Source organism: Balaenoptera borealis (assembly GCF_965194805.1).
Source record: "Balaenoptera borealis genome assembly, chromosome: 12".
Taxonomy (NCBI): domain Eukaryota; kingdom Metazoa; phylum Chordata; class Mammalia; order Artiodactyla; family Balaenopteridae; genus Balaenoptera; species Balaenoptera borealis.
In genome coordinates, this window is record NC_138869.1 from 106,546,134 (window position 1) to 106,617,789 (window position 71,656).

The 71,656-nt window shown below is 49.5% G+C and overlaps 1 long non-coding RNA gene across 1 annotated transcript; it reads right to left on the minus strand.

Annotated features, from left to right (window-relative positions):
* Positions 1-27,857: 27,857 nt before the first annotated feature.
* Positions 27,858-33,436, minus strand: LOC309606896. The gene is made up of 2 exons (XR_014232105.1): positions 32,049-33,436; positions 27,858-31,808 (listed from the first exon to the last, which is right to left on the minus strand). It is a non-coding gene; the product is annotated as an uncharacterized lncRNA (long non-coding RNA).
* Positions 33,437-71,656: the final 38,220 nt, after the last annotated feature.

Sequence of the window (71,656 nt, forward strand, 5' to 3'; positions counted from 1 at the left end):
TTGAAAATTCTCTGCCATTTTTACTGTAAGGATTTCTTCTGTTCATTCCTCCTTTTCTTCTCCTTTTGGTGTTCTCATTATGTGTAGCCTAACAATTGTAATTGTCCCACGGCTCTTGCATATTATGTTTCTTTTCTTTTTAATTGTTCCTTTTTCTCTCTGCATTTTAGTTTGGGAAATTTCTATGGACATAGCTTAAAGGTCACTGATTCTTTCCTTAGCCGTGTCCAGTCTGCTAATGAGCCCAGGTAAGGCTTTCTTCACTTCTGTTTCAGTGGGTTTGGTTTCTAGCATTTCCTTTTGATTCTTTCCTAGAGTTCATTTCTCTCTGTTTACATTAACCATCTGTTCTTGCCTGTTGCCTACCTTTTTCCATTTGAGCCTTTAGCATATTAATCAGAGTTATTTTAAATTCCTGGTCTGATAATTCCAAAAATAATTCCAAACTGTCATATCTGATTCTGGTTTTGATGCTTGCTTTGTCTCTTAGACTTAAAAAAAATTTTTTTTAACATGCCTTATAATTTTCTTTTGAAAGCCAGAGATGATTTATTGGCAACAGAAACTGAGGCAGAAGGCCCCTAGTGTGAGGTTTTACGTTTATCTGGCTAAGAGGTATTTTGTGCCTAATGCTGGCAGAGTCTTCAGTCCTCCAGTGTCCTTGTTTTTGTGTCTTCAGTTGTCTTGGGGTTTCTCTAGAGACCCCTTCTTTCAAAGAATCTCAGCCTTGTAGTTCTTTCCGCTGCAATCCCATGTGCATTAGTAGGCAGGAGCCGACTGGTTTGGTGGTAAGGTGTGGAGGGTCTTGTGATTAGGACTCAGTCCTTTGCTGAGACTGTGCCGCTGGGCCGTGACTTTCACATGTGCTTCCTGGCTTTTCATCCCCTGCCCCACAGGTGAGACTGGAAGGCTAGGGGGGGTTGGACTTGGGTACTTCCCGTCCCCCCCACCGGTTAAGTCTCTGGTAAAGGAGTTTCCTTTGAGGGAAGCCCTGTGCTAATCAGAAAAGATCTCTCTGGGCATATTTTTAAATGGTTACTTCTCCCCGTCTCCTGCTGCAGGCAGAAGGGACTTTTTCTCTGCTCTTCACCCTGAGAGTCTGGTGGGGCCTCCTGGAGGAAAACTCATGGAAGTGAGGACACCCTACCCCCTGCCACCAAGCTTGGGCCCCAGGAGGTTTTGGATCTCAAGCTAGCCCACACTCCTCCTCAAAGAGCTAGCCAACTACCATGCGAGTTTTCCTGTCCATTAATTACTTGCCCCTGTGGCTTCTGTCTCCAGTAAGCTGTGAGTCTCTGTATTCAGCTGTGATTTTCTGTACTTACCTGTCTTTCCAGTTTGGGGGCAGCAGTCTGCCCTGTGACCTCAGTTCTCTGAAGGATCTAAGAAGAGTTATAGATTTACAGTTTGCTTAGCTTTTTTCTTATTGTGAGGGTGGGACTGATGACTGCCAAGCTTTTGACTTGTTGAAGCAGAAACCAGACGTCTAGTTAACTTTTGTATAAGACATGAGGTCAGGTGAGTGTTCATTTCTTGGCTTACAATGTCCAGTTGTTCAGCACCACGTGTCGAAAGGCTACCCTTTGTCCGCTGAATTGCTCTTGCTTTTTGTTGACTAATCTTTCCCAACTGATTTGAAATACTGACTTTATTGCATCAAATTCCTAAATGTATTTAGGTGTATTTCTAGATCCTCTGTTCAGTTCCATTAATATGTCTACCTCAGTGGTTATTACTCAGGGACAGTTTTGCCCCCCGGAGGATGTTTAATAAAGTCTGGAAACATTTTTGATTGTCACAGCTGACGGGGGAGGCGTGCAACTGGAATTTTGGCCATGGGCTGCTCAGTATCCTATAGAACACGGGACAGGTCCCCACCGCAAAGACTTACTGGCCCCAAATGTCAGTAGTGCCAGGATGAGAACCCTACTATTGCAGCCTCTGTAGATGCTACAGAGCGCTCTTGAATATGTAAATAGACTAGTTCCGGAACATTGTCCATGCTTGTCCCCCAGGAATTTTCCTGACTGGTCTTGCATGACCCCTACCTCCTCCCCACCCCTCAACCAGGGACTTAAGGATCAGTTCTTCTGTCTCAGGGTTTCTCAACCTCAGTGTTATTAACATTTTGCTGTGGGTACTGTCCTGGCCTTGGAGGATGTTTATAGCAGCATCCCTAGCTCCACCCACTAGAAGCCAATAGCACTCCCCTCTGCCAAACAGGAGATTGTCAAAGGTCCTCTCGGGGGCAAAACTACCCATAGTCGAGAACCACTGGCCTAGATTATTAAAAATGAGTCCTGCTGGTATTTTCGTAGGGTTCATATTAATTTTATGAATTAAGAATATTTGACGTCTCTGCAATATCAGATCTCTCTATCTAAGAGCACAGTATGTTTTTCCTATTAGTATTTAAGTTTTCTATGTACCATAGTAAAGGTTTACTATTTTCATTCTGTAGAAACAGGTACATTTAAAAAAGTTGATTCCTGTATGTGTTTTCATTTTGGTTGCAATTATAAATAGGATATTTTCTTCCATTATATTTTCTAACTGGTTGTTACTTGTACATGAAAACTTGTGATTTTGCTTCTTAAATTAGTAACTGGCCACCATACTGATATCTTTTGCTAATTTTTCCTTATTTACTTTTAAATAAATTTAGGTTTTCTAAAATGAAATCATAAATCTGGACATAATAATTTTACTTCCTCTTTTCCAGTTTTTATACCACTTATTTCTTCTTCCTTCTGTGCAATTTTATTAGCTTGGAGACTCCCAAAACACTGTCCAATAAGGGTATGATGGTAACATCTTTATGCTGTTCTGACTTCAAAAAATAATTGGTAACTGTTTTTCTGTGTGGCAATTGTTTTATTCAATTCAGTTCTCTTCAAAGTAAACAGATGGAGCAACTTCTCTTGCCAGGTTTAAGAACACCGAGGACTTTACCGCTTAAGGGGAAGTATTTCTGTTAAGAACACAGAGCATTTGTGTTCTCAGTCTCTTTGCAGGAAAGGGGGAGATAAGTGACCGAGGCTTTCCCAATCCAGTGATTCCTCCCAGATATCGGATCAGAAGCTAGTGATGCAAGAGGCAGGGGCCATGAAGAGAGTCAAGTGTCTGAGTCAGGAGGGTGGGAGCTGCGTGCAGCCCAGCTGCCCTGCATTTTGTAGTGTGACTGTGGGCATCCGTTGTGGCTGAGGAGGCTCTGAGCCAGGTTTCCAGCCTGTCCAGCATCTATTAAGTATCCAGTGGCCTTTCAGCACAGTATTTTTCCTGCTTAAGTCAGCCAGAATTAGTCACTGTTACATGCCAGTAAGAGCCCTGACTGATGCACCTTCTATGACTCTCATCCACATTATGTTCCCTGCGATAGGCTTATAACATCCTGTACTTTTCTTTCATGTTATTTGTAATGAAATCGGTGTGATTGTTTCTATCTGTCTCCCCACTGACAAGGCTCCGCAGGACCGGGATCTTGTATGTTTGCGATTGAAGTTCCCACATGAGCTCAATCAAGTAAACATCTAATTATAAGGAGTCTTAATAACACTGGCAAGACATGAAACGTAGAAACTTCCTGCTAGGAGAGTGAGACGACAGAAGCATTTGGGAGACCAAGTTCCTTAAGATGAGTTTGAAGTGAAGCCTGCTTCCACGGTGGCTACAAATCATGAGTTTGCTGGAACAATCCCAATTTCATGTATCTCTTGCCCATTGTTCCCTCAAATACACTCAGATCATGTGTCTTGGTTTGGATGCTCTAAATCCTAATTACAGAAGAGAAGGAAAGCAGTGGATGCTAATTATACGTTCCTCCCAAGGCGAATGCCTTGCTGTTCTCCCCTTTTCATCAGATAAAAGTTACCTGCCCAAATGGACCGTCCCTTCATTTGGCCGTGAGCCACTAGGGGCCACGGTGGTGTCTGAGTGACTACAGGCTGTGTGTTCTGACAGCACTCCTTCAATTCTTTGCTTTCTTCAGGAAATGTACAGTGGTTCTCCGCCTGTTCAGAGGAGGCCTTTGTTAGCAATCAATGGTTCTCGGCCGTAAACAATGACGGCTACTCTTGACCATGTGTCTGGGACTGTGACAGCTGTTTTACATGTAAGCTCCACTCTTGACTGAAGGTCCCCTGACTCGGACCTCTGCTCTTTATTTGCCACTGCTATGGCCGGGCCTGATGCAGTGCTTGGCTTGCAGTAGGTGGGCAATGAATATTTGTAGTATGGATGCTTCCATTGACTTGTTATAACATCCTTAAGATGCTATACTTGCTCCGTTTTACTGCTTGGAAAGGCTCAGAGAGGCTAAATGACCTGTTTCAAATTGCACAGTGTGTAAAGGGCAGAACTGGGATTCAAAGACCTGTCTGACTCAAGATCCCAGTCTCTTAACCTCTACACTCTTCTGTCCCCTGTTCAGAGTAGTCTGTGTGGTAGACACGTGTCCCAAAGAAGGCATAGCCAGGAAAACTTGGGATTCAGGTCAGAAAGCTGAAGTCAACAATGAGCCAACATAAGATGAATGAGATTAACCACATGGAGCGGTGGCTTGTTGCTGGGAATACTAGCAAGTTGTCCCATGTCCATAAGGCAGGACAGAGGTCATCTAAAATTTAAGTGCAGAAAACCGTTCAGTCACGGTGGTTGTGGTGGATAATTTTATGTGTCAGTTTGGCCAGGCCATGGCACCTAGGTTTGGGTCAAACAACAGTCTAGATGTTACCATGAAGGTATCATTTTTCAGATGAGGTTAACATTTACATCAGTAGACTCTGAGTAAAGCAGATTACCCTCCCTAATGTGGGTGGGCCTCATCCAATCAGGTGAAGGCCTTAAGAGAAGAAGACTGAGGTCCCTCAAAGAAGAGGAAATTGTCTCCAGAGGCTTTCAGATTCAAGCTACACATCAACCCTTCCCTGGGCCTCCAGTCTGCTGCCTGCCCTGCAGATTTCACACTTGCCAGCCCCCAGAGCTGCATGAACCAATTCCTTAAGATAAATCTATCTGTCTACACACCCCGTTGGTCCAGTTTCCCTGGAGAATCCTGACTAACACAGCGGCCAGGGCGTAGCCTCAAGAGAACATGCCTGGTCTGCTGAGACTGAGAGATAAGTGACCATGTTACAGCCCGAGTGTGCGGTCACAGCCTGAGGTGCTGCTGTGTTGTCCAAATCAAAGTGGGGGGGGGTCTTCTGGGTACACACCCTGAAGGGAGCCAAAGAATGGCTCTCCAGGACAGCGTTCCTCTCAGGATGACTGGTGGACCACCCGCCTCCTGGGAGGAGACGGGAGCATCGTGGAAAATCCTCCCACACTCTGCTCTGATTCCGGTTCATCCAGTGGCACGTGGGCTCTAGCTTGGTTCAGCTTGAGAGCACGTCCCAGCGGCGAGTGCTACACCCCGACAGAGGCTGCTTGGAGACAGTGTTAGCAAACTGGTGTTCTCACCAGTTATCCGGCCTCTTCTGAGTTTGGTTAGCAAGGTGTCCCTTTAGGGAAGGTTCCCCGGAGCAGATCTTTGGAGGAGGAGTTATGTACAGCGATTAGCAAGGAAGTGCTCCCAGGAGAGCAGTACGGAATTGGGGGCAGCAGCGGGACCAGGAAGGGGAGGAAGACAGGAAGGGTGTGCCTTCAGGCGAAGTCCACTCGGGCGGCTTCCGCCCGACCCGCAGGGGACCCTGGAGCCTGGGTTATGGCCCAGAGCCTCCCAACCCACAGCAGGGGGCCTGGGCCTGCGTTCAGCTGCAGCCTTTGTTCCACAGCTTGGGACACCTGTGGCCTCTTAGGCCCTTCTAGCTCTCTGCCTGCTGCAGGGCGGGGAAGCTGAGAAGTCCGAGGTCAGTCTGTCCAGAAGAGCTGCAGGTGCTGCCTTTGGCTTCACATGGATCCAGTGGGCTCAGGCAGAGCACTGACACTGGGCCAGGTCCTACCTGCGACCTTGCAATGACCCCTGCAGTTTCTCACCTGCAGACCTGAGCAGACGGGATCTGCTGGTGTAGACCCAGTGTCTGCCCTGCTGCCCTTTCCCATCCTTGCCACGTTGTTGTAGAAGTTCCTCTGCTCGGGGCGGCACTAAAGAACACCGCCATAACTCCTCACGGAGATGGGACGACGGCAGCCAGACTTGTCACCTGGACGTTCATTTACTGGCCGCATTACTTATTGGGCGATGGCCAGGTAGCTGAGCTCTGGTCTCAGCAGGGAAGAAGACAGACACAGTCCTAGACTTTTTGGAGCCACGTGGGCTCTTTAAATCCAAACCAACTGAAAAGAAATAAAATGCAAAACCAAGTGCCTCAGTCGCAACGGCCGCAGTGCAAGGGCTCAGTAGCCACACGAAGCTGGTGGCCACTGCACTGGGCCATGCACACGTGGGCCAGCGCTGATGGCCGTGGGCATCAGGGGTGTCGTACCCTCCCGTGTCCTTTCAAGCCTGGCAGACGATGTTCACACCCGTGATGGCACCCAGCCTGGCCACATCCCTCGGGGTGGTCGGGAAGGGCTTCCTGTTTCCAGCTGATAGAGTTGCTCAATAGAGGTAGATCCTCGGCCCCGGGCGGGGCACTGCCACTCACAGTGAGTAGGTAGCGGTGGCAATGGCATGGCCTTCCCCGATCCCTGGGCAGAGCGCTTCCTGGCTGCTGTGGCCTCTTGCGGACGTGCAGTGGGATTCCTCCCGCACACCGGCCTTGGGGCTGGCGACGTGCCGGCAGGTGCTCCTACAGGGAGCTGCGTCTAGGGCACATTTGACACCTAAAGATATTATTTGTGTCCGACACAGTGTAGTAGATCTTTATTTCTGTCCTCAGATTTTTTGCATCTTCCTTTTACCGGCAAGTCCAGAAGCCAACATATTAACATAAAATAGTAATAATAATAACAGCAAAGATGTGCACAGTTTACTAGGCCCCAGACACCGTTCCAAGCGTTTTATGTACATGAGTTCAATGCTCCTTCACAGCACCCCTGTGATGCAGGGACTATAATTATCCCCAATTTACAAAAGAAGAAAATAAAGCCCAGGGAGGGTAAGCAACTCGCTTAATGGCTCCTGGCTGGCAAGCGGTCGACCCACTGTTTGAACCCAGGCCACCTGCTCTAGCGCCCAAAGCACCGGGAAGGCTGCCTCTCTGCCGCCAGGGCGCATGTGTCTTTGTAGCGATTGCACAGCATTAAATACAAATACGATGTGCGCTAGGAGCCCGAACACACAATTGTTTTCAGAGGCGAAGGGTCATAACGACTCACTAGACCAATGTGTTTTCTGAAGCTTTCTGAAAAAGGCCCTTTACATAATAGGCTTATACAATTGGCATATTCTTTTTATTTCTCATTATAAGTGTCCGTAAATAGTCCATAGTGCCCAAATGAATGGACGTCAGTTTTCATGTTTCTGGAACATCTGTGGTCAACACTGGCCCCTCCTGGAGCGTCAGCCAGGGCTCATGGTGGAGGACAGAAGCCTCTCTAGCTGGCCGGGGCAGAAAGGGGTTTGGTACCGGGTCTTAGATGTTCACACAGTTGCTGGGCTGTCTCTGAGGGAGCCCCAGCCTCATACTTATAGCTTCTGCTGTGATGGGCGCTTTGCCCCTGCGGCTGCAGATGGCACGGGAGCTGAACGCTGAACCCGCAGCCGAGAAGGGAGCTGCCCAGACAGGCTGTGGGTACCGGCGCTGCTAGGATCCATGGCCCAAGTGCATGCTTCACACCTGCCTCTCTTCCTACTTCTCCCAGTTGGCAGGTCCTCGCAGCAAGACAATCTGGGAAATGCAGCTTTACCTCTCTGGACTTGGCAGGATGGGTTGGCTGGCCACCAGGGACCAGAATGGTACTGGGAGAGCCGGCCCACAGCACCTACGGTGGTCCATCCCTCGGGCTACTCAACATCCACATGCACCGTCCCATCTGTGGTTGAGCTTCTCACCAACAACAATAGTAAAACGCTTCCCTGACATAACGCAGCTATTCATGTACCAACGTGCATATCCTTTCCTCAAAACAGGAGACCCCGACTCCCCTCCCGAGGGCCTTCCACACCTGGGGATGCCCTCTCCTCCTCCAGTTCAGTTGCAATCCCGTTTTGATTTCCTGAAACCCAACATCAAAATACACAGTTAACAACCAACAATTTACAGGCAGACCTCGTTTTATTTTTTATTTTTTTTAATATATTTTTAAAATATTTTTTAATATATTTTTAAAATTTTTTTATTTTTATTTTTGTTTTACCTCATGCTTTGCTTTATTGCACTTTACAGATACTGAGTGTTTTACAAATTGGAGGTTTGTGGCTACCCCACACAGAACGAGTCTATTGGTGCCATTTTTCCGAAGCATTTACTCACTTCATGTCTGTGTCACATTTTGGTAATTCTCGAAATATTTCAGACTTTTTGATTATTATTCTATTTGCTATGGTGACCTGTGGTCGGTGATCTTTGATGTACTGTTGCAAAAAGATCACCGCTCACTGAAGACTCGGAAGACAGCGGTTTTTAGCAATAAAGTGTTTTTAAATTAAGGTATGTACATGGGTTTTTTAGACATAATGCTACTGTACACTTACTATACTATAGTGTAAACATAATTTTTATATGCACTGGGAAACTGAAAAATTTGTGTGACTCGCTTTATTGGAATATTCTCTTTATTGCGATGGTCTGGAAGCAAACCCCCAATACCTCTGAGGTGTGACTGTACTCTATGTAAAACAGCAGAGGAAAGAATGAGGGAGAAAAGGAAAGTTAGTTAGTGTGCATAAGTACATCCCTAACAGAGAGATGGGTAAAATGCCAGAGTAGTTATTACAATATTAGTCTTTATAGTGGGCCAGAAGGCCATAGTTGGTAGGCATAAATTCCTTCCCTCTACTTCCCATTGTGTTTCTTTTGCCTTCAATCAGATACTCAGCTGGCTGCAGCGCTTTCCTGTAGAGGTGATGGAAACCTTTATGCGTGAGTGGTCTGAGGTCTGGCTGTAAATGGTCCTTAGGAGTAATAGTGAGATTCGCTGTCCTACTTCCTGTTTTCTAGCTCCACTGGCCACTGGTTCAAGGCACGTCCTACTTTCCTTGGGGTAGCAGTGCAGCCTCACAAAGCGCTCTCTCTCACTGGTGCTGTGAGTCTTCCGCAGGCCATTCTACATTCTTTAGGACTGGCTGCTTCTTGAGTGATAAGAAACATAGTAAGACCAGCGACCTCATGGGCAAAGCCATCAACCCTTCTTTTGGTGTGAAATGAAATTCCTCAGTCAGAAGCAATGTTGAGTGAAATATCAGATGTAACAATTCAATAAGCCCACTGATGGTGTCTTTGGAAGAAGTAGAGAAAGGCTGGAGAAGCAGATCCAGATCTTGAACGTATCTACTTCATGAGGAAGAAACATTGCCTCTTCCATGATGAGAGGTGTTCAACGTTACCAGCCTGTCACCAGGGGACCGGCTATTCCTCCCAAGAGTGGGTGACTAGAGGACGAGACTGAATGGTGTCCACAGACCAGGCCACGCTATCTACGTTTTGGTGACTGTCACATGACTCACAAAGTCTCCATGCTCTGGACCCTTCTGACACCCGTCCACAAGTATTTTTCCCAAACATCCTTGCCAGTAATTCTCTTGTTTTGAGCTATCCATGTCCTTGACCATCTGGCCCAGCATTCAGTCACTGCTTGCCCATCAGTGTATGTCCATCCATGCAGCCACTTTTCCTTCCAGGTTAAGTGGACGATCAGATGTACCCCCGAAATTCTGCACTCGAGACAACTTCTTTTCCTACTGTGCTCCAGGGCCACTTCTAGCTGGGGGTGAAATGCTGTAGTGGTCCGCCTCTGAGTAGAATCCACATATCATGCAGAACCATCTGCAGACTACAGTAGAGTTATTTTCTTCCCCATCTGTCTGGTCCTATGAAACATCACTCGAGGCCACAGGTGTAGCTTGAAGGAGAGGCGGTGATGCTGCAGGAACAGGTGCCATGGAAGTAGAAGCCACTTGTGAATGCAAATCACTTATGCTTTCAGGACTTGCTCAGGTCAATTTGGACATTTCACTGCTACTGATGATGGAGTGCTTTTGGACATGAGTGACTGATGGATTGACAGGTCAAAATAACAAGTTCGTGTTGTGCACCTGAAGTTTCATGTACATTCAGACATTAAAGGTAGTGACAAACCAAAAGCTGTACCTGAAAGAGACAGACATGGATTTATTCCAAACCCTGGGGACCTGTGCTTCTTTCCTCTGTCAGGTCTTGCTACAGGCTCCATCCAGCACCGTGTTCTATCACAGACATGTGAGGTATTAGGTCCTAAGTCCCAAGTGACAAAGCTGCTATTTCCTGCTCACTTGTCCTATCAGCATTATATCATCAGTGTAGTGGATCAGGGGTGAAATGTTCTGCAGACTAAACGTGACACGGAGGCCTGGAACCAATGTCGTCTTGAGTAAGGCAATCCTCTGCAATGATTTTGGGGTGAAATTTATCAATATGGGTACCCTTGTTTGAGATTTTTTTTATTCTTGAGTAGCTGGGGATGATGTTTGCCTGTTTGGTTGACTGAAATATAGGTAGCTTGTGTGAAATTAAGTAAAGATGCCAGAAATTCTTAGATATTGTTAAAAGAGACATACGAAACCAGGGAGATGGGACTATTGGAGTGTACTGCCATCCTTGCCAGGTGAAATAAAAATGTGTTTGGTGTTCTCTGCTTATGGGAAAAGAAGAAGGAGTGTTTTCTGGATCAATTGCTGTACACGAGGTTCCAGCAGATAGATATAGTTATAGATATAGATATGCTAGAATATATGTGTATATATATGTGTGTGTATATATATATACACACAATTTTTTTGTATATATATGTGTGTATATATACACATATATTCTGCTAGAATATGTGTGTATATATTTATATATATATATATATACAAACATATTCTAGCAGAATGTATGTGTATATATATGTATATATATATATATATACACACATATATTCTAGCAGAATATATGTGTGTGTGTGTGTGTGTGTGTGTGTGTGTGTGTGTGTGTGTATATATATATATATATATATATATATACATACACATAATTTTTTTTTGGCTGCACCATGTGGTCTTAGTTTCCTGACCAGGGATCGAACCCAGGCCTCCTACATTGGGAGCTCAGAGTCTTAACCACTGGACTGCCAGGGAAGTCCCCTCTAGCAGTTAAACTGATTTTCTCCAGTCAGTAGTCTATACCTGGAGAAACATGTGCGGTTAGCTTCGCCACTCAATTGATTTTACAATGGTCCCTACGCCCGTCTTCTACACAGGCCACGGGTGAGTCAGAAGAGGGTGTGATAGGACCTTGCTCCTGCATCTTTCAATTGGTAATCTTCTTTGAAATTTCCCCTTGGATGACATACTGCCCTTGACTGATTGTTTAGTTGGGAGGGGTATTTCCATAGGTTTCCACTCTGACTTTGTCCTGTAATAACCCTCACTCCGCAGGTCAGGAAGACAACGTGGGGATTCCCAAGCATGTCTACTCTGAATGTGCAGTTCGGGAAGTAGGACAGTAAGCACACATGACTTCTCATTGAGTTCACAGGGGACAGTTTGATCTGAAACTTCTTCTATCAGGTAAACTTCACAAGGGTCCCCTCTACCTGGTAAACCTCAGAGGCTTTCCCAGGCCCCAGGCATTCACGTGATCTTAGAGCCAGGATCCAAGGACAGGGCAGTTAACTTCATGACGGCCAGAGGGCAGTTGAATCTTGTGCGCTTGTGCTGTTCCCGCAGCATCTTGCTTCAAAGATGCCACATCCCCTCATTTTGTGTCTCTGAACTGACCCTGGGGCGGATGAGTGGCCGTGACTCCGTAACAGTGACCTGGGCCCTCAGGATCGGTCTAATGGCCTCCAGTCACCAGGCTAAGAAGTTCTGTTGGCTTCTTTGTTTCTTTGCTTTTATACGAATCACGTAGGATCTTGGTGGGTTGCCTAGAACTATTTTAGTTCTAGGGACCTCAGGCTTGCAGTTCCTCTGCAATGATTTTGGGGTGAAATTTATCAATATGGATACATTTGCTGGAGATTTTTTATTCTTGAGTAGCTGGGGATGGTTCTGTTTGCCTGTTCGGTTGACTGAAAGGTAGGTAGCTTGCATGAAATTAAGTGAAGATGCCAGAAATTCTTAGATATGTTTAAAAGAGGCATACGAACCCAGGGAGATGGGACTATTGGAGTGAATGTATTAACCTGCTCACCCGCTTCTAACTATGTCCCCAGGAGGACCCAAAAAAATACACTGGTGCTGGGATGCCAGCATCTTTAAAGGGACTGTAGTGTGCGCCCACTTTGGGCTGGGATCGGGTAAGGAGGAGATTGCTGTTTCTGAAATGGGCTCAGTGATTTCAGTGGGGAGGATGGGACCCCCACGGCAGAGACCAGCAGCAGAGCTGAAGTGCCAGAGGCAAGATGCTGGGACTCAAAATTTCAGCCGGGCCTCAGGGGTGTTCAGTGACTTGGTCTGCCTGCATCTTCGGCAGGGATGATCGATCATGGGGTCTCTCCCTGCTTCATAAACTGCCGGAGAAAATAATGTCACCTGTAATTTATTTCCATCTCAAAATGAGAAAAACCTCAACTTCTAGTTCGTCATTTCTATTGGTAAACATCGCACGAGGCTGGAGATTCCTTAGAGCAGAGCTTTTCAAATTTTCATGTGCATTTGAATCACCTGGGATCTTGTCAAAATGCAGATTCTGGCGCAGCAGGTCTGGGGCGGGGTGTGAGACGCTGCAATTCTCACAAGCCCCCAGGTGACACCGATGCTGCTGGCCCGTGGCCCACTTGTTGGAGGAAAGCTTCCCCTTCCCGCCCCAGCTCTGCTTTAACCAGAGCCGCTCCCCACTTTACAGGAGTCTTCTATTAGATTTTATTTGAAACAAAAGCAGTTCTAATTTAAAACAGATCTAACTTTTTAAAACACCTGGTCTAAAGAGTCATAATAAAATTTGATTTAAAAAGAGACAGATGGCCTATTAACTCCAGTTTCCCTTGTTAAGGGAAGGGAAGGAGTTTTACTTTGGGGATTCCTTACGGATGTAGTTTTCATTTATTCAAGAGGTCGCTTTTGCAAGGCTATTCAGTGCAAAGCACTATAAAGGCTGAATTTGCCTAGTATCAGCTTTTGCAAAGTGAAATTCTCCATTGCGGCCCTCCTGACCTAGGAACCATCGACCCCTAAAACTGCAGTTTCCTTTGGTACACCACAGCCTCTCTCCCCGGGCTGGGGTCCCATCTGGCAATTTCCCCGTGTGCATTTATGTCAACCTGGCACTCCGTTTCAATTTCCTGCCGTAGGGAGAGGCCAGCCGTGCCCGAGGCCTGGATCACCAACAAAACATTTCAGATGGAGTTTGTGAGGACTCTTTATGTGGAGGGAACACATTCCTTTAGTGAAATTATGAGGATATGAGGAAAGGCAGGAGAAAATGGCTTTCAAATAGACCTATCACCTATGCATTTGACGTGCTTCTAAATTTTGCTAAATGCCAATGACTTTCAATTCCAGAGAGGTAGAATATCTGTTGCTGGTTCACCTTCCATTGGCCGCGATTCCTAACACGTTAATGTTATGTCCTTCCACCTATTGAAGTTCTTTTCAAATTACACTCAGGGCTCCGTTTAAATGTCGCCTTCTCCATGATGTCATTCTTGACAGCCCTGCTCTCGTCAGAAATAATTGATCCCTACTCTGCCCTCTTGTGTAGCTATGCAGAGGCTCCCAATAGATTTCAGATATTAACAATAGATATTTATTTTGCAGTAATTTTTATAAGGATGTCAGAGTGTAGTCTTTAAAGTAACCCAAACAGATTTGACGAATACCTGTCCATTCTACCTGATAAAACACACGTAATTAAATGGTGTATATGTTTTATTGGTGCACTTTCATTACAGCCCTTAACACAGCCAGTCTTATATGGTACATTCTTCTTTCTTATAGACTGTAAGCTAATAGAAGAAAAAGATCACATCTATTTGCTCTTCTTTTAAAATTTTTAATACAATTTTTAAATCTTACTTTCCATTTACGGTTATTACAGAATATTGGCTCTATTCCCCGTGTTGTACAATACATCCTTGAGTCTGTCTTACACCCAATAGTTTGTACCTCTTAAACACCCACCCCTATATTGCTCCTTCCCCCCTCCCCACTGGTGACCACCAGTTTGGTCTCTATATCTGTGGCTCTGCTTCTTTTTTGTTATATTCACTAGTCTGTTGTATTTTTTAGATTCCACTTATATATGAGATCACATATTTGTCTTTCTCTGTCTGACTTATTTCACTGAGCATAATGCCCTCCAAGTCCATCCATGTTGTGGCAAACGGCATTATTTCATTCTTTTTTATGGCTGAGTAATATTCCATTGTGTATATGTCCCACCTCTTCTCTATCCATCCATCTGTCGATGGGCACTTAGGTTGCTTCCACACATCTATTTATTCCTCACATTAGCCCTAATGTGGTGTGTTGTATTTACAAGCTGCTCAGTTCTGTGAAACGCACAATATTGTAAGTGCAATTTTATGTATATATGTGTGAATACGGTTTTGGGGGGAAAGGATCCATAGTGTTCTTTAATTTCTCGAAAGAGTCTGAGAACCTGTAGAAACGAATACCCATTGGCCTAAAGAATCTCATGGTGGGTCTGCTTATGAAGCAAAAAACTGTAACACACCTCTGTTTGTGGTACTCCTCATGCACTAATTTGTAGGTTTTAAGGCTTGGATTTTGGGGTGTTAGCTGTATGTGAAATGGGGCACGTGCATGTAGCGGCTCAGTTATTTTCTGCTTGGAAAATAGCAGCTTCTCCCTTGGCTGGCGGTCTGCTGGCGGGCCTGTTCGGTACTCAGCGCTTCCACTGGGAGGTGAGCTGAGGCAGGAGCAGGGGGGCGCAAACCAGGCAAGGGGGCTGCATGATTAGCAGCTCCAGTAAGAGCAGGGGGGGCTTTGGAATTACTGATGCAAATGAGGTTTGGGATTATCACTGGATATCAATTATCCGTGACCTACGGCGTCTGCTGGCTACCAGTGGCTTAACGTTGCCTGTCAGCTTAAAGGATATCTTTTCATTAAATGTAAAAAATCATGAAGACTGGTGAGCCTTGTGAATTGGTGCTAAGATTGCATCACCTGGGCTGGGGTTCTGGCCCAGGGAAGAACTTGATTGGGCGGGAAACAGCAGAATATCATTTTCCATCTCTGATCCATTAATAGCATGAACGTGCCCTGGGCTGTCTTTGGGAGAATATCCTCAAAAAGCACAACTCTTCTCAGACAGGAGGACATGGGAATCTCTGTGAAAGGGGAGAGAGGAAAGTGACAGGTGTGGGAGGTCTTGAGAATTCCCGGGGTCTATCCTGTGCTCCCCTCCTCACCCGCCTCCTCAGCTGAAAACATGCCGGTCAGAGAAGAACAAAATAATAACTGTACTGCACATGGTGCTTCTTGGCAAGACGTGTATTTACCATGTCGTTGTCCTGCCTGCTGGCGCTTGGTAGTAACGTTACTCGGTGTAGGATCTATGATCTGCATTTTCTAACGTTTCAGCTTCCTTCTCCTGCTTACACCTGCCTGGGCTCCTTCCCACCTGTGGGATGTGAATTAAAATGGAAAGTCAAATGGCAAATGCAGTGTAATAGCCCAAATAATGTTTCTCCCTGGAAAGCAGGAGTATTTTTTTTTTTGAAGGCTCTCTCATTTGCCTCATTTTTGTTGATTGTTGAGTAACGAAATCCAGCCACCTCTTCTCCCCTCATGCGAGAGAGCAGAGTGAGAAAAACAACTCTGGGAGTTTTTCCAAAGGGCGCTGGTATCTCAACAGGCAAAGCCAGGGACTTGCTGCCGTTCGTCTGCGTGTGTGCCCGGAGAATTTGCCCCGCCGGAAAAGGAGGAGGTCCCCCCCAACAATAGAACTCTGTGTTTCCCCTTAGCTTTCTGGAACAACAGAAAATAATAGCAACCTTGGCTCCTTGAGTGCAATACCACAGTACTGCCCGCAGCACGTATAACAGCATCACTTGGTGCCTTGAGGGCTCTTCACATGGTTCGTGTAAGTGGGCTCAGAAAACCATATAAATCAAGGAACATACACACACACACACACACACACACACGAGATATTCCTGACAACACCACTGTTGGATCTTATGCGCAGTCTTAGGTCCAGAGAAGTTGAATAAGTTACTCAAAATCACACAGCATCACAGAGATGGCTGCACATACTTTTAACCATATTTTTCAGGCCTACAATTCAGCCCTGGGTGTTGCCGCTTTTGGCTCTCTTTCCCTTTAACTTTGGTTTGCTCCCTGCCGCCCCCCAAGAAAAGAAGCCAAGAAAAAGAATGCTTACATGAAGAGGGGCAGAAGAACAGAAGTGTGTGTTTTCTCACTTTGCTCACAGACCTCCAGGCCCAGAAGGGAGTCCCCAGTGAGAGCGTGACAGGGGCGGGAGCCAAACGCCAGGGCCACACGCCAGCCACTCGGCTTCCAGGACGCTCGCGGCAACCTGTCCTGCCTCGTGCTGTGCGGGGCCCTGGGGCCGGGCACGCCCTCCCGGCCGCCACGGTGGCGCCAGGAGGGACAGAGACTCGCATTCGGGCGAACCTGTCCCCGCAGGCCGAGCAGCTCTTCTGAAGCCGAGCCGCCGCCCTCCCCGGAAGCCTCGCCTCCTGCACGGCTCCCACCCGCGTCTCTGAGATCAGTCAGGTCAAGGTCAGATGGCCAGGGCAGGGGAAGCCGAACTCAGGGAATCGGATTTAGAGAACGGAACGGACACCCGCACGGCGGGCTCCCAGCTGTGACTCAGCAGAAGTTCTGGGACGTGGAGCCTTAACTAAATGTCTGTGGACGAGACCAGAATTGCTGCTCGTGGAACTGGCGGCGAACGCATAGACGCCGTGGCTGATGAGGGCGTGAACGCGGGATGATGGAGAGGCGGGCCCTGCTCTCCGCAGAGCAGCTCTGAGGACACTTACGTGCGGTGAGGACCGTCCGCGACGGGAGGTGCCCACCAGTAGGTGCTGGAGTCCTCAGGGGAGCCCCGCGGCGTTTCCTGGCTCAGCGGGGGCCGGCATGCTTGGGCCAAACCCGGGGGCTGTGCTCCTTCCCGACGTGACGGAGGAGGAGCCCCAGAGCTGACTGATGTGGGGAGAGGGCTCTCGGCTTCCGGCCGCCAGACAACACAGAGAAGCAGGGTGGAGACAGGAGGGGACAGTCGGCAGGTGTCCTTGCTGGCATTGCAGCAGCTGTATAGGCGGTGGCCTTTGGTGCTGAGGCCGGGGGGAAGGATGGAGAGCTGTGCGAGCTGCAGAGATTCTTGTCCTGCGTGATGAGAGCCCAGAATACACCGGTGAGGACGAGCAGAGCCAGGTGTCCCAGGGGGACCCACGGGGGCTCCCCCACCCCCCTGGCTCCTGCGAGGGTCAAGGGGAAATACTCACTGTGTCCTTTCCGAGCAGCTGGGACAGGAAAGAGGGCAGGAGCCGCCGCGGGAAACTGCTCTGCCTTCTACCAAGTAGAGTCAGTCCTTCACCTGTTTCTCTTAATCCTCCGCAGTTTAGAGTGTAAATACCCCTTCAGAGAGTTGTGCCAGCGACTACAGTACTTCAGACGCCCAGTTGGCTTTCTCTCAGCGCTCCAGGACCACGCATTTATTGGGAGTTATTTATGTGCAAGGCCCTGTACCCGGTGGTAATGCCAAAGGTTAACAGACAATAACAGTCACCGCAAGAGCAGGACTTGAGTTTAACCCCTAATTCTAGCTCTCGGCCTTTATCTGGCAAATCTCGTCTGTGAAATGGGGTGACAATGCCAGCCTCGTGAAGTAGACCCGAGGACAACATGCTATTCTTTTATAAAACAACCTACATGGTGCCTAGCAAGCGACAGGCACTCTGTAGATGAAAGTCCCCCCTGTCCTCCACTGAGGAAGGTGGCACAGTCGTTGGGTGGGAAGGATGGTCGTGGAGACCCCTGCTGGATCCCAGCCGGGGCTGGGTATCTGAGCAGCAGCCTGCAGCCGCGTGCCCTGGAATTGCAACCAGAGAGGACACGGACACTTCGGGAAAGGAGCCTTTGAACGGTGCTTCCGGGGGGGAGGGGGGAGGAGGCGGCATGGCGGGCCAACGGGACGGCACAGACCAGGCCCAGAAGCTCCTGGGCGCACACAGCCTGCTCCGAGGATGGGCCCGCCCCGGGGCTGTGGTGGTGCCTGAAGGGGGCAGCGGCCAGGCCTGGGGGGCCTTGGGTGACCCCAGCGTTACCCTGAAGGGACACCCCACGGCCCTTCAGGGCTCCTCCAGGAGCAGGGGCTGTGTGGTCCACGCCTTTCTCAGCAGGCTGTTCCGGAAGCTCCGCGTCTAGGACACCTTCTTCGGAGCCCCGGGGCCCAGGACCAGCCCCTTCCTGACTGTGTTCCGCAGCTGCAGAGGGTTTTAATCGGGCCCCATTGTCCACGGGCCAGCTGAATCCTGACAAATACCAAACGAAACGTATCACGCCATAGCTTGGAAGTAATGCTGTTCCCCCGGGCGTTAGTCAGACTCTTAGTGATGTACAGTGTCCGGTTTTGAACACGACCGACGACTGCGAAGACACTGAGACGGGACGAGAAGGCACGAAAGGGATCCAAGGGCGGGCCGCGCTGGTCGGGGAAGGCCGAGGAGGGAGGCGGCCGGGAGGACAAGGTGAAGGTCAACGTCGGCCGTCTCTTCCAAGGAGACGCTTCTCACCGGGCAGAAAGGACGTTCCTCCCCCTCGTGGAGACTAGAGCGAAGTGAAGGTCTGGGGCTGCCCGGGGGTCTCCTTTCCCCCACCTGCCCTGACCCCCGTGCAACGAGCAGACGGCAGGGTGTGCAGCCCCGCGGCTGCCCTCAGGCTGCTCGGGGACCGGGACGCAGCACACGTGGCGCAGGGACGGGGGCGGGGGGCGCGGCCTCGGGTCGGCGCTACCGGGCACTTTAAAGGCTAAGGCGTCTGCGATCTTCAGAGGGGCCCATCTTCAACCACTTCTGGCAGCACGTCCCCGGAGCACGTCCCCACTGCTCGCAAGACACCAGGGGGCTGTGGCTGAGAGGCGGTGATTGCAGCCTAAGTCTGAGCACCCCAGAGGGCAGTCCCCTTGGGAGGAGCAGGACAGGGCAAGACCCCAAAGCAGGAGGCGGGATGGGGGCCGCGCCTGGAGCTGGGAGGCTGGAGAAGGAGGGTCCCTGGAAGGGAGGCGGAAAGGGGGGTCCAGGCCGAGCGAAACTTCCAGCTCTTGCCTCGTTCTCCTCCACACTCTGGTCCTCAGACTTGGACTCACTGCCCAGTGCCTGGAGCGTAGTAAGTGTTCAGTAAATGCGTGGCAGCGGAACCGCCTGGGAGTCGCTGGAGGGTGAGTTTTGCCATGTCCGTCCCCCTCCTCCTTCCTTCCTCTCCTCATCTTTCCCACGAAGCAGGGGAGAGGCTGGTGCACGAGTCCCCAGATAGGAGGGTCCCTTTCCCTCACTTTACTTGTTTGAGCTGCTTCTGGGGAAGCAATGATCAGAAACCCAGGGTGGCCTTGGCCAGAGGCACCATGCAGAAGGGCACGGGAAGGCTTCCCCTCCTACACGTGACAGAGACTCGGCCGGGTGTGCTTACTTAGTGCAGAAGGCCTGGGCCCCCCTGAGAGGGCAGACGCTGGCGCAGCCTGACGGGCGGGGACGGGCCCCGGTCCAGAAGAGCCTGCAGAGTCTGTACATGGGTGAGCAAACAGGTGTGGCCACGTGCGAACGTGAACTTTACACTCGGTATTTCATCTTCACGACACGGGAGCTGAGTAGTGTCAGTTCTTTTGCACAGATGAAGAAACTGAGGTCCATTGAGGCAGGGTCGGGCAGCGGGAGCCCCCCCTTTCTTTACCCCAGGCTGCAGCTGGAGAAATAGCCAGCCTTGGTCGGCGTGCGTTCTATCAAAGCCGGCATAGCAAGTCCCTGGACCACCGACGTCAGGGTCACCTGGGAGCTCCTTAATCTGCACCTCCCTGGACCCCATCCCAGCCTTGCTGCAGGAGGGTGTTCCGGGGTGGGGGGCGCTGGGGAAGGGCCCCCAGCAGACGCTCCTCTGACTGCAGCTTCCCCAGGACACCCTGGGGCTCGCGTTCAACCTCCGACAGTTTTCTTTCAAAAAGGCTTTAAGGGAGAGGCAGCAAGTTGAGAAGGTTGCTTCTTGAGCAGAAAAGAATTCACAAACAGGAAGTAATTCCAACAATGAGCAATCAAATCCAGGTCCACTCATGTGTGTGTGTGTGTGCGTGTGTGTGTGTATGTGTGTGTTGTGTGGTCCTTTCTAAACAGATGTGTTACATGCCAACGTGCCAGCAGGAAAACTAGGGGACCGAGGGCCCGGAGCAGATTTTGTGGACCCTGGGCCTCCCTCCTGTCCTGACGACGTTTCACTAAACAATTGCAAGGGGATTTCTGACTCTGCTCAGAGTTTCTTTATCAATCAGGATTCCTTAGTCTGTGACAAATGGAAAAACCCTGTCTCAAATAGGCTTAAGTAATAAGGAAATGTATTCTGTCCATCGTAAGGGGCTCAGAGTGGGTCTCCAGAGGCGGTGAATTTAGTGGCTACCATGTCAGAACGGGCCAGGTTCCTTCTGCCCAGCCGTCCCCAGTGTTGGCTTTATCCCCAGGCTGGAGCAGCCCGGGCGTCATCAATCCACAAACAATCTCTGCACAAGAGAGCAGACCGCCCCAGAAGCCCCTCAGACGCCCTGGGTCTCAGACTAACCAGCCTAACAAACCCAGCCTGAACCATCCACTGGCAAAGGGAGAGGGAAAGCCACAGTGGGCTTTTACCTCTCAGGATCTCCCCTCGGGTCAGGGTCCAAGTTGCGGCGGGAGTCTCCCCTGAATCATGCATCGAGGAGGATAGAAGTCTTAACAAAAGCAGGGTTCTGCTCCAAAGGAGGACAGGTGAGTGGAAGAAACTTGCTGGACAAACAACTAAACTGTGACAGCTACAGCTTCTTTCCCAGAAGAGAGCTGGTTTGGAAAATGACTTAACATGGAGCTAATCCCAAGGGTGTCTATGACCCTACGTAAGAGGACAGGTTTACCGCGCCCACCAGTGGTCCACGGGAAGGCTGAAATTAAGCCTGCTCGGCTCTGCACCCTTGCCTGCTCCCCATCCCGGAATGAGGGCGCTGGAAGCAGACTGCAGGCAGGGATTGGGAGGGATGTGGAACGTCGGAAGGAAGGTGCAGAGACCTGCTTCTCGTCTGTGTCCCTCCCGTCCTTCCAGGGGCATCCAGGTCCTAGGTTGTCCCACAAGGTAAGCCTTTGACACCTCTAACAAATAAGATCGCGTCCACGGAGCTTAGGCTTCTTTCTGCTGTAGAAAACTAAGCAAAGTGCCTCAAATGTACAGATGCTCGGACAGCCTTTGTTGGATGGATAAGTGAGTGGATGGGTGTCTGACCGGCACAGCTACGTGTGTTTCCTGTTAGGCTTCCTGCAAACAGTGAGCGGTGCTCTGAAGAATGTGCTGTGAAGTCAGCGGCAGAGCTGGGACCATGTCCTGGCAGAGCTGTGATCTGGTCCAGCCCCTCTGTGCAATCTGGACATGGTCCATGGGGACCGCAGCTGAGATCAGCGCTGGCACCGGTTCAAGCCCACGCTGCCAGGACGAATGAGGAAAACAACCGCTGGCGGGGGGCTGGGCCTCTGTGGGTGCCTCTGCCTCCGCACTCTGTCCTCCGGGCCTCGGGCTCCCACGTGGGAAGCACCCTCCAGTTTCGAGGCCTGTGTGCTCGACCTCATCCCAGAGGCTGGCGAGGCCCAGGGCTGTGCGTATTGTTTCTACTAGCCGTAGCGCATGGGGTGAGACTCCCTTATTTAAATTGAGATAAATTTTGTATTCGAAAACATTTATTTGGGGGAACAGATATTACCAATAGAAGAAACTAAGTTGAGCTTTAAAAAAATACTGATATTGGAACTCAGTGGAGCTAAATATGGAACATTATTACATTGTGTAGAGGAAAGGAGGCTGGCTACGTTTTATTTTCTTTCATTCTATTTGGCTTTAAATTATAGGAATTTATTCTTTCACAGTTCTGGAGGCCAGAAGTCCAAAGATAAGGTGTCAGCAGGGTTGGGTCCTTCTTTTAGTAAAAATTTATTTTAAAACTTTTTAATTGTAGTAAAGTACACGTAACACATAATTTACCATTTTGACCATTTTTAAGTGTATAGTTCAGGAATGTGTGTATACACACACACATTCATGTTGTTGTGCAGATAATTTTAGATAAATTTTTGATTGAGGTACAACTATTACTGCAGGAAAGTGCACAAAGCCAAAACGCACAGCTCCATGAATTTTCACAAAGTGGACATTCCCATGTAATCCAATCCAGATCAGGAAACAATGTTATCAATGCCCAAGAAGGCCTCCAAATGTCTCTCCTAGTCACCACCCACCCACGTCCAAAAGGTAACCAACCACCAACTGCCTTCTACCACCCTAGAAGTAAGTTTGCCTGTTTTGGAACTTTGTATAAATGGAATTATATAGTATGTACTCCTTTGTGTCTGGTTTCTTTTGTTCAAAGTCATGTTTGAGAGACTCCTCCATGCTGTGCTAATAGTCGTTTGTTCCTTTTCATCGCTGTGTAGTATTCCATTGTATGAATATAGCACTTTTCATCCATTCTGTTGTTGATGGATACCTGGTTGGTTTTCAGTTTGGAACTATAATGAATAATATTCCTTATTAGCTCAATGAATGCTTCTATGAGAATTTTCGGTTACGCCTTTTGGTGCACATTTGTGATGGAAACCCAAGAGTAGAATTACTGAGTGGTGGGGTTTTCGTGTGTTCAAATTTAGTAGATGTTATCATAGAATTTTCCAAAGTGGTTGTACCAGTTTACATTCTCACCAGCAGTGTATTAGAGGTCTAATTACTTCACATCTTTGCCAACTGTTGATATAGTTTGTCTTTTTAATGTTATCCATTCTGCTGGGTGTGTAGTGGAATCTCACTGGAGTTTTAATTTGCATTTCCCTGATGAACAGTAAGGCTGAACACCTTTTCATATGCTTATTGACCATTTGCTTATCTTCTTTGGTGTGACACCTATTCAAGACTTTGACCTCTTGTCTAAAAGTTGGCTTATTTTTTTTTTCTTATTGATTTGTAGGAATTCTTTATATATTCTGGGCACAGACCTTTCATTGAGTATATGTATTACAAATATCTTCTCCCACTCTGTGGCTTGCTTTTTCACTCTCTCCCCTAGTAGTGAATTTGTTGATCAGAAGTTCTTAATTGTAACACAGTCAAGACTGTCAGTTTTTCCTTTAAGATCAGTGCTTTCCGTGTGTTCTATCTGAGAAATACGTGTCTATCTCAAAAGTCATGAAGGTATTTGCCTATGTTATTTTCTAGAGCGTTATTGTCTTACCCTTTCACATTTGCATCTACAATCCACCCTGGAACTGATTTTGCATATGGTGTGAGGTAGAATCTTTTTTTTTTTTTCTTTAAACTCAGCCTTGCTTCTTTCAAAAACCATTCATTGTGATGTTTCAAGCTAAATGATTCAGGCATTCCAGAGAAACCTGGCTTCCAGAGAACAATCTCCCTATTTGTTATTTTGTCCCTAGTTTGAGAAAAAACTCTTTTACCCCCATCTGTAAAAAGAAGATATCAAGCTGAGCTAAGCCTCATTTTATTGACAACTGTGTGAGTGTTAGGAAACAGTGTACCCATGGTTCTGGAACGTCCTAGAATTTCATCCTTACAAAGAGGGCACATCTCTCTATTCTGTGCTCTTCTTGGTGTTTATTTTTCTAAAAGTGAACATAAATATTTCCCTTTTGCTTGAGGTGCAGTGCCTGGATCTATGAACGCCTGCCTTATCACAGTAAAGGTAAGGAGCTGTGGGTCACCTGCCTGTCATCCGTCTTCTGTAGCCACTGTTACCTGGCTCAGGACGAGGCATGGTCTCTGGTTAGATGACGGTTGGGCTGCACAGCCTCCGACTGGGGGGGGGTGTTTCTCCCCAGGTTAGATTATTTATTTACTCGCTAGGTTGTAAAGCTGTCTGCTGCAGAATCTAGGAAACTCCTCGTCCCATGGCGCTTTATCCCCGGTAGTTGAAATCGAGTGTGAAATCCTCTGAGATACAGAGTTGCTCAAAGTATGTTTCATTCTCCCTTTTCTCCATCAGTCCTGCTCTGAGTGCCTCTGGCGGCCTCGCTTTCATTCTGTGCCGCTCCTCAGTAGCCTGATGGATTTTGCCATTACATTGTTTGTTGGTGAAAGTCACTCTCTTTTGGTGCTCAGTGCCACATTTTCTCTCCTAATCCCTCTTTTCACTTTTATGCCTGTTGTATATAATCTTCAGTAGCTTTATTGGGCTGCCATTTTGTTTTGAAAGAGATGTTGGTCATTTTAAAGAGCAGGTGTATCTTTTAGCAAAATTTCATCTTCTTAGAGTTTTCGGGCCTTTGTTAGTAGTTTGTCTGATTTCATGAACCCTCTCCCCGCAAAACAAGGGCTGAAATTTTTACAAGGCATGCTTCTAAAAAAGTAACTTTCATTTGGTTTTAAGAAAAGGTCAAGAAATTTGCAAGGTCACAGGCTAATGTAATGGGAATATCACTGAGGTGGGAGTGAGCGGAGTTGATTCCATTCCCAGTTCTGCCTTCGTTACATGACCCGACCTTACTCTTCAGTAGTCTCAGTTTCCTTGTCAGTTAAATGGAGGAATTGGCTCCTGAGGACACTTTCAGCCGTAATATTGTAGATTTCTCTGCAAACGGACACAGCCAGGGTTGGAAAGTCAGGACTGTGAAACAGTCATATAGATTTACTTCACCTTTCTTAAGGTTTTATATTTTTAAAATTTGTCTATGGAGACATTCTTATAACAGAAGTCAATCTTACTAGGTTTCATCACACACACACACACACACACACACACACACACACTCACAGCAAAACAATGCAAAGTCCGAGTAATGGCTTACTTAGACATTAATGTTCAACATGACAGTAAAAGTGAAGGACAAAAAAGACTTTAGATAGTTTTTTGGCATTAATTTCAAATTTAATCTATTAATTTATTTTGTATAGAACCATTTCAGTGTTGATATTTCCATTTTAAACTATTTCACTTGAGTTTTTTTGAAAATACATCTCAAAATCAGATGTACCGTATCCACTATTATTTTCCCCTTTTGATAAGTAGTCTAAAAACACATTTTTTAAAAGCTCTGGCGTTGGAGGTTTCTGGGGAGTGGTCGCTGTATCAGCGCACACATATTGGGCGTTTTCTGTGTATCAGGCACAGTGGAGGTGTCAGGACGTAACAGTGGAGGTGTCAGGACTTAAAGTAAGACATGGCCGTTGTCCTTAGGAAGTCTGCAACGTACCTGGACAAATGAGACTTAAAGAAGTGAAAATGTAAATCACAATAAAGGTGTAAATAATGATTAAGGACCATGATTCCCAGGCATTTTTGTTTAGAATCTGATAAAGTGATTCTAAAATATGGGCAAGAACTGCCAAGAAAAAGTTGAAAAGAATTATAAGCAGTGATTGGGAGGCGGAAGTGCTTATACTGCCAGTTACCCAAAAGGACTGTAAAACCATAGCAATTATGAAAGTCTGCAATAATTTAGGATCAAATAAGATAATAGAAACAGATCCAAGTATGTGTGTGTGTGTGTGTGTGTGTGTGTGTGTGTGTGTGTTTGCCAGTATTCAATACATGATAAAATTGGCATTTTAAATGAGGAAAAAAGATAGTCTTAGATAATTGATAAACTCTTTGGAAATCATGATAGATGCTTCATCATATACATTAAAATAAGTCCCAGATGAGCTAAAGGTTAAATGTAAAAATGAGTACAAACAAATAAAGGTAAACATTTATGTAATCTTAGGTGTAGGAAAGGTCTTTTAAACCAAACATTTAAAGGAAAAGAGGGTTAGATCTGACTAATAAAAAGCTTAAAATACATTTTGCATATCAAAAATCCTAGACAATTTTAATACAATAATGATAGAAAAAGTAGATCAGTGGTTGCCTGGGGCCAGGGAGGAAATGGAAATTGACTGGAAAGGAACATGAAAGAATTTTTAAGGGTGATGAAAATGTTCTCAATTTTGCCTGTGGTGGTAGTTACACAGGTATATACATTTGTCAAAGCTCATCAAACTTTTCACTTTAAATGACTTCATTTTATTAATGTAAATTGCATCTCAATCAAGTTGACCTTTTAAAAGCCTTGTAAAAATAATTAAAAGGCAACCTATAAACTAGGAATATATTTGCAACATCTGTAACAAAAGGTGTGAAGATGAATAAGAATAAGAGAAACATTTAGTGTAAAATGGACCAGGGATATGAACAGGGAAAAGAAAAAAACGGAGAAACTCTGTGAAAACAAACTCAACTCCACCAGTAACCACAGAGTGCGGAATCGAAGCAAGCAGACATCAGTCTCATTTACCGTACTGGCAAAGAGGGAAAAGAGTAATACGTGTTGCTGATCAGTGTGTGGTAAAATATGCACTCTCTGGTAGGTGACATTTTGATGCAGTATTATAAACCAGTAAACATTCAGATTTTGAAAATTACCAAGTAAATGCACACATCCTCACATATTCTTCAGCCTCCCGCCTCCATCCTAAACTCTCATCCCATCTATGACTCTGTCCCATTCCTGAGCCCCTTCTCCTTGCTTCATCTCTAAACCTGATCCCATTCCTAAGCCTTACTCCATCTCTCACCCTATGTGGGAACTTCTACTCTCAAACTTGTATGTGCAAGATTATTCTTTGCAACATGTATTAGGTAACCTTTATGAGCAACAGACCACCCCATGTGGTGGCCATTGTGGGGTTCCCAAGAACAGCCAAGGAGCCACCCCGGCGTGCAAGCACGCCTCCGGTCTCCGCTTGTGTGCACTTACTAATGTCCTCTCGGCAAATCAAGTCGCATGGCCAACACAGATTTGAGATTGGAGAAGTAGACTCCTTATCTTGATATTTTCCTTGATAAGAGGCAAATATTAGGTGGGCAGGTTTTACAGTCTCCCACACAACATTATTTAATAATGAACTTTAGAAATCATCTAAATGTCCAAAAATAGGGAACTGGTAAAATTTCTAAAATTTCAACCATACGGTGAGCCATGCACGACATTACGGAAAAAAATTTGATATATAAAGATGCATTGTGACAGTACAAAGCAAAATACTCTGCATAAAACCACTTCAGTGAAACAAAACAAAGCATGGAAAAAATGACCAGAGGGACAAAATTTAAAATGTTTCGCCCCTATGTCTGAACAGAAGGGTTATGAGAGATATGTTTCCTTATACTTAAAGTATAGGTTGGCCTGGTCTCTGCCTCTTGTTGCCTGTGGGACCACAGGTAAGTTCCAGAAACTCTTCAAGCCTCAGTTTCTCCATCTATAAAATAGGGGTTATGCTAACACCTCCCTTGTTAAGTTGTCATGAGAATTAAATGAGATATGTCATGGGAAGGGGTTCACACATAGCCAGGCACATAAAAATTGGTCAATAAATGGTAGATAAGAATTCATTATTTTTTATAATTAAAGAACATAATAATAAATGCTGTTTTTAAACCACAGTTTGAAAGACATAAACTTACAATAGTATTTGTATTTACTTAGTACCCATTGACTGAAGAAGTACATGACAAAAAGGGTCAATAACTTTTCCTAACGTTTTCTATTAGATTTGTGTTTTATTTATTTATTTATTTATTTTTTAAGTAGTTGTTATTTATTTATTTATTTATTTATGGCTGTGTTGGGTCTTCGTTTCTGTGCGAGGGCCTTCTCTAGTTGTGGCAAGCGGGGGCCACTCTTCATCGCAGTGCGCGGGCCTCTCACTATCGCGGCCTCTCTCGTTGCGGAGCACAGGCTCCAGACGCGCAGGCTCAGTAGTTGTGGCTCACGGGCCCAGCTGCTCCACGGCATGTGGGATCTTCCCAGACCAGGGCTCGAACCCGTGTCCCCTGCATTGGCAGGCGGATTCTCAACCACTGCGCCACCAGGGAAGCCCAGATTTGGGTTTTATTAATCCCATTAATACCGATGTGAAAAATGGCAGTCCATATAATATGTGATAAATATTTACTAAAGCCACAGATGATGTGTGCTGTGTTTGACGCCCTGCCAGTGATTTTTGTCTCACGGGTTGGGAACCAATTATTTGAGACAACAAAAGAAAAGATGTAGCAGAGCGGAGCCTGATCAATTGCCAATGAAACCGTCTAGGCAGTACGTGGATAATGCTGGGAGCCTGATATTTCCGAAACTATGTAAGACTTTCTCTCCATTGCAAATGGCGCCAGAGGTTTGTATTACCCTCAACTATGACCAGCCACAGTTTGGTCTATCTTGCTTTTCTTTCTTGGTTCAGACTCACTGCCCCAGGGGCTCCGGGGAAGCACAGATTTCATAAGGTTGATGTTTTCTGGGTACTGTTTGCTATTTTTCTTAAATTGCACATGTGACTCTCAGAGTTTGATAAGTTTGGAGTCCACAGAAAACCTCCCAGCTTATTTTGTCCCCAGCATTCTGACAAATGCTCTTAACTCCCCAAATCACATGAAAGCAAAACAAAACGCTGAAGTGGGTGAGATGCATGCCCCTTTCAACAACCCGTTCAAAGCCCGTGTGTCGACAGCAGGTCACCATGCAAGGTTCTGAGAAGACACGGCTGTCCTTCACGGCTAACGTGTGGAAGGGCATCCCCACTCTCCCTGACATTCAGGGCACCACTTCTTGTAGTAAATCCATACGTTTTCTTCTTGCTGCACGGAAACAGTACTGCCCTGTCTTTTCTTTGGATGAATCTGATAAAATTCTATGATTTTCCTCCTCGGCCTTATCATTCTGGACAGAAGAGGCCACATTTTTGTTCCCTCTTATAGAAAGTTGTCCATCATCTTGATTAATTTAGGCACCTCTGCCAGGACGTTCTGGTGAGGCCTGGACAATGTCAACACACTCAGCGCAATAACCATCGTGTCAGCTGAGTGGGGACTTCCGAGGGCAACGCATCCTAATGGGTGGGTTTTATTCTCTTCCTGATTTTGGCCCCAGCCAGACATTGAGGAAGTAGCTCAGGGAAGATTCCACAAGGCCCTCAAGTCCTCTTCCTAGACAGCTGTGAGCCCAGCCCCAGGTCAAGATGGTCTGGGTAGTAAGACCTCGAGTATTACCTGCCATGCCTCTACCTGACGCCCCATGACTTCATTCCTGCTGGCCCCGTGACCCTGTCCTCTTGTGCCATCACTGGCTTTACTCTGACCCCTGGGAAGTGCAGGCTGCTTTGTTCTTTCTGTGGGGGTCTAGCCTCTCCTCCGCACTCCCCTCGGTAGTCCTAGGAATACAGGATGAATCCCCGTGTCTGCAGTGAAATGAATCTACCCACGTAGCCAGCCTGCCTTGGGCTTTGGCAGCCTCTGGATACAAATGAGGCCACGTCCACCGATCCCTATAGCCCGGCTCTGCAGAGCCCATATCTGTCTTCACAGATCCCCCCTCCGCAAGTGTGTCCGAGGCTCCCAGCGTCCTGTGGGTTCACTCACGGATGGGCCCCTGGAACTTAAACAGCCACAGCTCCTGGCTCCCTGACTGTCCTTGGGGGTGTGACGCCCACGGAATCGCTGGGGTTCTCTGGGCTCTGCTGCTGCCAGGGTCCAGCTCCGCCTCCACCTCGCGGCTGCCGGAGCTCACAGAACTCTGGGAAACTGCTGGCCACAGTGTGCTGCGCTCGGCTGTGCCGGGGCTGGAGGGCCAAGCTCCTACTGTCCCCGAGGGCAGGGCTTCCTGTTTAGCCATCTGTTCCTGCTGGCTTCAGGGTAAACCTTTCTTAATTTACCCTGGCTCTGGAGAACTGCGAGAGAATGGTGTAGCATCCAAAAAACTGCCTGAGTCCTAAATTGTAACAGTGCTTGGCACGCCAGCTCTGTAAGTTCAAACAAACCGGAAGCCATCTTCCTCCAGATACACCAGGGCATCAGGATAGCTGGATCAAGGCAGACTCCAGCATCAGCAATCTGCTCTCCCTGGAATCAGTTCTCTGATCTTTCTGTTTCGGAGCTGATAAGGTTCTAGACACCCAGGGCATCACATACAATTCGTACACGATACACTGCACAAATCTGAAAAGATATTAGGAAGTAAATGGCGCCCCCTAGAGTTGTTCAGTGTACAACCTGCACAACTGTTCACAGTGGCCCTTAGTGCTCTCGCTTGGGCCCCGCTGTCCTCACTGTAATATGGATCAGACCTTCTTTCCAATCCTTGACCCTCGAGAGGGTCAGAGATCCACTCCCCCCTCCCCCATACTAATTAGTCTTTATAAAAATTTGCAACAACAAAGAGATGCTGGCAGAACTTCACTCAGAGCGTCTGAGACCCACCCACTGTCCCTGAAAAATTCCTCTTCCGCTTGTAAGACGCTCGCATCTCTTCAGATTCTCAAATAATTGTGACGCGTAGAGACCGGTGAGTCTTGCCAGTGAGTAAGTGTTCCTCGTACCAGAATCCCCGCCAAGTAGCCTGGAACAGGAAATAGAGTCATCACTAGGGTCACAGCCCCCAGTTTTTCTTGACGTCAGCATCTCTGCTGCTACTCCCTGGATAGAGACCATCTGTCAAAACGCCCTCCTCCATCTGTGTCTCCTTTTGTCACTGCGGTGAGGGCTGCCGGGGGATCTAGGAATAGCCTCTGTGTCCCTGTCCTTCTCAGAGGCTTTCCGGGGCTCTGGCCACCACTTGGACTGTGTGCCCACAATTCAGTTGGCTGCCATTGGGTTATTGTTCCTTTATTTGTTTGAATAGAGCCCCAGTCGGCTACTTCAGACAATGAGATAATCAATAGGGTTAGCTCTTCGGGATCCACAGATTTCCTGGCACAGTGCACGGTGCCCGTGGAGAAACAGGACTTGAAAGAGTTTACGAGGCGGCTCAGACGAGCTAGTTGGAGATACTGGCGAACAATTACATCTATATATAGGACTGCCCCGGATCCACCCCTGGCCGCAAGCTTTGATACCATTCTTTGGGGCATTTTGAAGTCCCAGGCCTCTTTCCTCACTCAGTTCGGCTAAATGTTAGAGCTTCTTGTAAAGAACTAACTGGGTCCCTCATTACGGTATAATTTGATTTCAGGGCAGCGACAATGAGATAATAACACGGCCCCAGAGCCCGGCGGGGTCATGGGCCAGAGTCCAGGCTCAGCTCTCCCTCTGACCAGCTGTGCCAGCCAGGGGGTCACTTAACCCCTTGAGTCTCTGTTCTCTCGTACGTAATTTAAAAGGACTAGAGTAGTAAAGATGAGAGAAAAGTGGCTTTAAAGGTGGGAAGAACTGGGTTTTAACCCCGGCTCCTACCACTTTCTGCCAGTCACATTATCAAATGCTGAGCTTGCTAACTCTTCGGTACAATGGGACAGTTCATACTCACCGGGCTGACCTGGGAGAGGCATTAACAGGAAAAACGCTGTGCTGGACACACAGTAGGTCTTCACTGAGTGCTAGTTTTTCCTTTGCTCTCAGAAGATTTGTCCAGCTTTGTTAAAAACTGAATTTGGGGTCAGAAAACCTGGATTTACTTCTCAGCGGTCTCAGTGTGTGCGAGTCACACCGTGTCTCTGAGCCTCTGTTTCCACATCGGTGTAATGGCCTTATCACTGCTGGAGCTAAATGGAACAATACCTGTGAAAGTGTTTAAAGACATGAAAGATCGTCCAAGTCAGAATGTGCGGGTCGCACCCCCAGCTAGCTCCCAGCCGTCACGCCTCTCGTCACTGCGCCCCCCTCTCGTCACTGCGCCCCCCTCTCGTCACTGCGCCCCCCCTCTCGTCACTGCGCCCCCCTCTCGTCACTGCGCCCCCCTCTCTGGACCCTCCACGGCATCATTAAATACTCCCGAGCAGCGGGTAGGACGGGGTGTACCTTCTCAAAGGGCCCACACGTACGTTTCCACTTCTCAGGGAGCGTTCTCCAAATGCCAGGCCAGTCACCACCCAGCCCAGGAGGCTCCCAGAGACCAGTTGTCAGGTGAATACCCTTCACAGATGTTCCCTGACCTCAGGCTCTTCAGTGGTGGGGGAAGTGGAAGCTGGCACGGCTCCAAAATAAACAGGTGAGACTCCTGTTGGAATCCCAGCCAGCTGGGTGCTCAGGGGCCTTGGTGTAAGGTGCACTCTCAGAGAAGCAGGGGTGGGTGGGGCAGGCGTCACTTCCCAGAGCGCCTTCCCACACCACGCACGGCCATGCTCCGCCAGGGGCCACGTGTGCCTTGTATGCACACTACCCCACCCGCCGCGGAAGCCTCACCACTTCCCTCAAGCATTTCCCGTGACACCCAACAGCCTCTGGGTCCTGGGCTCGGCAGCCAGGAGCCTGACCCCTGGCATGTCGGGAACCCGGACACACATGCTTATAAATGGCTCATTTTAGGATAATAGAATCAAGTGTTGCGACACACCAGACAGACAACCAGGAAGGCGTTTAATTGGATTGAGGAGGCTTTAAAAACGGGTTTTCACGGCTGGGATCTGTATGGAGTATGAAGTGTTCATTACAGCAATGACATTTTGCAGTTGTAACAACCTTTGGTGAAGGCGCCCTCTGAATTTTCTTAGACGCCAAAAGAACTGGATGTACAAAATGAAAATGTTTTCTAGATGTTTATGAAAGCCCCTGTTATTATTCTATCTAGTGTTCATGGAAATGGTTTCTTGTCTCCAGTGAAAAATCACTCACTGATTCAGCCAAGGGAGCTCATGATTCTGGCTTTACTGAGAGTCAGAGAGTTTGTCTGTGCATAGGTGGAATCGTATTGTGAGCTGGGGGCACCTCCCTCTGGGGGTTTCATCCTCAGGGAGGGAAAGAGGGAGATAACTCCCTCCACAGTGACTTGTGTCAAAAGGCTAAGGGCATTTTCCCCCGTGCACAGTGGTCCAGAGGGGACAGCGGCTTCACGACCAGCTGGACGCTACAGTTCAAGAGGCTTGCGCAGACCGGAGCATGCGCTGGGGATGCAGGAAAGCCGGGGGAGACTCTGGATCCTGCTTCCGTGGTGGGGATAGGGCACACGGCAGTCACCCAGAAACAGGACCTTGTTTGGTGTTCCTCTGTATGCTGGCATGGTGACCAGTGGGTGGTCGCCCACAGCGAAGCAAGTTTGGGATAAAGAATCTGCTGCAGAGGAAGCAGCTTTGGTAGAGATGGCTCGTTTTGTGATCGGTCCCGTGTCAAGAGGGCTCCCTGCTGGGTTGCCTCAGGATCCTCATTCCTGTACCAGATGGGGGACCCTTATGTCCCCACCCTGCCCCGCTGCCTCCTATTGGGCTTGTGGGACTGTGGGACGTGGGAAGGGGCTGTGGACACAGGGTAAGCGGGACAAGCCTGGTGTCAGTCGCCTAGAGGCCCCCTCTCGTTGGACGCTCAGTGGGCACATCCTGCTACCTTGCAGGGCCTCCTCCTGGACCCTGCGGGTGGCTTGGCTGGCCTGTCCCCGGGGAGCTGGAACGCAGGCAGTGAACGCTGTGTCCGGGTGAAGGGTGGGCAGTGACTTGGCCCCCACTGATTCCCCGGGCTCTTGCGGTGGACGGGATGCGAGCTAGACGACACCTAAAGCCAGTCTGGACCCTGAAAGACTCTGTGGTTTCTGCTGACCTCAGGGAACAAGACGGGGAGAGTCAGCCTGATTGGAAGGAGGAAAACTGGGGCTGTCTGTGGGGCATCCTCAAAGAGAAGGTGGAGGATGGCGGCGAGGGCACTGCCCCTCGAGGCCCCCCGAGGCTCCCCTGCCCACTCCCTCCCTCGTCAAACACCTGTTCGGGGCGGGTCCCACCCAGGAGGCGAAGCCGGAGGTAACATTCCCTGTGCTGGAATTTCTCCCATCCATGCTCAGAGGTTCTCACCTTGGCTGCTCACAGGGTCACCTGGGAGCTTTGAAAAACACAGTGACTTTGGAGCCCGAGTGACTCTGATGTGATTGGTCTGGGGACCAGGGACAGAGGTAAGTCCATAGCTAAAACGCTAGGTGCCACCGTAAAGGTGGGGCACCGTAGGGGCACCGAGGGGGACAAGGTGAGCTCAGCAAAGCCCGGGCGAGCCCCGGCTGAGAAGGTGGCACAGAGGTGCAGGTGGGCACCGGCCAGGGCGGGCAGGAAGGAGGTCCAGGCAGGAGGGACGCGTGTGCAGCCCCCCGAGGGGGGTGAGGGAGCTGCAGACCCCGCCCGCCCAGGCTGCTCACGCGCCGACCCGCTTCACACCCTGAGCCCTCTGACCCGCCCCTCCGTCCCCACCCGGGGAACCCAGCTCCCTGGGGCCTGACTGATCCTGAGCCCCGCCTTCCCTACCGGGCTCTCGCCTTCCTCACCCGCCCTGATTTCATTCTCACACCCGGGCTTGGAGGACACCTGCTGCCCTCCGCGCCCCTAACCCTTCAGTGACCACAGCCCGGAGCGCAGGCCCGGGATCTGCGTTGAGCCGAGATATCAGCTGAGCCGGACGCCAGCCCATAGGCCAGGGTGTTCAGACAGGCCCCGCGGAGCCCTGGGGCCCACGAAGGAGCCTCAGGGCCCCTGGAAGGGGCGGGAGAGACTCAGTGGGCATGGCTTCGGGTCCCGAGTCCCCCTCCCTGGGCCCCTCTCCTCTCAGGCCTCCGGCTGGGGGTGGTCAGTGGGGAGAGTGGGCAGGAGATTGGGGTGAGGTTAGGGCGGTGCTGGGCTGGAGCTGGCTGTGCGCATCTCTTGTCAGTTCTGCATCTGGTGACCTCACTTTGGTAGCTTGAATTAGGTGATGGGGAGAGAAACCACACCAGGAAAATGGACAAATGCTACGAATTTTGAAAACATTTCCCAGAGAGCCAGCTCTTCCATATTGACAGACACACCATCGCAGGGCGCTATTTATTCTGCTGGCGCCCTTCTTGCGGAGTAGCTTCGGGCTGACCTTGACCAAAGGTGAACATTGTTCTCAAAGTAGCCATCACCGCACGCTTGTCTTCTGGGGACTACACTATCTCTGGTGCTTTCCCAGCTTGCCCCCGGCTTTGTAAGTGGCCCCCTTGTTGATAACCCTCAGATTATCTTAATTTGCGGCGGCACTTGTCTCCTGCAGAGATCACGGTAGACACGGTGGTAAATAGATGAGTCATAACCACTGGCCAGGTCACACCTGGGTGTGAGGTCTGATGGTGAATCACGCCTCCAAGTGTGATGGTTCTAGAACTGGAGCCTACCACCTCCGGAGCACTAGGGGGAATCCGCAAGCATGAGCGACAGCCAAAGTCTGTTTTAAAAACAGCTTTTCCTCAATATCTTTGCCCACTGATGCCTCCCTTTCCCAACAACTCCTCTAATCCTAGGACGTGAAAAAAAAAATCTCTTTTCAAAAAGATGACTTTGGAACCCCGCCACGTTCCGCTGTAGATCCCAGGGAAGAATGTCTGCCGTGTGGGCCAGCAGCCTCCCGCTTTGGCAGCGGGTTCGGAGTGAAAGTCCCAGACCAGTGGTTCTCAACCTTCGCTGCACACTCCAACCCCCTGGGAGCACTAGGTAGTCTGATACATGGGCCCCCAGGCCAGTGAGAGCAGATTCTGATGGACACTGGCCGTGCAAGCCTGAGAAACAGCCCCTCTAAGCCACTGTCCTCATCTGGGACACGGGATGTCATATGTGTCTCACGGGATTGCTGAGAGGACCACGTGGATGGTAAACAGTGGTTGGTGTGAGCGTCCAAGTTCACATTCTCCCACCCCCTCCCTCAGCTCTCCCAGCACTGTTCCAGGCAGAAAGTGCGAAGCAGGTCACTGGGAGATCCAGACCACTGGCTTCCAAAGAGTGCTCTCTGGATCCCAGCATCACTCGGGAACTTGCTAGAAACCCAGATCCTCCAGGCTCATCCCGGATCCACTGATGCTGAAAGTCTGGGAATGGGGTCCAGCAGTGGATGTTTTAACAGATCTCCCTGATGATTCTGACTCATGCTAAGTCCAAGATGCTCCTCTCTTTATCTGTGGTGACTTCTAGCATTTCTGGCTGCCTCTGCTCCCTGCTTTGGCCCGGGTTAGACCCTTTGGCCGACTGGCCTCTCCCACTCCATGGACACCCCTGGCCTCAAATTCTCACCATGCGGTTCAAGACCAGCCCTGCTACCAGTCCTCGCACCAGTTCAGCAGGGGTCACTTGGTTGTCAGGGCTCAGGCTGGCCTCCAGGGTTCACTGCCCATGGAACTGGGCAGGGGGGCAAACACAGAGATGGAGTCGCCAGCAGATCCAGGGCCATCATTTGAGGGAGAAATTACTTTCCCGTTTTGCTTTTGAAATGGTTCCTGTGCTCACAAATAATGACCCTGCTAATTCTCCATCCTCATCAGATGAGAACCCTTGGGATAAAGATGTCTGCCCTGGGACATAGAAGCTTGCAAGGAGCTCTCCTTTAAGGCCCATGGGTGTGTGCGTGTGTGTGGTTGCCTGGATGCGTGCCTCTGAGTTTGGGGTCGGTGTGATTAGGTAGTAGGATCTGAGGAGAGAGAAAGGCAAGGCTATCTCTTTGGAATAAAAGAGTTCTGCTAAATGGTCCGGTTTGGAAGTTTTGGACCAAGAAGGGCTAGAGCAGGGATGTGTTGCTATGGAGATTTCCCAGCCCAGGATGCTGGATTTCATCCATGTGCTCATCTCTCAACCACGGAGGGAGGGGCCTCTCCCTGCCATCACCCAGTGTCCCCGAAGACCAGTCCCACCAGAGGGAGGCTCTCCTACCCTCGGCTCTCAGACAGGGCATTTGGTTGAATCCCGCGTGCTTTCATGAACGCCAGCAGGAGAATTACCCATCTGTTGGGTTAGACTCAGGTATCAGGCAAGTGTGAATGTTGACTGGATAGAAACCGATGAGAGTCCCAACAGGCAGGAAGCCAGTGTCCTTGGCCGCAGGCTCCCGACCTTAGACAATGCCTCCTGCTTTTCCCTAAACTACATTCATCGCCCATCCTGTGAATTTTACTGATGGTCCCACACGTATGTGAAAAGGATTCCAGGGTTGGGAGGACATCCGCAATTGCAGTGGATGCAAATGAGCTCAGACTTGCTCACAAAACATGAAATCAAGCCCTTGGCCGTTCTTCATCTCATGGCGTCTTCCAGGGGCAGACTCGGCCTCGGTGGCGACTACCGGGCGTCCAAAGGAATAAAGTGTCGGAGAGCGTGGAATTTTCTCTCTGCTGGGCAACTCCTGCCAATAGTTCGGCCACGAGCTGTCCCTGGTTGGTACAACTTTAACCTATGGTGTAACAGGCGATGGTGTCCAAGTGGGATCTGCAGGTGGCCCTACAGCAGAAGAAGAATCGATGGAGGCTTGTTACTTGACAGAAAGGGTTCCGTCGCTTGTATCTGCAGATACAAATATTGCAGCAGTTTTTTCACAAGTGGGAAATAGACGAGCCCATTACAAACTTACCGTTCAGGCACTGACACGCCAATTCACCCTTCAGATCTTTATCCGCGAAGTTTCTTCGCGTGGTATCATTTTCTCTGAATGTTTTTACATCTTAAATATATAAATATTCACACAGACCTCGGTGTCATTCATCATATCGTTAGGATGATGAGAATGATTATGGGGTAAATTAAGGACCATAATCATAAATGTAAAATGTGTCTAGATATTTATGAATCACAGTGGTGAAACTGCTTTATAGCTCTGTGTAAAATCCTTGTCAAATTCCATTTAAATGTGTTTTAAAAAGTAATGTTCTGGTACAAACTGAGATTTTTATAACAGAAATTAATGGAAAGCACTAGGCGCAGTTGCTATGGAGACCGTCAAAGATGAAGTTTGGTTCTTACCAGGACCTTCCTGGTTTGGTTAGAGACAAAAGACCAAGAGGGATGATTTTCTCCAGTAAATTAGAAAAGAAAATGTAAAGAAGAAGAGATGGTGGGTTGTGGGGGACCCCTCCTCTGACCGATGAAGACAGCCAGAGGCATCTCACTGCTGGGGAGGGAAGCCCGATGGCACTCAGCTCCTGCTTTTACCGTGTTTATCAGAAACACGGGCAGGGGGCTAAGGAGGAGGTGCCATCCCCTACCCTGGCAGTGACTTCTTCATGCTGAGAAAGGAGAGCCCAGGTTGAGAGGCAAGGGTTCCAAACACACTGGTGGAAGGGTCAGACCCGGCCAATCTAGTTTCTCTGGCGAAGGAAGTTCAAATTGTCAGTTATCAAAATGGTGGTGAGGCCTCCAGACCCTCGAAGTCCTGGGTCTTATACGTGAACTGGGCTTTCACACTGAGATGAGCTACAAAGGTATTGGGTTGGCCAAAAAGCTCGTTCGGTTTTAAGTCAAAATAAAAGACACATTTTCCATTTTCACCAAGAATTTTATTGAACAACGTGTTCACTAACCAAACAAATGTTTTGGCCAACCCAATATATTCTTATGAAGACTTGTGAATAGGAGTGAGATACAAACAAGAATTATAACAGTGAAAATTTAGTGAGTCAGGTAACTAAATATGCTTGCCTGTGTGTTTTCCTTAATCCTTGCTTTATACATTAATCTTTTAGAACCCATTGTTCTGTAGAAAAGCTTGGTCTTAGAGAGAAAAGAATTTTTGGAGACGTTCTTGGTGCCCCCATGTTGATGCCCTTGGGTCAGCACACCCACTGCCCCCCACTCCCATTTCCCACCCTCCTCCAGTTGCTGGGAGTTTGGCTGGTAACTGCTCTTGGCTCGTGGGGTGACCCTCCGGGGAGGTTACCCCTCCACCTGCAGGGAGTGGTCAGCCTACGCCCATGACTGACTGTCGTCAGGGGGTGGGGCTTGTGCTCCAGAGTGCGGCCCCCCTCCTGTGATGGGACTCACATCCTGCCCAACCCCCCTCCCTGGCCTGCTTCCCTCACCCCCTATAGCTCGTCCTGGACAGCACTCCCACCATCAAGAGCGCTGCACCAAATCCTTGTCTCAGGCTCTGCTTCCAGGAACTCTGACCCAAGACAATAACCACAGAGCAAATGGCACCTCCGTGAGGTCGCCAGGCCACACACCCCATCACAGCCGATGCACGACCTTAGAGCCCCAATTTCCCAATCGGAGTCCCATAGCACTGTGTTGTTTATGCTTCCAAGCTGAAGTGTTAGATCACCAAGGGAAAATGAGGAATGGAGTAAAGTTTGATGATTCTCTGACCAATTTTAATAAACCACGTTTACATGGCATCGTGACTGACAATTGGAGTGATTCGTAGTTAAGACTAGATCATGTTTTGACGGGACACATTCAGCTAATTCTTCTGTTTTGTGGACACATACAGATGCCGTTTAGAATTCATTTGGTCTTATGAAATGATTGAGACCCAGTACAGGTCATAATATCAGTGCATTAAAGACCAACCATTGTATATATCACGGGAAAGCTGAAATCTTTGTATGAACACAAAAGATGTTGAGAGATAAACCAGGTATTTCCATAGATACCAAATTGCAAACAGAGAGTTAGTTATTTAGTGAGTCAGATTGGGAATCCGCATTACTTGTAGGTAAAACTGGCCTTTGCATGTCTGGGCTATTCATCTGTAAAATGGAAGCAGTAACTTTGAGGGCCATGGTGATGATCAGTATGTTAATTGATTGACTCATCCATCCATTCATTCTTTCAACATTTATGGAGACAACACCTGTGTCTGGCACGTGGACGCAGAGACGTATCAGACAAGGTGTCCAAACTCAGGGAGAGGCAAACACAGACACCTGTAAAACACACTGGTTTCACTGATGGATGAATGAGACACAAAATGTGGTCCATCCATACAATGGGATAAGATTCAGCCTTAAAAAGGAAGGAAATTCTGACACAGGCTACAACGTGGATGGACTTTGAGGACCTCATGCTTGTTGAAATAAGCTGGTCACAAAAGGGGAGATCCTGTCTGGCTCCACTTAATGAGGTCCGTAAAGCAGTCAAATTCATAGAGACAGAAGGTGGGGTGGGGGTTGCGGGGGCTGGGAGGAGGGGGAGAGGGGAGTTAGTTTCTAACGGCGGTGTGGACTGAGTTGTGTCCCCTCCAAATTCTTATGTGGAAGCCCCAGCCCCCAGCGGGACTGTAATTGGAGGTGAGGCCTTTAAGGAGGTGACTAAAGTGAAATGAGGTCATGAGGGTGAGGCCCTAATCACACAGGACTGGCATCCTTTTAAGAAAAGGAAGGGACACCAGAGCTTGTCCCTCCCCCAACACATGAGCACAGAACAGGCCACGTGAGGACACAGTGAGAAGGCAGCCGTCTGCAAGCCAGAAACGAGTCCTCACCAGACACCAACCCTGACAGCGCTTTGATCTTGGACTTCCAGCCTCCAGAACTGCGAGAAATAGATGTCTGTTGTTTAAGCTGCCAGGTCTGTGGTATTTTGTTACCGTAGAAGACTAATGCAGATGGGTAGAGTTTCAGTTTGAGAAGATGGAAAAGTTCTGGAAAAGGATGGTGGTGCTGGTTGTACAACAATGTAAACTACTTAATACCGCTGGACTGTACACTGAAAATGGCAGATTTTACATCACGTGTGTTTTACCCCAATAAAGAAGCCACACACACAGCGGTACCCGCCGTCAGAGGGAATGCACGGGCTATTCTGAGCTCTGACAGGGAGGCTGGCACAGCTCGGGCGGGACACGCACGGCTGGAGCGGGAAGGAAGAGCTAGATGAAGTGGAGAAGGACGTGCCGGCCAGAGGGCAGCAAAAGCCAAAACGCGGACGGGGCGAGGAAGCGTGACGTGTGTGCTGTGAACGGCAAGCCGGTGGCTGTTGCTGGGGCAGGAAGTGGCCGGCGAGGAGGGGAGGCAGTGCAGCTGGCCGGCCACGGAGCTGGAGGCCGCGACTGTGAAGGCCTTGAACGCCGCTCTGAGGAGCCTGGCCTGCTTCCTGCAAAGAGCAGGAGCTGCTCAACGACTGTAGACAGGAAGTAACGGGGTCCGATGTGCGGCTAAGTGACGTGACGGATGGCAGGCCCTTGGCAGGCTGTAAACCCTGCAGAAATGTCAAGCTTCATTACCGGTGTTATTGTTACAGTGACAGCTGCAGGTGATACATGGCATCTGGTGAAACAGCAGCACGCAGGGTGGCGGGAAGGGTTCTGGGGGCGACCGCGGGGCACAGAAGCAAGGGCAAGAAGCTCACGTTCCCACACGAGACAGCCTAGCCTGCTGCGAGTGGCGGTGATGAACCAAGAACGTGACAGCAAGTAGCCACTAGGAGACCCTGGAAGGGCGCCAGGCAGCGGGGCCCACAGGTCGCGCCCTAGGGACAGCGGGCTGTGCAACAGGCTGGCCAGGCCTCGGGGCTTGTTAACAGCACTGTTTACACTCAGTGATGTTCCACACACATGGACACAGAAAAGACAGCAAAGGGTGGGGCTCCGTGGGGGGAGCAGAAAGGGACCTGGGGCCCGGGGAACGACAGAAGAAGCCTCTTTTGTAGACAGAAGCTGGCCATTTTAAAGAATTTGAAATGTATCGTTCCCTGGCACTTCTTCAGAAATAGCGAGTCAAAGAGCTCTTACACTTTGGCACAGAACCGGCTTGACCCGCAGGCAGCGGAAGCCTCCACCTGGACGGCACCCTGCGGAATTCGGAGGAAAGCCTGACTCTCAGTGAGGAATTTGTGCCTGAGATTTTGCATGTAATTCAATTTTTGTAAACTTTCCCGGCTGACTTACGTTAGAATCGACGGGCCACAGTCAATTTGCTTCTGATGGATTTTTCACTTTGAAGGGGGTTGTTAGAGTATTCTCTGCTTCACTCGGGGTCCACAGGAGACACACACACACACACACGCACACGCACACACACACACGGAGCCCCATGAGGCTGGCGGCTTTTAAAGGAAGCCCGGGGCAAATCCTTCCAGGCCGTGAGCAATCATTTCCCAGCGCTGCTGTTTGAAAGTTCAGACGTTCCTATTTGGCCACACCTGGAATATGTTAAGCTGAGAAATAATAAGAGTATCACGAAGGCATTTCACACCTTCATCTACAACTCCATAGCCAAGAACTCACCAAATATTTATTTGGCCCCTATTAGCATACCACTAGGTGGAGAAGTATTGTGTTTATTTTTACTCTGCCTGTCTCTAAAAGATATTTGTGGTAACTTTACAAAGAAGTAGAAGCAGAAGACAAGGCTTCCTGTTGGGAACAGTATCTTTTCCTCTTTGAATCCCTGGTGCCCAGCACAATCTGAGGGACGTAAGAGTCCCTCCACCCAAAGTTCTTTCAAAGAACGAATGAAAAATCTATAATCAATTCAGCTGGGGAGTCAGGACACAAAGCAATTATATATACATTATAATTTTATAAATCTAATGGATGCTGAAAGAGGGATAGGGTAAGAGGAGGTGTGAGCCAAGGGGGCGGGGCCAGCATGGGTGAGCACCTGCCCTGCCCCCAGCACGTGCACATCCTCTTCTTGCTCCAGTGAACCTGAGACCATTGTCACAGAAGAAGAAACACAAGGTCAGAGAGGTTTGTGTCTTGTACGAGGTCCACACAGCCAGTCACAGAAGGATGGCTAAGTAAGAAAGAGGAAGACTCTGGGATTTAAGTTCCATTTGTAGGTCTCAAAGTCCCTATCTTTCCCCTCTATTTGCTAAGTGCATTAAAGGTTTTTGGATTGAAAAGAGACCACCTTGGGGCTGGTGTCTGGGAAGTGGAGGGGAAGGAGAGGAGGGGAGACTGTGCCAGCAGGAGAAGACGGCTCGCCGGGAGAGCAGGAGGGGGCTGTCCTGGGAACGAACCAGATTGTTACAGCCTTGAGGGGCCTCCCGTCCCAGGCCAGAGCTGTTCCCTAACATGATGCTTCTGTGGTCAGCCCCACAGTGGAGGCCCTTAAATGCCCGGCCAAGGCTGAAAATTTATCCTGTAGCAGCAAGAGCCCATTTAGATTCAAGTCTGATCAACTGCAAAATCATCGTAAGGGGAGGCTGCGCTATTTAATAAGAATAAATAGGAAGGGCATGGGAAAGCCGAGGCTCCTTTGCTGAGGAAGATATCTGAAACACAAGCTCGTCCCTCCCATCCTGCCCCACCCCCAGCCTTTCTGGCCCTTGGCACGTGGCCCTGGTGTGACAGGTGGCCCTCGTGACTACGGCTCAGGCCTGTGCAGGACGCACCTCGGGCCTCTCGTCCCGTTTCACTCCCAGTGGCTGCGGCACTGTCTTTCTGTCCATCTGCCTGCATCCAGGGTGGCTCAGCATGTGCGGAGTGACCTGAAGTACGAGGCAAAATGACCCGACTTCCCTCCCACAGGCTCTGGGCTCTGACCTGGGATCACCAGGCAAGTCCCAGAGGGCGGGCCGTCCTGTCCCAGGAAGAGGCTCCCCACTGCCCCCCCCAGGGCCGGGACCAGGGAGGGAACCCTGGACGGAGGTCAGGTAAAGGACTGGCTTTCCTGTACCAGCATCGCGGAGATACTGGTTCGGCCATATGGATGCCAGACAAGACTCGAGATGGTCTCAGATGAGCCGTTGCTCAGCTAAAGCCAGAGAGGGAGGCCGGGTACACGTTTTGAGAACAGACCTCAAAGAGCAAATACTTCCCAGGGGGTAAAAAAAGTCTATATTGACGTGCTGACTTTTCATGTGAAAACCTCATTATTTCATCTATGAAATTCTGCTGACCTGGGGTGTCTGAACCCCGACAAATGACTCTGCTGACCCCAGAGGCTCCCCCAACTCCCCACACCCGCCCCCGCCCCCAAACCAGCCCTTCAGCTGCGGGCTCACACCCACTCAGGTGCTTTCCCTCCTGCCTCCCTTGCCTTCTCTCATGCCTGGGTGCTCTGATGAGCCCCTCTAAACCCAACACTGGGAATCCCTTCCCACCCCGTTCCAGCGGGGCTCACCCACCCCACCATGCCCTGGGTCAGTCTGTTTGTGTCCCTGCATTTGCCCACACACAATCCAGTTGGAAGAAAACCACGGCGTCACTGAAGGTTTATTGTGTCTGGTCACAAATCGCCGCCACTGCCAGCAAGGCTTTTCCTGTCCCTGGCCAGACCCCTTTCTAGTCCTAGAAGTCCGATTACAAATCCACCGCACGCAGAGGCGCCCGAAGGTCCGGGTGGTGGTCAGTGGACAGGCCTCTGCAGGTGCCCGGGGCCCAGCGGGCGGCCTGGCTCGGTGCAGAGCCGAGCTCCGAAGCAGGGCATCTCCCACAGTGACCCGGGGCAGGAGCCAAGCACCAGGGCAGGTGAGGACAGGGCAGCGGGGCACGGGGACACCCCTCTGGGGACTCACCAGCTGTTTGGGGGGAATCTGAGGGTCCTGGGTTCCCACCCTCACCCTATGCGGGTAGAATCAGAGCAAAGGAAATAGTTTTGTTCCTATTGAAACTCTTTTTATTACCTAGATGTGAGGCCTGGGAGACTCAGAAAACACACAGTTTAAGTAAGAGGCTCTTCATAAACTTGAAAAAGGAAAAATACCTCCTTTATTCTTAGGAAAAAAAAAAAAATCTACCAATCCATGTAGTTTGTTTCTTAAAGGGAACAAACTAGTGATTTCATCTTTAAGTCAAAGGTCCAGAGGGTGATGGGTCATTTCTATAAATTGGTGTCTTTGAGTGAAAATGAGTGAGGGGTGCAAAAAGCCAAAAATTGATATTTCTCGATTTAATAAAGAAGTAATGTTTTTATAATCGAAATACAAAATATGACAAAACCCCAGGGGTTTCCCAGTACCTCCGGGATAGTCTAGTTTCCTCAGGACAGGGTCCCAGGGCCTGAAAACCTAGGGTTCCTCCTCACCCGTGACTGGCCCTGTCCCCCCAACCTCTGCTCCAGCATATTCTGGAAAAGGCCATGATTTCCTGCCTCCCTGCCCTTGGAGGATGCTTCTCTCCTTAATGGGCTGAGTGCTTTGTCCCCCACTAAATCTGTATGCTGAAGCCCCAACCCCCCTTGTGATGGTATGAGGAGGTGGGGCCTTTGGGGGATAATTAGGGTTAGATGAGGCCATGAGGGTGGGTCCCTCATGATGGCATTAGTGGTCTTGGAAGAAGAAGACAGACCTTGCTGCCCCTTCACCTGCACACATGCACCCAGGAAAGGCCATGTGAGCACCCAGCCAGGAGGTGGCTGTCCGCAGGCCAGGAAGGGAGCCCTCACCAAGCACTGAATCAGCTGGCACCCTGCTCTGGGACATCCCAGCTTCCAGAAATAAATGTCTATTGTTTACACCACCCAGTTGGTATTTTACTATAGCAGCCAGAATGGACTCGGACAGCTGGCAGATAGCTACTCAGCTTGTAAGACCCTGTTCAATCACTGCTCCTCCCCATAGCCCTCCTCCGCCTACAAGATCCAGTGAATCAGTCCCCTTCCTGTGCCAGCAGAGCACCCTGGTCCCGGCACTTCTGCAGCTCTTATTTGATTGCATCAGACCCTCTGGTTCCTGTCTGTCTTGCCCACCAGGCTGCACACTCACGGCCGGGGTCAGGTCCTGCTCACCTGTATCATCCCCCCACCCAGCCAATCACCGTCTCCATCACTGTGTCGATGTGTCATAGTGACTTGATAAATTAGCCTTTTGAAGAAACAGTTTCTTTTTATATCTCTGAACTTCTTGGTCATCATTAATAGTGTCACAGAGATAATCTTCGTTATTAAGAAGAATGGCAGGGACTTCCCTGGTGATGCAGTGGTTAAGAATCTGCCTGCCAATGCAGGGGACACGGGTTCGAGCCCTGGTCCAGGAAGATCCCACATGCCATGGGGCAACTAAGCCCACGAGCCACAACTACTGAAGCCCGCGCGCCTAGAGCCCGTGCTCCGCAACAAGAGAAGCCACCACAATGAGACGCCCGTGCACCTCAATGAAAGAGTAGCCCCTGCTCGCCGCAACTAGAGAAAGCCTCCACGCAGCAACAAAGACCCAACGCAGCCAATAAATAAACAAATAAATTTATATATATAAAAAAAGAAGAAGAACAATTAGAAATATAATCATCATTAAAACAGGATATACCTAGTGCCCATGGGCGTGGGGACAGAAGAGTTAAACAGAATTTGTGTCTAGAATAAAATTGACATGTAATCCCTGATATCAAGGACTTTGTGGTCGGATCAGGGTGGCAAGACATGGGATTTAGAACCATGGGATTTTGAGGTTGAGCAGGTGTAGTTAGACAAAATAAAACAACAAACTAACAAGTGTCCAGCTGGTTTTGATGTCGGGGACCTGCTCCAGCACGGTTCCATCTCCTGTAGCACGGCCACTGCAGGCCTGGGGGGTGGTCTCCACTGGGAGCACGTGGAGGTCTTAGGGGGCCCAAGCTGGGCTCAATGTCAAATTTGGGGGAATGGCTTCCCCCACTGGGTTACACTCGGGTAAAGGGCCCCCCCAAAGTGTCACAAAGTGTAATGAAAGTTTTGGTCTTATTCTCTGACCTCAGAACCCAGACAGGAATCCGGGGAGATTGGCCGGGATGGCTGCAAGGAAAAGATGACTTGCTGCACTCAGAGTCGCTACTTCTCTCTAGCGAGGTCGTTCCTGGGCCAAGATAGTCGCGTCATTTCTTCTTTCCTTACAGAGTTCTTCCCAGAGAATCCCCTCATTCTCCCTTGTGTCAGTTCAGGTCCTTTGAGACACAGATGCCGAGACCAGAGTAAACATGCGAGAGATTCACTGCATGAACATTTGTGACAAAGGGGAGGGGGGCGCAGGGGTGGGCAGGGAGGGCCTTCACCTGCAACACAGGTGTGACACCTGGGCGGGGGAGCGGGGGCAGGAGGAGCCTCAGACCTGAGTCCTGAGGGTCCCGGCTGGGCCAGCGGGGAGTGGCTGGGCTAGAGCTGCCCGATGAGGCCTCCCTTAGAGGGCGGCCTGGCTCTAGGACCCCCTGGGCACCCAGAGCAGTGGGCCAGGCGTGCCGGCGCCGGTGGACCCAGAGGTGCAGTACCTGGAGGCCGTCAGTTAGCCGTGCTCCCCGCAGAGGTCCTTCTGGAGGACCGCCCCTCTCTTGCAGCTAGGGCTTTGTTGGAAGGCCTATGAGCGGTGTCAGATCCCCAGCAGTGAACATGACCTGACTTCCCTCCCAGGAGCAAGCAGATCCCCGAGCAAGCCTCAGCCCCCGGCTTAGCAAGAGGTCCACCTGAACCGTAGCAACGAAAAGCAGTAAGGGGGCAATCGAACTGCAAACACCATATAGCAGGCAGGCAGTTCATAGTCACAGGTGTGCAAAAGTAAATTCCGTGATTTACTTAGGTAGTTAAGTAGCTTCTCCGTCAGCTCCAGCTTTCTCTGCCCATTTGGGGCCACCTTCGTGAATTCAGAGTGTTCCCACCCCTGCCCGTCTCCAGGGTCCCACACGCGTTCCGTATCCCACCTGTCGTCGTGACACTGGGGGAGGAGGTTGGCCTCCCCTGGCTTCACTGGGGGTGGTCTCAGACCAGCCGGCCTGGGGTCATCAGCCTCTGTCTTGGCTGCTCTCCTGCCCAAGGGGTGGGGCTCAGACAACCCCCCTCACAGCCACTGCTGGAGCTTCGGTTGTGAACGTAGCTGACCTGTCTCCCTCTCTCCACCTCCTGCAAGTATCTTCTGCATCACGATGCTTATGCAGCGGCCTCAGGAAGGGCTGTGACCTGGGGCGAAGCAGCTCTCTTCAGCTGTGGCATTTCCGGGAGAGAGCCTGAAGCTGGACGTCTGCTGGTGACACTTCCAGCAGCTGGGGAAATAGATCCTTCCTTCCTGGAAGAGGGTCCGGGAGGGATCTCCCTGGCATGAGAATACTTGGGTGCAAACACTGTGGGAGCGTGGACCACTGCGCACTCCCTCACGTGCTGTGAGGGTGTGAAGGTAACCAACGCGGAATTAACACCAGCGTGGTTCGGTCCTGCAGACCCATCCCTCCCCCTCAAGGGAGGGCGTGTTCACGTGACCTCTCACCCATCCGAGCACCATTCACTCTGAGGGGAGGTGTCCCGCCCGCCCGCCTCTTGCTTCACTCCCTTCCCTGTTCTCCCCCGGACCACAGGCTGTCAGGGGAGCAAGGCAGGGAATGCAAACAGCCCGTAGCCAGCTCTGGCTGAGGCTCAAGTGCCAGGAGGCAGCAGCTGCAGCGTTGGCTACATCGATTTGGAGGGGTTCCCAACAGCCTCTCGCTCCTGCTTCCCTGGATAAGCCTCGAGTCGCGTGGTTACAGTATCTGTGCAGGGCGTTTTCCCAGCATTGCTGCTGCTGAAGCAGAAAAAGGCTCTGGTTCCCTGGGACGGCCCACCTCTGCCCATGCGGAGGAGAATCACGTACTCAGACAGTGTGAAACCCAACCGAGAGCCCAAACCGAGACCCTTCCCTGATTTTCTGTGGAATCCGGGTAGCAGGGGTACGCACGTCTCTGCTATGGTCACAGATGATGAGTCAGAGCTGGGGTAATCTGGTAGCACCCCCAGAAGTGCTGCAAATAAGCCAGGGAGAACTCGGCCTCTCCTCCTGTGCCAGACCCACCGGGGCCGTGCTCTGTGACGTTTCGGCTCTAGAAGGGCTCCCCTCTCCTTTCCAGCCTCCGTCACAGACAGGACCGCCGAAATCCCCACCACCAGCAACTCACCGCTTTTGATGATAAGGAGAGTCCTTCTCTCACGGCCTCTTGGTTGAACGTGGAGATTCCCCTGGCAGGGGGCTGCCTGGAGACACGGAATGTAAGAGCCGGCGGGGGGACCTTGAAGAGAACCCAGTTCTGTGTGCTCAGCTCACGGGCCACTGCAGCCCCCGCGGAGGCACTGGACAAACGCCTTGCCACAGGGACTTTCCTGGACTCTGCACAGGGAAATCTCCCTTAAGCTGGAGTGTCATTTAAAACATCATTTTTATAGGAAAGCAAAACCAGGATACAATGTGGTGCAGAACGCCAGCTTTGTGTGAATTTTTAAAGACATTGTGATGTGTTGGCCCCTTTGGACAACTGCTCCTGAGGGCTGTTGAGCGTGCTTTGCCCCAGCAATGCCTTTCCTGGGTGTTTGTTAGGATTTGGATACAAATAATGATGTGGGTTTTTTTCCTCACACCACCAAGCAGTTGGCTCAGTTCTGACACTGTCCACCTGGAGAGAGCATCAGGTCCCACAGACTGCCCTCTGCCCCCCACTTCAGACACCTGTCCCAAGCCCGGGAGGTCACCTGTGCTTCTGACCTCCCGGCACACATCAGAGGTTCCCATGACCCCGTCCTCAGGTCCGATTAACTAGAGTGGCTCACAGAACTTGGAGAAATGTTTTACTAACTAAATTCCTGGTTTATTGCGAAAGGATATGACTCAGGAACAGCCAGATGGAAGAGGTGCACAGGGCACGGTGCGGGGAGGGGCTCAGAGCTCCCACGCTCCCCCTGAGCAGCCCGTCTCCCCAAATCTCCAAGTTGTCACCAACCTGGAAGCTCTCTGAACCTTGTCCTTTGGGGGTTTTATGGAGGCCTGATCACATAGGAACTATCGAGTAAATCATGGCCACTGGTGGCTGAACTCAACCTCCAGCCCCTCTCTCCACCCCAGGGGTGAAAGTTCCAATCCTCTAATCACGAGGTTGGTTTTCTCGGCAACCAGCCCTCATCCTAGGGTTACCTAGGGCCTTTCCAGAAGTCACCTCATTAACAGAACAAAAGACACTTTTATCACTCCCAACACTTAGGAAATTTCAAGAGTTTTAGGAATTCTGTGCCAAGAATCGGGACAAAGACCAAATATATATTTCCAATTATAAATCACAGTATCACAGTATACACCCAAAAGGATCAAAAGCAGGGACTCAAACAGATATTTATACACTTGTATTCAGAGCAGCATGGTTCACAATAGCTGAAAGGTGGAAACAACCCAAGTGTCCATGGATGGATGATGGGTAAACAAAACGTGGTCCATACATACAGTGGAATACTATTCAGCCTTAAAAAGGAAGGGAATTCTGACACATGCTACAGCATGGATGAACCTTGTCGACATCATTCTAAGTGAAAGAAGACACAGAAGGACAAATATTCTGTTCTTTTGAGGTCCCTAGGGAGGAGGGGTGTTGGGTGATTACTGTTTGATGGGGACAGTTTCAGATGGCAAGAAGAAAAGGGTTCTAGAGAGGATAGTGGTGATGGTCGAACACAATGTGAATGTACTTAGCACTGAACTGTACGTTTAGAAAGGTTAAGATGGTAAAGTTTGTGTTATATGTATTTTTACCCCCAATTTTAAAAGGTTGGGGAGCACGTGAGATGGGTTTCAAGGCAGGGTTGTGCCCCGCGTGTCCGCTCACAGGGGGCAGAGGCTGAGGTCGACGCGTGGCGGTCCTTTCCTGGGTGCCTGGGTGGTTAGTGCAGGGCCTGAGCCCAGGGTCCCTGAATCCTGCGTCCATGCTCTTTCCTCAACCCTCACTCTTCATCGTTCTTCTCCCCACTGACCGGAGAGACGCAGGTGACAAGGGCAGTCAGTGCAGGTAAAGGTCGCAGCGTCACTTGTGCCCGTTTCGACTCCCACCGCGCTGTCCAGGCCTCTACTGCCTGAGTCACTGCCACAGCCCCGGCTGGTCCCCCCGCCTCTGGTGGACCGTCTCCTGCAGGTACCGCCGTCACACGGCGACAACCACGGCACGGCCCTGTCCCCAGGTGGTCCAGGGATTCCCATTTTCAAAAACAGAAATGGCAAAAAAGGTTTCAACTTCAGTGCACCTCAACCGGTCAGGCATGGTTCCTGCCCTCCTAGAAGCAGACATCGAGATGGGATCAAAGGTCTAGGAGACCAAAGGGGGAGAGATATTCAGTACCTTGAAGGGTAAGCAGGTGGGAGCAGGGTAGGCAGGGGGGCCTCTGACCACCACGCCGGTCTGACCCCTGTGGAGGGGGAGGGGAAGAGCCTCAGACCTCAGAGTCCTGCGGGTCCCAGCCAGACCGACCGGGAGCCCTTGAGCCGAAGCTGCCGGGTGCCAGTGGCCCTGCCGTGCCTCGTCATTGCCCAGGAGCACCTGGAGGACGCATGGCCAGCTGTGGACCCAGCTGTGGACACCGTGAGCACCCACAGGCCGACAGGGAGGAGGGGGGGAGCCACAGCCCAAGAGGATCCCTTCTCCTAACCTCTCACGCAGAGACAATTCCTGCCAATGAAGCTCTCCCGTGACCTGGTCCCATGTCCGCTGAGATGCTACGTAGCCCTCAAGGCCAAAGCCGCCTCCGCCTCCAAACCTTCCCTTTGTCGCGTCTTTCCTCGAGGCCCCACGCCCTGTGAGCCTATCTTGTGGCACCTGCTACATTCGCCCAGATCTTTGCCGTGTGCAAACTCTACCCCCTCCTCTAGACAGCCCCCGGGGGCCGGCCAGCCCTCGCCGCCCTCGCCGGGCTGCTCTCAGCACGGCATCTTCTGTCACCCCATCAAGGGCGTGGGTGTGGAGTCTCCAGTCAAGTCAAATTAGCGTCCTCGCATTGATGGCCTCGCCGGAGGGGACGCCCAGTCCAGAGCCAGTGCTGGGCCGATGACCGGGCGAGCCCAGCCGAGGACACAGAACGGGTCCGCCCGTGCCCGTCCCGCGAGGGACCGCATCCGCGCCTCTGTGCGCTGACCTGTCATCTGATTCACGTGGGGTGGACACAGCGAGCCGTCCGGGGCTCAGGAAGAACAGACCTTGGGAGGCGGCCTTTACAACTTAGCACAACACGGAGACCAGTTAAGTAACTATTAAAATAACTTTAAAAAACCCTAGCAACATGTAAACAGTAGATAATTAATATCCCTTCAGGAATAGATAAGGAACGCCAAATTTTGAGGCTACAGAGGAAGCGGGACACGAGTCTGAAGACAGCGTTTGCTGCTCCACGGTGTTCCCTGGGCCAGCCTTGCCGCACGATGAGCCCCAGGTCATCGGGTCTGGACGGAACGTCCTTTTACCTCCGTTTCCTCTGCGGTTCTGCTGACGCTTCTCACAGGACTCGGTCCCCCTCTGCTCTGGGTCATCCGCTAAAATGGAAACGCAGCGGACCCCTCCTAATCGGGCAGAAATGGGCAGAATGCGCTAGTGAGTTGTTCTCCCTTTAAAAGGAGAAAAGAAGAGAAAGAGAGGAATGAAAAAGAGCCAGAGCCACTTGGGGAAGAAATGAGCCGTCTTCACGGAGGCATGAGACGATTCCAGAAATAACCTCTGAAGCAGAAAATTGACGACCGCCTTCTTCACAATATTTACTGGGACTGAAAACCCACTGTCAGGGGGTTACAGAGCAGACAGTTGTACTTTGAGGGAAAAAATAAAGCTTCATGAATAGGAAAAATATTTTTAAACGAGATATTTTCAATAAAACTGAGGTGTCCCTGATTCGTCATTGATCTAATTGCCCTTGTCTGTTCCTGTGACGCACTCGATACATCCTACGCACAGGGGTGCCCCTTCGCTGCCCACGGCTGCCCTGGCACCACCCCTGGACCACGTACAAAGGCGCTGAGGGCGAGCCCTCCAGCACACACGGTGGCAGAGCCTAGACGGGGGTCCTGGCCGCCTGGGATACAGCCCTGGGACAGCCTGGGCCTCCCCTGCCCATTTCCCTGTGCACTGAACAGAGGGCAGCTTCTGGGCTGCCACCTGCAAACGACCCCGGCCACCCTGGCGATCCGTGCTGCCCGGTCACCTGCTGAGCAATCGAGCTGAGCCTGCTGGAGAGCCAAGGCAGAGCAGGAACCCCAACAGGCGGGATCCCCCAGCCTCTCGGCCTCACACCCACACCCCCTCTGCTCCTACGACCCCTGTCCTCACCCGCTTTGCTCCCCAGGGGTCAGCGCAGCAGTGGCACAGGAATCCAAGGAGGTCGCCCAAGTCTATGGGTGGGGAGGTCGGGGTGGCCCCAGAAGGACCACACCGTGCAGTGGCTGTCACCCCGTGAGGTCCCCTTTCCTGCTGGCGGCCCCTGCCACCAGCAATGCCTCGGGGACCCCGTGGCAGAGTCAGGCTAGACCCTGACCCCAAAGGAAAACCTAGATGAGAGGGAAACAGAGACAGAGGCACAGAGAGGGAAGGACAGAGACAGAGGGAGGCCGGGAGAAAGCAGGTGAGCAGAGAAGCAGAATAAAGAGAGCGTGGGCAGGCGTGGGCCACGGGGGCAGGCTTTTCCTTGTTTTCTCTCTGATGGCTTGAAAGTTCCTTTCACGTGATTCATTCTCCTCCCTCTCCAGAGGGCAGCTGCCGGGATGCCACGTGCCTCGAAATGTCAGGAGAGAAGTGAGTCCTGCGCTCAGCTGACCCTGCAGGGCCCTTCAGGGGGCACCGCCGGGCCCGGTGTCCACTGGGAACCTCTTCTGGTCAGCAGGTCACCTGCAGTCACAGCACACCCAGTTAGGAAGGCGTCAGGGAAGAGGTCTCCCCGCAAAGGCAGACCCAGGCCTGGAGTACCCGTCGCGACTCTCGCAGCCCCTCCCTGAGGTCCCAGGGTCCAGAGCTCACAGCTGGCACACAGGACGGTGGTGAAGGCCTTGAGGAGGAATCAGTTCCCCACTCACAGGCAGAAGTGGAGGGAAATGTCCAGATGGCCAGATTGGGCCTTGCATTAGCTAGACCCAGTCTTGACCATTCACGCGTCCACTTCTTGAGTAACCTCGTGTGACAAGTCCCCCAGCCTCTCGTGACATCTGTGTGGAGAATGGCAATGCCTGTCCCACCGGGTTGTGCTGATATGATCAGAGAACGATCATTTGTGCGAGGACGTTTCATCTGGTGGCTGGAAGTTACTCAAGAAAGCAGAGAGCTAGGTGTGCGGTGGCGGAGGGGAGGCATACTGGAGGTCTGGGGGCTTGGCTGGGGGTCAGGAGCTGAAGCTCCTAGTTGGAGAGGTGGTACATTCAAGGCACCAAACCAGAAGGACACCTGGATGCTGACAGATCCCACAGACACAGAGGGAGGGCTCCACAGAGGCCACGCCTTTACAAGCCAACTCGTGAAAGGACAGATTCTTGGAGTGGCCTTTGCCCACCTTAACCTCCTTACAAACTTGTTTTAAAGAACAGCCTTTCTGATGATAATCACTGAACTTTAACACCTTCCTCTTCCGCCTTTGACCAAAATTTCAGTGCTTTGCATGGAAAACTTTCAGGGTTTACTCATTTCTTTCTAATCCTTTGTAAAGCCATTTTCTGTCTTGCCAATATTTTAGCATCTTAAGGACCCTTTCCCCAATTTTACTGTCTACTGATTTACTAAAAAAAGAAAAAAGAAAAAAGTTCTAGCTTTTTATAATGTTTCCAGCAATAGGTTTGGAATGTCTTCAGCAGATCTGGTTTTCGCTGACCCGTCCTTGTTTCCAGGGCTGTCAGGTTGCTGCCTCTGCCCCCTGCGGCTGTGGTTGGACGGGGTTGCGGGGGGGGGGGGGGGGGGGGAGGGGGGGCGGAGGACCCCCAGGTGCTGATCGCAGAGAAAGGAGAGGCCGCAGCGCAAGGCGAGCGTCTGAGGCCGGAAGGAGGGAGGGCTGCGCGTCTGAGGGAGGGGGACTGTGGGAGCCAGCGTCCCCCGCCCAGGAAAGTCAGTCCCTCCCACGCCGGGTTGGGATGACTCCTGTGCCCCAAAGGAAGTTGCAGAACTGACGGTGCAGCTGCTCCGCCTTGCCCTGTTTCCACCCTGCTCCCCCGGCCCAGCCCGACGGCGTGCGCGGGACACCCGAGCGGTCCTGGGGAGAGGTGCGAGCGGGGAGGACCCGAGGCCTCCTGCCAGCGGCCACGGAGGGAGGGTCTGCGTCAGTCTCAGCCTGCGGATCCATCGTGATGTTTCCAGCTGGAACGCCTGGGGCGCTCACCTGGGCCCCCCTACTTCTGGGAGGCCCCGCAGACATTCCCCCATGGAGCCCGCGGTGAGGCTGGCCGCAGGAGCCCCGTCAGCCTCAGCCAGCTGGGCACTCGGAAGGAGGGTCACGACTCTCGGGTCCTGGAGGAGACGTGGCACGCCCGGGCCACACATCGAGGTCTTGTGGGGCGGGGAGGGAGAGAATCTGGGGTTTTGCCTTTATGAGGGTCCAGGGTGGGGTGCCTAGGGTTTTGCTGGTTCTCTCTTCATGGGTGAGTTTAAAACATAAGAGCAATAATTACAGCACAGGAAGGGGAAAGCAGGCTTAATTTTATCTTTTATCTTTTTTTAATCTGGGTCACCCTGGCTTTCTAATAGGGGAGCTTAATGGGTGGGGTGGCGGGCTCTTTCGCTAGCAGTGAAGCTGGGAAGGTGTTTATTCGAGATGGGTGTCTTTGAAGTGGAGGCCACGGCGGTCAACTTAGCATCGGGCCACTTACGTTACCATCAGAAAAGCTAATTGTCAGGCGCTTGCGCTGCAGGGAGCCTGCTGGGATGTAGCTGCTCTCCCCGGTCCGCGGATGACAAGTCATCCAAGAGACCCCAAGCCGGAGCCACCAGCCTCACCCACGCTGAATTCCTGACCCAGAGGAGCCCTGTGAGATCATCCATGGTCACGTTCCTCTAGGCTGTGACATTTGGGGATGATTGGTTATGTAGACGGAGGAGGAGGAGGCCGACAGCAGGGGCAGGAGGCTGAGGCCCAGATCCCAGGAGCCTGTCCCCGCCCCCGGGGGGCTCTCGGGCGCCAAAGCTTCTGGAATGGATCCCTGTAAGCTTCATAAGCAGGTAGAAGGAACAGGTATTTTGTAAGTTGGGACATATGACAAATTGGTCATTATGGCAATGATCCTTAGATGAACTGACTTTCAGTGCACTGATTTTCTGTGAATAGCCTAGAGCTGGGGTACCTAGTGTGCTTAGACTTTGGAATCTTAGAACAGGGTTTTAGAAAGCCTTTCCATTGAAATGTGCTAAGGTGGGGCTTTGTACGAATGAATAATATTAAGGTAGTTCGTAGCTGAGTTACAAGCCTCGGAGACAAATCACCTCTCTCTGTCTCTCCCGCTCCTCCTCCCTCTCCTCTCCCTCCTCCTCCCCCTCCTCCCCCTCCTCCTCCCTCTCCTCCCCTCCTCCTCCCCCTTCCCCTCCTCCTTCTCCCCCCTCCTCCCCCTGCTCCTCCTCCCCCTCCTCCCCCTCCTCCTCCCCCTCCTCCTCCCTCTCCTCCCCTCCTCCTCCCCCTTCCCCTCCTCCTTCTCCCCCCTCCTCCCCCTGCTCCTCCTCCCCCCCTTCCCTCTCTCTCTCTGTCTCTGTCTCTCTCTCCATGTATCTGGGTCATGTATCTGGTAAAAAAAGGTAATCAATTCCCTATTCAGAAGTGACAGTACTTCTACTTTCGGCTTTCTGGTAATCTGTGATTATGTTTGGGAATAAAGTCGCCTCTACAGGATGATGGTAAGAATGTAATTCACAGGTAGGCTAAAAAGAAATAGAATTCATAAATAACATCTCCACAGATGCTTTAAAAATGACTTTTCCACTCTCCCAAAGATGTGGGTGCCTACCTCCTCTTGTAAACACCTAGGATTGCCAGCGAGCGAGCCAGCTGCCACCGCTACGAAAGGTTTCTGCGAAGCACAGTCTGAAAACTCCAGGTTCACCCACTGCAGGAGGGGTGAACCCCGGCCCTCGGTCCCGCGGCTCGCGGTCACCACGTGAGGCCTGCTCGATGGCAGGGCCCCCCCATCTCTGAAGTGTACAGTGGTGAGCGTGCAGTGTTGGCGGCCAGGAGCAGGGCCGCCCCACTGGCCTGGGGGTCTGGGGGGAAGATCAGCAAGCTGACAACTGCGTTACAGGAGGAGGACCGTCTGCGACAGCTCAGGGATCAGCTCTGCGACGTCTTCAGGAACTGCAGGCTGGGCCCGTGTCTGACTGCAGCCCCGGTGGGTCTGTAGCATTAGGTTTGTAAATTCTCTGTTTCCATCTTCCCCGATCTCCCTGAGGGCAGGGCCATGGCCCAGTTGTCCTGGCGTCCCCGCCCAGCACCCAGCCCAGGGCTGGCACGAGGATGGGACTCACGGGTGACTGCTGAGCTGATGGGAGGGGTTAACTCATGGCTCCAGGACGGAAGGCAGAGCTGGGGGATGGAGGGACCACTGGGGCTGCCCCGGCCTGGTTGACGGCCGGGGACGGCGGCGCTGGGTGGTGGCTCCGAGTGATGAGCCTTGTGGAAGCGCCAGGCCCGGGCAGGTGTCAAATCCGCACCTGCCCCTGTCCCGAGTCAGGTGGAGGCTTCCCGGGGGCCCTCCCGCTCACGACAGGGTCACTGGGGGCTGGGGGAGCCCTGCTCCGTGAAATCACGGGGGCCTCTGCCTCAAACACATTTCCAGTAGGATGCTCCCAGGCCTTTCCTCCCTTGAATCCCAATAAAGGAGTTGTCTGTGCTGCAAAATGCACGCCTGGTGTTTAACACACCATCTCCTGCAGCCTGTGAACCAGCCAGTCAAGACGCCCACTGACAGGTGCCCGGCAGCTAGGGGTGCCTCCCTCCTGAGCTGAGGACTGGGTGCAGGGAGAGGACAGACGGAAGGAAAGGACCGGCGCCCGGGGTAGCGCTCAGTCCACTCTCTCCCTCTCTGCCTGTCTGTCACCGTCCCTGTCTGTGCTGCTCCTTTAACACTTTCCCCCATGTCTGCCTAACTTCCCTCTCTCCTGCCTTCCTGCCTGCCTGCCTGCCTTCCTTCATTCCCTCCTTCTTTCCTTCCTTCCTTCTTTCCTTCCTTCCTTACTTCTTTCCTTCCTTCCTTCCTTCCTTTCTTCCTTCCTTCTTTCCTTCCTTCCTTCCTTCTTTCCTTCCTTCCTTTCCTTCCTTCCTTCCTTCTTTCCTTCCTTCCTTACTTCTTTCCTTCCTTCCTTCCTTCTTTCCTTCCTTCTTTCCTTCCTTCCTTCCTTCTTTCCTTCCTTCCTTTCCTTCCTTCCTTCCTTCTTTCCTTCCTTTCCTTCCTTCCTTCCTTCCTTCTTTCCTTCCTTCCTTTCCTTCCTTCCTTCCTTTCCTTCCTTCCTTCCTTTCCTTCCCTCCTTCTTTCCTTCCTTCCTTCCTTACTTCTTTCCTTCCTTCCTTCCTTCCTTCCTTCTTTCCTTCCTTCCTTTCCTTCCTTCCTTCCTTTCCTTCCTTCCTTCCTTCTTTCCTTCCTTCCTTTCCTTCCTTCCTTCCTTCTTTCCTTCCTTCCTTCCTTCTTTCCTTCCTTCCTTTCCTTCCTTCCTTTCCTTCCTTCCTTCCTTCCTTCCTTCCTTCCTTCCTTCCTTCTTTCCTTCCTTCCTTTCCTTCCTTCCTTCCTTTCCTTCCTTCCTTCCTTTCCTTCCTTCCTTCTTTCCTTCCTTCCTTCCTTCCTTCCTTCCTTCCTTCCTTCCTTCCTTCCCTCCTTCCTTCCCGCCTGCTTCTCTGCCTTCCTTTCTCGTCTCAGGAGCAAACTTTATGTCTAGTCATTCTCTTCATTTCATAGCCCACTCTCTCCACCAGTCCCTGAGTTTTCATTCTATTTTATTATTTTTAAAATACATTTATATGCCATCCTCATATCCTCCCCTCCCCTCAGAAAGGACCTATTCTAAAGGGCTTAATATACGTCCTCAAGTAAGTAATGATCCCTGAATATATGGGATTATTCCATATATACGCATATTTCTAGGTACAATAATTTTCTTTCATTAGATACACAGACCTGCATAGTTTGGTGCATTCTTGATGAATGCGTGCATCAGCATAATCACCCCATCAAGATGTGGTGGACAACATCCTCTTCTCCCCAGAAAGTCCCTTCATGTCCCTTTCTAGTCATCCCCACCCTCCAGAGGTGCCAGTGTTGTGATTTCTACTCCTCACATTAGTTTCCTCTTCTGAAAGTGGATTCACTCAGTGTCTGGTCCGCTACATCTGGCTGCCTTCATGCAACATAATGTTTTTAGAGTCACCCCTGCAGTTCACTCCCTCGCTTTGCTGAGCTGTGTCCCATCATGTGAGTGCATGGACTTTATCCATCCATCAGTTGGCAAACGTTTGGGTTCACTCCACATTTGGCTATTACGAATGAAGCTGCTATGAACGTTTGTGCGCGTCTTTACATGGGCATATGTTCTCCGTTCTTTTGGATAAATACCCAGCAGTGGGATCGCTGGGTCACTGGGGAAATGCATGGTCAACTGTATAAGCTGCTTCCAAATCGGGTGCCGCTGGACACCGCCAGCGATGCTGACGTATATCCACTTTAGCGGGTGTGTGGGAACATCTCACTGCAGTTTTACTTGACATCCCCCGAGGGCTTATGATGTTGCTTATCTTTAATGTGTTTATAGGCCATTTGCATGTCTTCTTCTGTAAAGAGTCTAGATCCTTTGCCCATTTTAAAAATTGGGCTGTTTATATTTTTATTGAATATTTTTAGTTCTATACATATTTTAGATTTCTGTACTATAAATATTTTCTCCTACTCCGTAACTTACCTTTTCATTTTCCTAATGGTGTCTTGACAAGCAGACAGTTCTTATTTTAATGAAATCTATTGTATCAGGATTTTGTTGTGTTTTGCTTTATGGTTGGTGTTTTTTTATTTGTATGACCTAAGAAAATGTTGCTTATATTCACCAAAGTTCAAGAAGGTATTCTCCTCTATTTTCTTCTAGAAGATTTATATTTTAATCTTTTGTGTTTAAATCTATGACCCCTCTTTAGTTAGTTTTTATGTGTAGTATGAGGTAAGAGTTGAGGTTCATTTTTCTTTCCATAAAGTTGTTCCAGCACCATTTGGTGAAAAGACTTTTCTTTCCCCCACTGAATTTCCTCGAAGCTTGTGTTTATAATTTACATTAATAGCCTTGTACTACAGTTTCCGTTGTTTCTTCATTTTTCTTAACACAATGTTTGTAAGATCCGCCCACATTGCTGTAGTCAGTCATTTATTTATCGCCCATTCATTCATTCAATCATTCAATAAATGGTGGAGAGAACAGAAAATGTCTCTATTCTCATGAAGTTTATAATCTAGTGAGGCTATTGACCAAAGTAAATAAATATATATAGTCAGTAAGAGCCATAAGGAAAAATAAAGCAAGATGAACAGAAAGAGGGTTTTTGATATTGAGTTGTATGAGCTGTTTATAGGTTTGGGATATTAACCCCTTATTGGTCACATCATTTGCAAATATTTTCTCCCATTCAGTAGGTTGTCTTTTCATTCTGTTGACGATTTCCTTTGCTGTGCAGAAGCTTTTAAGTTTCATTAGGTCCCATTTGCTTATTTTCACTTTTGTTTCCTTTGCCTGAGGAGACAGATCCCCAAAAATATTGCTATGAGTTATGTCAAACTCTTAGGTTTTCTTCTAGGATAATCTTTTATTTTTAAATAGATTATTTATAGTTGTTTTATACTTTGTTTCAGATAATCCCAGTGTCTGAAGTCTTTGGGGTATAAATCTATTCGGGGGGAATTCCCTGGCGGCCCAGTGGTTAGGACTCCACACTTTCACTGCCGAGGGTCCAGGTTCAATCCCTAGTTGGGGAACTAGATCCCCCAAGTGGTGCAGCGTGGCCAAAAGAAAAGCATAATAATAATAAAATAAATCTATTTTGGGTTATTCCCTCTAACTCATTTAGGGACGCTTGCTTCCTCATTATTTTAATATATCCATATATTCAGGATATATTAAAATAATGTTGCAGGGCTTGGGCTCCATCAGAAATCAAGCAATCAGAAGTCCCCACCCCGTGGAGCTTACATCCTAATGTGGGCAACCTTCATTTCCACTGAGGTCACTTGATTCAATGCTTCATTTGTTGAGGGCAGACGTACAGGCTAGACTTACTTGCTTAGGGATTTGACATGGTACTTTAAAACATTTAAAAATTTATTGAGCCTCGAGATGTTTTCCATGGGAAATTTTCCAGGATGTCTAGTCTGCAGTACTCCTGGAAGCAGTCAAATATTCTCTTTTTAAAACCCAGTAACTTCATTTGGTTCTCATTATTTCACCTTCATAGTTTGAGTATCATTGCTCAGATACTTGAAGATATGTATAAGCTTATTTAAATGTTTTGCTCTGTTTGGTCTGTTAATTCTTATTTGGTGTAATTTGTTCAGTTTATGATGTGACTTTATGGTATTTGCATTCTTTAAATATCTCATTATTTGTTCCTCTGAGCTCGTATTTCCTTGGTTCTGTCAAAGCTAATAATTACCCCTCCTACCATAAATAATTAGAAAATTGGAAAACAAATGGGCATCATTAGAAAATCTACAAACAACAAATGCTGAAGAGGGTGTGGAGAAAAGGGAACCCTCTTGCACTGTTTGTGGGAATGTAAATTGATACAGCCACTATGGAGAACAGTATGGAGGTTCCTTAAAAAACTAAAAATTGAACTACCATATGACCCAGCAATCCCACTACTGGGCATATACCCAGAGAAAACCATAATTCAAATGGACACACGCACCCCAGTGTTCACTGCAGCACTATTTACAATAGCCAGGTCATGGAAGCAAACTAAATGTCCATTGACAGATGAATGGATAAAGAAGATGTGGTACATATATACAATGGAATATTACTCAGCCATAAAAAGGAACGAAATTGGGTCCTTTGTAGAGACGTGGATGGACCTAGAGTCTGTCATACAGAATGAAGTAAGTCAGAAAGAGAAAAACAAACATCGTATATTAACACATATATGTGGAACCTAGAAAAATGGTACAGATGAACTGGTTTGCAAGGCAGAAATAGACACACAGATGTAGAGAACAAACGTATGGACACCAAGGGGGGAAGCACGGGTGGGGGTGATGGTGGTGGGATGAGTTGGGAGATTGGGATTGACATGTATACACTGATGTGTATAAAATAGATAACTAATAAGAACCTGCTGTATAAAAAAAATAAAATTCAAACAACAAAAAAGAAACTTAAAAAAAAATTGGAAAACAAATATACTAAACAAGTGTTTTCAAACATTGGACAGCAGGCAGCACAAGACTGGGACCCTCGAGAGAAAGAAACAGTGAAGTGAGTCCTACAGTTGAACCAGCTCATGGCTCTAAGCTCGAGTGCAGGAGCCCAGCAGCCTCACTGAGTGGAGATGGAGGTCAGGATTTGGGGAGGAAGAGGCAGCTAGAATTGGCTGGACTCGTGGCCATAGAGGAACAAGAGCTCCAGAGGGCAGAGGAGTCCCCTGGAGTCTTTTACTGAATAGTGAGCAGAGCCTCCATGGCACCAGCGAAGGAACCCCTGGAGAGCAATAGGCTGAACAATCCCTGGAGTTCTTACAGGGCCGGGAGTTTACAATCCACCAATCGCGAGAGGCCTTACAAGACAGAGGGCACTGGACAGAGTTCTCAGCAGGGCCACACCTCTGCAGCGAGGCTAAGCGAGCCCTAGAACAAAGGTTGCTCTGGGTCCACCCTAGGAAACCGGGAAAGCAAGCCCGTAAAGGATCAGTCTGCTCTGCAAGCAACTCAACAACAAGCCAGGACACAGACCAACACCTTCTAAAGGAACGCAGCACAATCCAGCCTTCATCAACCTAAAATTCTTGCTGTTCGACACTTCAAATTTGTTTATAATTTGTATCAATCAACCTTTCTTGAAATCATACATCTTGAGTTAAAAGTCAATGAGACTAATTCTCTCTGCTAGAATCTGATCAATACATAGGAAATTTAGAGAGATTGGGTGCCAGAATACTCAGCACAACACCTGTATATTTTAGTGGCATACATCCCAGAAACTATGAACACATTCTAAAGCAGTGTTTCTCAATCATTTTTTTCATTATCATCCCCCTAAGGAGCCCTTTCAAAAACTTTTTTATAATTGTTCCATCCCCATGAAATTTTAATACCACTGTTACACTGACCCCTCTTTATGTACCAGTGTGTGTGTGTTGTGTGTGTGTGTGTGTGTATTTATTTAATAGATTAAAATTTTTCTGCCCCCTTGGGGTCAGTATCATCTCCACTGAGACCGTATGTGGTTTATTCCTTCAGTCACTTCAAACATTGAAAGTAGCACCTTTACGGTTATTTGCCTGCATTGCTATCTTCTAGCAACAGTAAATTAGAAATTAAAGAAAATAATTTAAAACCTTTCTAGTAGCATCCAAAAACATGAGATATTTAGGGATAAGTCTGACAAAAGATGTTGAAAATTTGGACAATGAAAACTATAAAACATTGCTGAGAGAAATTAAAGATATAATTTCAGTGGAGATGTATACCATGATCACCCATAAGAAGGCTTCAATTCTATTATGCTATCAATTCTCCCCAGATCAATATATGGATTTGATATCATTCCAATCAAAAGTCCAGCAAATTTTTTAGTAGAAATCAGCAATCTATTTCTAAAATACATATGAAAAATAAAAAATCTACAATAGAGAAAACAATTTTGAGAAAGAACAAAGTTGGGAGACTTATACTGCCTAATTTTAAGACTTACTACAGGGCTTCCCTAGTGGCGCAGTGGTTGAGAATCCACCTGCCAATGCAGGGGACACGGGTTCAAACCCTGGTCTGGGAAGATCCCACATGCCGCGGAGCAACTAAGCCCGTGTGCCACAACTACTGAGCCTGCGCTCTAGAGCCCGTGAGCCACAACTACTGAAGCCCATGCGCCTAGAGCCCGTGCTCCGCAACAAGAGAAGCCACTGCATTGAGAAGCTGACGCACCGCAACAAAGAGTAGCCTCCACTCGCCGCAGCTAGAGAAAGCCCGCATGCAGCAATGAAGACCCAAAGCAGCCAAAAATAAATAAGTAAAGATTTATATTTAAAAAAAAAAAAAGACTTACTACAAAGCTACAATAATCAAGACATTGTGGTAATTGTGTGAGGATAAACATATATATATCAGTGGAACAGAATAGAGAATCAAAAATAGACCACACCCATATGGTCAACTGCTTTTTGGCAAAGCTGCCAAGGTATTTCAATAGGGAGAGGAGAGTTTTTCCAACAAATGGTGCTGGAATAACTGGACATCCATATGGAAAAACATGGGCCTCAACACTTACACCATATAAAAAATTAACCCCAAATGGATCATATACCCAACTGTGAAAGCTAAAACTATAGAATTTCATGACAAAAATCTTTGCCATCTTGAATTAGGCAGAGAATTCTTAGACATGACCCAAAAAAAGAACAAATGTTAAAGAAAAAAATGATAAATTGGACTTCATTAAACTCAACAACTTTGAATCTTTGACACTGTTAAGAAAATAAAAAGACTGAGAGAACATATACATAATAAAGTACGAGTATTCAGAATATATAAAGAATTCTTGCAACTCAATAATAAGACAACACAGTTAAAAAAATGGGGAAAATATTTGAACAGTGCCTTCACCAAACAAGATACACAATGTCAAAAACACACAAAAAAGGATGCTCAACATTAGATCACTAGTCACAAGAGAAATGCACATTAAAACCACAGAGAGGACTTCCCTGGGGGGCACAGTGGTTAAGAATCCACCTGCCAATGCAGGGGACACATGTTCGATCCTTGGTCCGGGAAGATCCCACATGCCACGGAGCAACTAAGCCATGTGCCCCAACTACTGAGCCCACGTGTCACAGCTACTGAAGCCCACGCGCCTAGAGCCCATGCTCCACAACAAGAGAAGCCACCGCAATAAGAAGCCCACGCACTGCAAAGAAGAGTAGTCCCTGCTCGCCACAACTAGAGAAAGCCCACGTGCAGTGAAGACCCAACACAGCCAAAAAATAAATAAAAATTTTTTAAAAACCCACAAAGATACTAATATACACTATTAGAATATCTGAAGTTAAAAAAAAAAGAAAAAAACCCTGAGCAAGTGCAATACCAAGTGTTGACTAGGATGTGGAGCAACTGGAACTCTCAAACGTTGCTGCTGACACTGCAAAATTGTACAGTCACTGTCGGAAGTCCTTTGGCAGTTTTTTTAAATAAAGTTAAACCTCTATGTTCCATATGATCCAGCATTCTGGCTCCTAGGTATTAACCCCCCAAAAGGGAAAAGTTGTACATAAGTGCTTATAACAGCTTTCTCACAGCCAAAATTTGTAAACAACTCCAAAGTCTGTCAACTGAATGGCTAGTCAAATTTTGGTGCATCTGTACAACACAAGACCCCTCAGCAATTAAAAGAAACAAACGACCAATGCACTCAGTGACATGGAAGAATCTCAAAAGCATCATGCTCAGTGAAAGAAGCCAGACCCCAAAGAAGCCATATCATATGATCCTATTTATATGAAATTGTAGAATTCTAGCAAAGGCAAAACTATAAAGGTAGAGAGCAGAACTAGCTTTGGGGGCTGGGGGCCAAGGGGGAGTGGGGGGCGGGATAGGGGAATTATGTAAAGGGTCACTGATGAACTTTGTGAAGTGATGAAATGATTCCATATCTTGACTGTATTGGTGGTTACACAAATATACCGATTTGTCAAAACTTCAGTAAATTTCATTTTATGTAAATTAAATAAAGCTGATTTTTTTTAAAAAGCTAGGGCCCTAGCTTTTGTGCTGCTTCCTAAACTTAGGAATGAGTGGTAGGGGGAGGGTCTGGAAGGATCTTCTGGGGTTACAATGTGGGTTCAACAGCCCCTGCCCGCTGTTTGCCGCAGGTCAACCTGTGGGGGGTTGGGGAGCACTTCCGTCTTCCAAGATCCGCCCCGCGGAAGGGTGGCAGAGAGGAGGGGGGACAAGGAGGGCTTGGAGGTGGGCGGGGTCCTGCTCCTTCTCCCACTGTCGGCCCTCCTTCGCTCCTTACCCCTGCCAGGCTCCGGGATGTCCGCATTCTATCTTCTCACCTTTGACTGGCTCTAAGCTGCTGTTATCGTTCTTACTCCCCATCTCCCCCCGCCCCCCAATAAAAGTGGGAGTGATGCTGGAGAAAAGAAGGGGGCGGGCCATAACGCGGAAGCTTTCCACAACGCACCTGCGCCGCCAGCTCTCCCGCTCTGGGTCCCAGGGCCCCGGTTCTGTCTTCCCAGAGGTGGCTCACAATTCTTGCTCTCAATTCCGGGAACCATCAGCTTTCTTCTGGCTTCTAGGGTAGAGTTCCAGGGGGAGAGCCAGCCACCTGGGCTCGTCCGTGATCACTGCAGTCAGCAAATTTCAGGCTAATTTTTGGCCTTGAATCTTCTTGTTTGGATAAAACCTGGATTTGGATTACACCTGTATGAAACAGTCACCGGTGGCTGTGCGGGAAGTCGAGGTGGGGTTGGGTCTCCGAGTGCTGCCCCAGGGGCAGAGCTCAGAAAAGTCGAGAAAGGAGAAGGAGGCACCCGGGCCCAGAGGAGAGTGGGATGAAGGGCGCGGCGACAGAGAGGGTTGCCATGCGCCTGGGGCAACAGGAGCGTTTGGCAGAGCAAAGGATGGTGATGAAGTTGGGAAGGCGGGGCGGGGTCAGTTCAGGGGCTTTAATGCCAGGTAGGAACGCTGGCTGCTCAGAGCAAGAGCAGAGCCTACAGCTGATGGGGTTCACCTCCCCCTTTTACAGCTGAGGAGACAAGGCCCAGGACAGTCAGGGGCTGACCCGTGTCACGGTGGGTTAGTGGCAGACGTGACCCCAGAATTCTGTTCTCCTGACACTCAGACCAGCACTGATGACAGCAAGGCCTTCTCATGGTGTGCAGACAAGAAGTACCAAATTTTTCTGAAAACGTCTATCAGCGGAGGAAGGAATATGAAGTGATCAGATCATGGGAAAATGACATCGCAGTTGGGTCTTTGAAGCCAACTGGGTAAAAGAGCCTTCTCCGATCAAGTGGATTCACCCGCTGCCTCACCAATAAATTCTTGCACAGGCTTCAAGAGTGGGCAGTCAACTTGGTCACGGCCCCAAGCAGGCTGCTTCCTGCCTCAAAAACAGGTGAGCAAGCGTCCAGCCAGGTAAGCACTTTGGCCCTGAAATATACAAACACTGGCTCGACCTCTGGTCTCCGTTTCTCACTGTCAGGTTTGGTTGATGTGCAAAGAACACACTTTCCACCAGTTTGGCCATCGATTAATTGCTCTGGTGGAAAACTTTCGAGAAGTCCTCTTGCCCTGTGCCTCTAGTCTCTGGCCATTACGTTTTTTAGGTCACAAAGACAGAGAGAGCTTTAGAGATTGTTTTTCATTCTCAAGCTGGGAGCCAAGTATCTTATCCTATTAATTGTTCTGAAACATTTCATTCTGCCCTTTCTCTTCCAATACAACAACTTTTTGTCACAAACCACTCCATGTGGCCTGCAGAAATTAGGCACCAAATTCCCAGCTTGGCCATTCATGTCAAACAAGAGACCGTTAGTAGACTTCGATTAACTGAATGCTCCTGGAATAGGTCAAGAATGCCGACTGGGTCTCTGCGGGTCTGCTGCAGAAATGAGTCTGGAGATGGAACAGTCCATGTCTTGATTCCGAGCCAGACATCTTTGGAATGACCACGGTGGGCAGTCAGCTTCTCAGCTTCGTGAACAAACGCACCTCCATTATCTACTCATCGATCTGCTATCAGAGGTCTAATGTTGACTGTTTCAAACCTTTGGACTGACTGGAGAAATCAAAATGAAATTTATCTTGGAGGCAGCATGTATGAACGGTGTGTGTGCCTGGGTGCACGTGCACTAGGTTTATTAGGTTAAAAAAAAAAAAAGAGCCCCCAAACCCTTTGTTACGATATGCTCATACATGTCTCCCCACCACACACAACGCACTTTTCCCCAATACGAAACATGAAAATATAGTGTCAGTCACCCTGGAAGTGTATGGTGGAAAGAAAATGGACACTCTAGTTAAGATAATCAGCACAGATGGCTACTTTTCTAAATGCTTGTGAGGTTTTCGCATTCCTTCCATCTAATTCCGTATCAGAGTTCACGGCACATCCTAGTTCCCTCTGGTACAGACGCACCTCAATTCTTGAAAAATTCTGCTTCCTTCAAGACTGCTTATCTGCTGCAATAATTACCGATAAGTCTCTCAGCATGAGGAATGGTGCGGCTGCAGGGCTCTGAGATGGCAGAGGGCGGTCGGCTCCTCTGCATTCATCTTGATAATCTTCATCGCTGCGTAAACAGTGAGACACGTTATCATGATTCATGCTCAAGTCGCTTCCCAGCTCAGCACTGATTCCAGAGAAATCCTCCCTAATAAACTGCTTTATTAGGGCTGAAAGGCGACAGCAAGAAAATGTCAAAAGACCAGGACAGTCTGGACTTGGCGAGGTGGTGATGGATCACTGTGCGATCAGACACACAGAGCGGCGGATGTAAACATCCTGCTGAGAACGGGTCACTGACAGCGCTTTTAATTATGCTTATCGGACTCCATGTTAACCTGAGTTAGCAGACACCAGACTCAGAGGGTAAATTCCAGATCTGTGTTGCGAGTACTTCCTGTTTTAACATCCTAAAACTTACAAGAATTAAATCAGCATGTCCCTGGAGGGCTACTGAAAGGTTGGGGTTAGCGAGTTACTCTAAAAATATCTGAGCATGAATGGGATCATATTCCCAGACAAGTCCAGACTTCTCTCCTCTCTGCCCAGTGGGAAGAAAATCCTCAGCGTAGGAAAATGATTCTCAGGCTGGCACCTGGGCGACTCTGTGATTGCCAAGCTGTTTCTAGCGAACCACTTTCCCTCCTGGGAGAGGGGTAATGTCCAGATGCCAGAGATGGGACCAGAGCCTATGAGACGTGCCTGTCTGTTCCAAGCCCAGAGGAAGCCAGACCCTCCCAAGGTTCCTCTCCCTTCAGGACTGCATCGGTTCTCACTGTATGGGGTTATTTTTAAACACTGGTGTAAAATGTACTATGGCCCAGCTGCTCACCATCACGACCAACATAAGGTCAATTTTATACAGTTGCTCTTTCTTGAAGAGCCAATGTTAAGTGACCCAAAAGGCCAATTTTCCCCACTAATAAAGGTATTTGTTCTAGGAAAGCTGCCATTGTGCTGTGAAACTTCTGTGTCCCTGTTTTACTAATGCAAACTTTGAACCTTGAAAATATTGGTGGATTTAATTTTCATACTTTCGGGGCTCGGATTACAAGGTACCGGCATGGCTCAATTATGTCCATTAACAACGAACTGAGCCTGGATAAGTCAAATCCACTGAGAAGCCCCAAATCGTGCAGAGCCCAGGTTTAGCCAACCACACTTCTTTTCAATGTGGTTTGAAACCTTTCAAATGGTAAGAATTTTCATCTCACCCGTGAAATAGTCAAGGGAAAAGCTGTTGCAAAATAGGACGGCGAGGAAGGGAGGGATGCCGCCCAGACCAGGAAGCCAGACTCCCCTGGGTTCACGTCCAAGTCCTGCCACTCACTGGCTTAGCTGAGCACGTGCCTCCGTCTTGTCCTCTCTGGGTGGGGCGGGAACGTTGCAGGACTGCTGTGAAAACTGGACAAATCGCATACGTAAAGCTTCTTAGAAAGGGCTGCCTGGCGTCTGCCTTTAGCATCGTTACAAATGCAGAAGCTCTTTTTTGTTCGTTGACCGTCACCAAGTTCCTGTGAAGAAAGGCTCATTTTACAGATGAGGAAACTGAGGCTTAGAAAGCTTAAATAAAGGACTCAGGGCGACAGAATCAGGAGGGAAGAGCCGGGTGCGTTTGCTGCAAAGCCCCATCTGCAGTAGGTGTTCTACTTCGCTTCTTTTCTGAGCTGAGCAATGTTTATTTCCAGTGCTTTGCATGATCTCTTCTCTCTCCTTCCTTTCATCCCTTCTTTGTTTTCTCCCTTTCTCCTTTCTTCCCACAGAATATTTTTAGCATCTCCCGTGGGTAGAATGCCCTCTTGATCCTCAGGAAACAGTTACACATCATTAAAATGTGACTGAAAGCTTTCAACTGGCTTTTCCTTGGGGCTCATTCAGTGCCCCAAGGCACCATCAGAAACTTGGAAGTCCCGAGTCCATTCACCCGCCCCCAAACGAAGTTGTCCCAACTCCCTCATCTAAAAGTGGGCCTCCTGTCTTCCAGAAGACACCTGCCTCTGGTTTGGTTCACCCCCAAAGGAGTGTATTTTTTCAAGGAGACACGAAACCCTGCAAGGTTTTCAGCAGCTCAAAGACTCTGTACGTTCTGGAATTCCCGCGGACAGTACTGATGTCTGTGTCATTTTATTCTTTTTGGGAAAGAGAATGCATTAAATGTGAGCCCAAAGGTGATTTTTAAAGATGTGTGTAACTGCTGCGTCTCCTTAAAAAAGAAAAAAGAATGAATGGATAAACAACAAGTTCCTACTGTATAGCACAGGGAACTATATTCAATATCCTGGGATAAAGCATAATGGAAAGGAATATTAAAAAGAATATATACATATGTACATGTATACCTGAGTCACTTTGCTGTACAGCAGAAATTAACACAACCTTGTAAGTCAACTCTACTTCAATAAAAAAGAAAAAGAGGAAGAACATGAAAAGTAACCCCACCGCAGAATAGGCTCGGGCTGGAATCACGTCCCCGTGTGATCGGCACGGTTCCTTCAGCGCCCACGCTGCCCCGAGATCTCCACACGCAGGCCCTGGATGTCAGTGTAGCCGCAGTGGACTCGGCTCGCCTGGTCTTGCTAGCACGCTGTGAGCGTGGGGCCGTGTGCGTTTCCTCCCAGAGTGGGGACCTGCAGGGACTGGGCTGGGAATAGAAACCCCCTGGTTCTGCCTGGACACGCTGTGTTGACGGGAAGACGGCACTCCCGGCCGAGGGGGTTACCGAGCCCCTTCTGCGATGTCGCTGCCGCTCCGAGCTCTTGAATAACAACGGCAGATGCTGGCTGACTCGGGCCCTCCGGGGCTCCAGCAGGGCGGCGGGGCTGAAACCAGAGGAAGCCAGTGGCAACCACCACCTCTCACCCTGGCCCTGCTCCTGCGCTGCTGTGTGGACAGACGCGGGGCTGGTTTTTCATGAACAAATGCCATCCTTGGGGGGTTTGGAGCTGCTGGTCATCCTGAGGTTTCTCGCCTCCCTCCCACGCGGAGCCCCAGCAGATGCCCAGCAGGAAATGGGGGCTCTGAGCAGGCAGCCGTGCCCAGGGACCGGCCAAGCGATCGGGAGACTCAGAAGGGCCTCAGGAACCTCGGACAGAGTTTCAGGGCCAGTGATGATGAAGATGGTCTATCCTGACCCTTCTGTTTCCCTGAGGAAGAGCCTGGCCTGGCAGCTTGTTCTCCTTCCTTGTCCCGCCAACAACCTGAACTTGTTTCAGGATGCTCCATGCAGGACCAGATGGGTTTTAAATGTAATGGGTGTCAAAAAGGAAATGGATTGAAAATTCTTCTGCTGAATGGGGAGGAGGACAGGGAGAGGCTTTTAAAATGCATCTCCAGAGGCTCAAGGACAAACGTGTGGACAGGTGGCCTGCCAATCCCACCCATGAGGTCGAGAGGTCACTGTGACCCACAGGCTCCACCCAGAAACCTTCCTGAAAACCCCAAATCTGTGAAACCCTGGCTCTCACGTCTGCTGCACAGGGCATCACCTGGGGGGTTAAAAGAGTGCAGATCCCTGGTCTTACTGGAGAGATTTTGATTTAATAGGGTGGGTGGGTCTGGGGATTTCTCAAGGCTTCCTCGGGGGATTCTGAGGTTTGAGAAACGTTGTGAAAGCATGAGCTTCCCTCCGTCCTTCTCTTGTCACCTGCGAGGCTTCCCGAGCTCACCCTTCTCCAAGTTCATCATCCTTGTGA